The following is a 60,948-nucleotide window of genomic DNA, read 5'->3' on the forward strand; positions in this document are numbered from 1 at the left end:
AGACCCAGGGGCGCGTGGCCACACCCGGGCCCGGGACCCAGCCTCACCCGGATCCAGGGGCACACGGCCTCACCTGGACCCGGGATCCAGCTTCACCCGGACCCAGGGGCGCATGGCCTCACCCGGACCCAGGGGCACGCGCCCTCACCCGGATCCAGGGGCACATGCCTTTATTTCTGTATATTCATTTCCAAGCAGCAGAAACCCAACACAAACTGGCTTACGTGAAGAGAAAATTGCTGGCTCATATACTAGTAACTAAGAAGTTCAGGTTCTTCAGCTTCAGTCACGGCTTGATCCCGGAAGTCAAATGATATTAGGACTCACATTTGGTTTTCTTATCTCTCAGATCTGCCTTCTGCTGTTAGTTCCATTCTCAGCCACGTTTTCCATTGGCTGGCAATGGACAAAATGGCTGAGAATGTTGGTCCTGCTTGAGTCATTTGCTTGTTATGAAATGATAATGACCAGGAGAATTCCTGAATTGGTTATACCTGAGTCACATGCTTGCCCTTGAAGTGGGGGAATTCAGTTCTACTTGAATCACAGGAACTGAACATGGTGAAAAGGCACTTCCCCAAATAACGTCATTGTGCCGGTCCCAAAAAGGTATAATGGATGCTGAACATGAAGGGAGGGGGAGGGAGGGAGAGAGGCAATAGACAAATTCACCCCTTGAAGTGTTTCTCCTTTCCTGTCTTTATTGCAGTATAGGCACTCTCTGTCTCATGGTAGTTTCCTATTGAATGTCTTTGCCTCTAGTCATTCCCCACTCAAGTACATTCTAGCTACTGTCACCACATTATTCTTTCTAAAGCACTATTTTCATCATTTCACTCTCCAGCTCAAAATCTTACAGGAACTCTCTTCTGACTATCTGTCGGGCGTTTGTGATCTTCTGCAATCTGAGTCCCACATATTTTCCTACCTTATCTATCTACCTACACTTGTTCCATGTGCTAACCAATCTGCATTGCTCACCATCACTGAACATACTGTATGTTTTCCTTACAATACCTTTACTCTATTTGTATAGTCAGCATTTCTCTCATCCTAAGTCAGAACTCAGATGATAAGCTGAGACTGCTAATTGTCTCCAGTATTTGTTCTCCCCTTCTCCTTTAATATCAGAACCACTGATTTTCTGCTGGGGACATGGCCACTTAATAGAGACTACATGTTTCAACATCACTTACAGTTAACTTCTGACCAACAAGGTGTAAGTGTAGTGATGCATACAACTTCCGCAAGTGTTCTTAAATAGAGGCATGTGCTCTTTTCTGCCCCCAACTCCTTTCTACTATCTGGAAAGAAGGATGTGATGGCTGGAGCTTGAGCAGCCAGCATGGACTATAAGGTAGAAACTACATTTTCAGTATGGTGAAGACACATGATAGAAGGAGTCTGTGTCTGTGTTGATCAGAAAGCTATCATACCAACCCTGGACCTCTTACTCTTACATGAAAGGAATACATTTTATTTTCAGCTACTGTTATTTTTAGTTTTTAATTGCTACAAAAACCAATCTCTCCATGAAAATATATTACTTTCCATTCAAAATCTATGCAAAGTGGAAGGAATTATTTTAAGGGTATAAGGATTTCTCATGGAATCTATGGGCAGTGATAAAGGAAGCTTCAGAAATAAACTAGAACTGAAACACTGTGGGGAAGCCAGTAAGTCCTCTCATTTTCTCCTTTCTCCTTCTGCAGATTATTTACGTACCTGGCATAGAGAAGCAATAAATAAATGTGTTTAATGGATGGCAACTTGTGTGTCTGCGAAATAAACTGGATCTGAAGCCAATTTTCAAAACATTTCCTTATATGTATGTGGCTTGTTAACGTGATTCTTTTGAAAGAAACCATACTTTTTTAGAGTCTGAGCTCCTCTCAGCCCTCAGATCTCTTCAGTTGTTTATTTCAACTTCAGAAAAAGGGCCTGAACTGCAGTGTCCACAACTGATCCAATGAAAGACACTTTAGAGACGGCTCTGCTTTTGTACAGGAGTTGCAAAGGCAACATTTTAAGGGAATGTGAGCAGTGAGCACCGGCCCACAAGTTACTATATTGCTAGACAAGGAAATGATAGATTGCTCTTGGTACCTTTTTTTTTTCTGCAACCAGCTTTAAAAAAACACCTTTGCATTGCTATTATTTACTGATGGGGTTCCTGGTTACCTGGTTTGGGCTCTTGAGGGTTTCTTATGTTTTTGATATGTTTGATAAGATGTTTTACATATTTTATCTAGCATTTTGAGTTGCTTTTGGTGAGAAAACCAAACAATCTCTAGACTGCCATACTGCTGGACATGAAGTCCTGTATGCTTTCTAAAGGGTTTTAACTTCATTTGTTTGTGAGACATTGCCTTGCACTCTGAAGACAGGAGCCCAAACTCTGGTGGTCTAAGCTCCCCATCTGTAAAAATGAAGAATAACTACCTTTCTACCCACGTCAAATGCCATGTTAAATTATTTTTTGTAAAGAACTCATGAGACAATTTATGTGAAGTTAGTTAGAAACTGAAAAGTACCATATAAATATACAACATTTTCTGAACTTTGAAAACAAAATTGAGGCAAACAAGCAATAAAAAGTTATAACCTTTTGCACTCGGATGTCGAGTGTGACTCGACACGGTTAGCATTAGAATAAAGGAATCGAGAAAAAAGCAAGTGAGTGCAAAGGGATAACTCAGGGTAACAACCTTAGAATGATTTGTTCAATTTCTAGATATTTCCACTCATCTCCTTTGTTTTCTGGCCCCAGGTATGGATGGGAAAATCTTAAGATTAAAAAAAAAAGATTTTAAATGTTGTATTTGACATTAGTTGTATATTATAACGTATTTTTTTAATGAAAGAGAAAGAAGGCAAACTTGAACACATTACAAAATCTACCATCTATACTAATAAAAGGGTAATATGCTCATTAGACTGGGTCAACTGGACATTTTTCCTTCCAGACAAAGCCACAGTGGCGGGGACAAAGGCAGAGGTGGTTAGGGGCAATCAGGTCGACAGGGGAGCAAGCAGTTAGGGGTGAGATCAGGCTGGTGCAGGGGAACAAGCAGTTAGGGGCAAGATCAGGCCGGCAGGGGTGAGCAGTTAGGGGGGTGATCAGGGGAGGGCAGTTGGGGGTGATCAGGCCAGCAGGGGACGGCAGTTGGGGGGGTCATCAGGCTGGCAGGGGAGCGGTTAGGGGGTGATCAGGCTGGCAGGCAGAGGCAGTCAGGGGAGATTAGACAGGCAGGCAGAGGTGGTTAGGGGCGATCGGGCAGGCAGGCAGGTGAGTGGTTAGGAGCCAGTGGTCCCGAATTGTGAGAGGGATGTCCCAGATTGGAGAGGGTGCAGGCGGGCTGAGGGACACCCCCCATGCACGAATTTTGTGCAGCGTGCCTCTAGTTATCTTTATAAAGTTGTGAAGTGTTCATCTCTTTAACATATGGCTGGGCAATCTAACTTAGGATGTTCACAATGCTCTATATATTTTTCAGGCTGAGATTCTGAGTATCTAACATTCTTATAATGTGCCCTGGTCTCTGCTGCAAGGACACTTAAGTGTTATTATAGGTAACTACTCATATCGCCCTTCACATTCTCAAACTATGCTAGCAGGTTAAATATGTGAAAGGAGACACCACTAAATATATTCCAAGGAACCTTATGGATGGCTTGAAAATAAACCAATGTAGGACTTAGGTATATGGCTATTGCTTACTATTTCCCATAGATACACAATGTCTTACTAGGTGTACTGGTTAATAATGCAGAGTTTTTTTAAAAGATGGAGTTACACATATGTTGATACATATGCGATTTGATACGTATGCTATTTTGTTGTATTGCTCCTTCCCATTACCACTTGTTCCGATCGATGGCACACACACTTTCTGAGCAGCACTTCAAAACGTACGAAGAAGTGGAAAATTGGGTCTCTGAATGGTCTGCCTCGAAACAAGAAAAGTTCTATTGGGACGGTATCCACAAATTACCTGAAAGATGGGAAAATGTGTAGCTAGCAATGGATATTACTTTGAATAAAGCACTTTTTATGTTTCTCTTGAAATTATCGTGTTTTCTTTGATTACAAAATCCGCATTATTATGGTTGATAATTAACTATTAACCGTTTAAAATGCGGATTAACTATTAACTGGTTAATAGTGCAGATTAGCTATTAACCGGTTAATAACACGGATTAACTATTAACCAGTTAATAACATGGATTAACTATTAATCGGTTAATAATGCGGATTTTGTAATCCAAAGAAAACACGATAATTTCAAGAGAAACATCAAAAGTGCTTTATTCAAAATAATGTCCATCGCTAGCTACACATTTCCCCCATCTTTCAGGTAATTTGTGGATACAGTCCCAATAGAACTTTTCTTGTTTTGAGGCAGACCATTCAGAGACCCAATTTTCCACTTCTTCGTACGTTTTGAAGTGCTGCTCAGAAAGTGTGTGTGCCATCGATCGGAACAAGTGGTAATCTGAAGGAGCAAGGTCTGATGAATATGGCAGGTGGGTCAATACACCACACCTTCCTGATCCCACCAAACGCAGAACATTGTCTTCTTTCTGAAGCGATTTGGCCTTGCAGTTGATGTTGATGGATCAACCCATGATTTTGTGCATTTGGGATTCTCAAAAGCCCACTTTTCATCACCAGTCACAATTCGATATAAAAAAGACTTTCTTTTGTGTAGTTGAAACAACATTTTACTGATGACTTTTCGGTTTTCCATTTGTCTTTCATTCAGTTGATGTGGCACCCATTTTCCTTCCTTTAAAATCTTTCCCATTGCTTGTAAATGATCGGAAATTGTTTGCTGAGCAACATTTAATCTTTCTGCAAGTTGTCTTTGAGTTTAACACGCATCTTCATCCAATAATGCTTGTAATTGTTGGTCTTCAAACTTTTTCGGTTGACCTGGACGTTCTTTGTCTTTCACATCGAAATAATCACTTTTAAAGTGTTTAAACCAGTGTTCACAAGTATCTTGAGATGGAGCATGTTCACCATAAGCTTCCCGAAGTATATGATAACTTTCAGCAGCACTTTTCTTCAAAATAATGAATTAAAACTTCCCGCAAATGCTCCTTTTTTTGGCACGAAATTCGACATTTTTAAGCGTAAAAATATCTATGATGTTAACACCTTCAGAAAATTTGACATATGAAGTTTTGAAGCTTGTTGTCAATACAACAAAATAGCATACATATCAAATCGCATATATATCAACATATGTGTAACTCCATCTATTGAAAAAATCCGCATTATTAACCAGTACACCTCGTAGATCCTATGCAGAGTATATCATAGGGCCTGTCCTCTAAACATTTATACACCAAGACAGTACATCTCCATGTATTTCCTCCATTCATTCTGCATTTATTGAGCCAGTCCTTGTGCCAGTTCTCAAGAAGCTCATAGTAACTGGGAAAATAAACAAAACTACAATTAGCATTCTATGGGATAAGTGCTAAAAAGAGATAAGGTGGCATGGGAACACAGTCAGGGGCACCTACCTCTTAGGGGTGTGTGGATGGGACAGGGCTGGGTGACAAGCCATGGGGAAGCGTTGACAACGGAATTGATACCTGGGTTGAATGATAAAGGATAAGCAGGAATTAGGTAGGTAAGGAAGAGGTGGAGGTTCAGGATGTAACAAGAAAAAGGAGCAGCATACGCAAAAGCAAGATGCTTGAGAGAGTATGGCAAGATTGGGGAACCCAAGCAGTTTGCTGTATGTTGAGTTTATTGATTCCACTTAGTTGTTATTGACATATTTGTCTCCCGCACTGTGTTTGATTCTTTGTGCTAGAGATTGTAATGGTGTCTCTGTTCCCATGTCCAGCAGTAGGCACATAGATGGAACACAATAAATGTTTGAATGACATGACATGAATGACACAATATAAGAAACAATAGGAGTCCATTAATAAGGAAGGTCATATTTGGTGGCAGTGAATATGAGATTAGATAAATTTAAAAATTATTTGGAGATTAAAATGGCTAGGACTTGATATATTGGAGATGTGGTATAAAAAAGTAAATAATGACTTTCTAAGTTTCTATTTGGATTATAGGTGGATGATAATAGTAATAATGTTGAAACTAATATTCATTAGGCACTCTGTGTCATGCAGCACTCTGTGTTTTACTTGTATAAAACCATTTAACCTCTCAACAACTCAGTGAGGTAGGCATTCTCAACTACCCCCGCCCTCCCCCTTACTGATGAGAACATTGGGGCTATTAGAGATCACCTTGCCCAAGGTCACACAGCCAGAGGTGGCAAATGCCAATCCAGGAATTCTGGTTCCTACGGACACGCACATGCCCCATTCTCCACTGACTCTAAAAGATGTGACCAATATGCAGAATGACGGTCCTGTTCCAGACGCGTATCGCAAAAATCGCATGGATCCCCGTATCCCTTTTACTAAACATAAAAACACACAGGGTGACTGCCTCCTTTTTATCAGATTTTGGGAGCTTGGTTCTGTAGCTTCACTTTTCCTACTTGGAGGCCCTAAAGTGGGGTGGAAGTTGGGTAAAACAGATGACACAAAAGATGAGAGACGGCAGGTACCGAAACGACATTCTCGAATGCTCTAGCAGCTGCTGGAATGATGGGATCTGGGTTCTATCGGACTCTCCTTCCTCCCCCCTCCCCTCCTCCCTCCCCCAACACACACACACACACACACACACACACACACACACACACACACACACACACGGTAAGGTGTGACGCCAGGTCTCAGGTTGGTTAGCCGTCTTCAACTCACATCCACGGTTCATCTCCCGACTCCCGTGAGCCCATCACACTCGCAGTGAACCCGAGACCGCCCGCCCAGCCCGAGGAAACACTGCCCAGGGCCGGCTCGCTCGGTTCCCAGGGAAACCGCCCGCTGAGGCACCTGGAGGGCCCCCCCTAACCCCCGCCCCGGCACCTGCGCAGAGCCCCGCCTGGAGCCAGGGGCCCGGGAGCGCGTGGGTCCCCCAGGCCCCGCCCCTCCCCGCCCCCAGCCCCGCCTCCCTCCGCCGCCCGGCCGCTCCCGGCTCGGGCCCCGCTCCGGCGCAGGCGCAGTCCGCACTCCCTCGGCGGCCCCCAGCGCAGTGCGCCCGCCGCGGCCGAGGGTAGCGGCGTCGCCGGCGGCCTCCTCCCCGTCTCGTGGCTTCGGGGCGCGCTCCGTGGGGGCTCCGCGAGCGCTTCTGAGCGAGGGCAGCGGCCGCCGCGGGTTCCTCAGGTGAGTGCAGCCGCGCGCGAGAGAGGCCGGGGCGCGGAGCACCGCCCCATCGGCGCCCGCACCCCGCCTCCCCAGCCGGCCCTGCGGGTGGCCGCGGCAGGTGCAGGTGCGGGCGCCGCAGAGGGCGCAGTGCGCGGGGGTCGGGCCGGCTGCCGGGACCCGGCGGGTGCGCTCTCTCGCCCGGGCCAGCGGGCTTCGGTTCTCCTGTTTCTCCGGCATCTGGGCACCCCAGGGGCCGCCGGTGGGCGCCGGGCGTCGGCGGCCCCTCCCCCGCCCCTCCTCCCAGGTACGGGCTCGTTACTCTTTAACTGCGCGGCCCCGAGCGCCCGAGGCCGGGGACTCGGACTCGGAGCCGGGCTACCTGCCGGCGGGGCGCGCGCGACCGGGGCCGGGGGCCTGGAGGGGGTTCTGGAGAGAGTTCCCCGATAAGTCCGGAGCTGCGCGGGAGCCGGAGCGGGGCGAAGCAGTGGGCATGGACCAGGGGGTCTTCGTGAGCCACCTGCCCGACCCCATGACCCTCGGGAGGTTTGGCGAAACCTGGTGGGCAGGAGCGGTCGCCGGCGTCGCGCCGTAGGAGGCAGCCCGGTTCGGCCGGACTTTGTTGCGGGGAGTTGGGACGCGCTGCACAGACGTAATTGTAATTACACTGCTCTTTCCAGCGATGACAACTCACTCGACCGCGGGGGGCGGGGTGGGGGGGTGGGGAACGAGATTAATGGATTCTAGAAGTGATGTTAGGTGGGATCCTGCAGCACGTGAAGAGTTGCCAGTTGCTATGGGATTAAAAAAAAATCTGTAATGGCTAAAGGGTAAGGGTCTTGTCAATGAAGACCGCTGACTTCCTATTGCTTCCTGAGAGGCAACTGAGTTTGGAGGAAATGTAGCCTGTTCCGGCGCTACCCGATTCAGGAAAGAGCCATGTAATCTTCTGCCATAGAATACTTACATAATTGGATAGGCTGATAAGAGGATTAACAATACTGTTCTATTGTAAATCTGTTGAAAGACCCAGTTTTTAGTCATTCTCCTCATTCTTATTTTGTTGTTCATGCAGTTGTTTTTTTTTAAGGTGACTGACACATCAAGGAGAAAAGAGACCGAATAGATTTGAAGATCAATACTAGTGAATGTTTTATGTCGTTAAATAATCCACCAGTTTTTTGGGGGCCTTGTTCTGCTAACATTTGTTGTTTACTAGTACTGTGCATCGTGGTTCGACAGACATTATATCCTAGTATTGGCTTAGTGGATCTAATCCTAAAGCCCCTGTGGAATTTATAGAAATAAATTTAGCAATTATATACAATTTTACTACAATAGTGTATTTCTTATTGCTAGAAGAAAAGCCTTTTATTTTTTCACTACAGCAAAATTACATATTAGTGCATACTTTTTTTTGAATCAAAATGGATACATTTACTAAAACTCTTCCTTATGTGTTTGGCAAACAACTCATTTGTGGTATTGAAACTTTTAACCTTTCACCAGGATGGATATTTGATGTTCAGCTGCTTATGGGGTTTGTAGTTAGTGGGGTTTCTAATTAGATCCAATTGTACTTTTTGAATTAATGTAGCTATGCATACTCTTCCTTCAATATTTTTCCCTCTAACTTTCCCTAAACTTGTCTCCCCTCAACATAGATACTGCACAAATAATTTGAAAATTAAACGTTCTTAGAAATCTAGGTCTCCTTCATTTTTTAATAGGGCAGACAAAAACTTGTAGGTTATAGTAGTTTTCCATGTATTATTGTGGTTATTATACCTTCCTTTTTCCCATCCTGAGTAGGACTTGTTGAACCAATTAGTAAGCTGATCAAATGAAAAATTAGTAAATTGGTTTTTTTTTTAAGTTTTAGCTCCATTACTGTGCATATGACCTTGAGTAAATCATGTAAGCACGCTGAGCTTATTTTCTCTATTTGTGAATGGTACAGCATTAGGTTGAACCATATGAATTTGCCAGTAGTCAATTGTTTTTCATATACTTCAACCTAATATGAGCTTCATGGTAGTGGGATGTGAATTAAATGAGATACTCTGTATAAGATGTGGGCTTAGGGGGTAGGGGGAGAACAAAAATATAAGCTTGACAGTGTGTCAGGCCCTGTTCTTGTTGCTTTAGATGCCTTGACTCCTTATTCTTGGGACATTCCTGGGATATTGGTGGTACTGAGTTTTACAGATTAGGGAATTGAGGCTCAGAGAGGTGAACTAACTTGCCTGTGTTTACTTGCCAAAGGTCATATACTAGTCTATAGCTGACTAATGGCAGAGCCAGTATTAAAAACTGAGTGATTGCCCCAAATGGAACTTTAAAAAAATGTTTTATTGATGATAGTATTACAGATGTCTCCCATTTTCTCCCCCTTTACCCCCCCCCCCCTCCTCCCAGACCCTCCTCATACCCCCAGGTCTTCACCACCTTATTGCCCGTGTCCATGGGCTATGCATATAACTATGTAAGTTCTTTAGTTTATCTCTTCTTGTCTCCCCATCCCCACAGCAGTGTATGTCAGTCTGTTCCATGCCTCCATGCTTTGGGTCTTATTTTGTTGGTCAATTCATTTTGTTTATTAGATTCCACAAATAAGTCAAAATAGAACTCTTAACATGCTTGTTTCTTCCATTCCTGGTCTACACCTTCTGTAAAAGAAGTTTGTAACTATAAAAGGTGAAAGGTGTTATCATTTGTATTTCTAGTTGAAAAAAATATTCAGGCCCTGGCCATATAGCTCAGTTGGTTAGAGTGTCCTCCAGGTATGTCAAGGTTTTGGGTTTGATCTCCCTCAGGGCACATATAAGAAGCAACCAGTGAATGTATAAATAAGTGGAACAACAAATGGATGATCTCTCTCTCTCTCTCTCTCTCTCTCTCTCCCCTCTCCCCTCCTTTCCACTCCCCCCCCCCCCAAATCAATAAATTAAGACTATATATCTAGGTTTTCCTATGAGGGTGATACCAGTGCTACTACTTCTATTGAGTCTAGGGCTTACCATGTATCAGGTTCTGGTCTAAGCACTATGCCAGTTTATAATCACAGTGACCTAGGAGTCAGGTAATCCCTACTTTTATCCCATTTTATAGTTGAGAAGATTGAGGAACTCAGACATGTAGCTTGCTCAAGGTCACAAAGCTAGTTAAGTGACAAGACTAGATTAGAAGTCAGGCAATTTGTCTTTAATGGCCATGCTCTCAACCTCTCCACTCCACTACTTCCTCATGTGCAGGTTGTAATTATTTTTAATTTAGCTTTTATGAGATGCTTAGTATTAGTGTAATAAGTAATTCTTCATGTGTCACCAGAGATTTATAAATCAAACTCTCGGCATCTGCTCTGCAAGTCACAGTGGGGTTAAAGGAAAGTATTCTTAATAAGTCTGGAACATAGACCATATACCCATTCCCATATCTTTTTTAAAAAAATATATATTTTATTGATTTTTTACAGAGAGGAAGGGAGAGGGATAGAGAGTTAGAAACATTGATGAGAGAAGAGAAACATCGATCAGCTGCCTCCTGCACACTCCCTACTGGGTATGTGCCCATAACCAAGGTACATGCCCCTGACCGGAATCAAACCCGGGACCCTTGAACCCCCCAGGTCGACGCTCTATCCACTGAGCAAAACAGGCCAGGGCCCATATCTTTTATAAGCCTCAAATTTAGAAGGTGTTCTTCACATTATACACTGTTGTGATAATTTTAATGAGTGCAAAATAAGACAAAGTGTTAGAATAGTTGGACAATGGGGAGAAAAGAAGGATGAGTAGTGGGGTAGAGATATTTGTGTGTTGAGGTAATAAGGGAAAGCTTGGAGGATATTCTGAGGGAGTACAGTTTATCAAACTAAGCTTTGTCCTCTATAGTCCTGGTTAAGATGCAGTTAAAACAAAGGGTAGTAAACTGGTTACTAAATTAATTACTTACATGTACTTGATATCCTAAAAACAATGCCTCTATTTTAGTATTTATTAATCTTGATATTTACTTTGTATTTATAATGTTAATGACAAGGAGGCCTCTTCCTTTAGTGTATGCCTGCTTTGTGGGCAGGGTTTAAGTCATCTTACTCCATTTTATAGCTTGAGCATTGGACCTGGAACCCAAACGCAGGTACTGTGCTGTGTTTGGTGATGGATGGTCAGTGGAAGAATGTTAGGGTGGATTGAAATTGATCTAGAAGTAGGAATGGAAATGAGGGCTCAGAGTGAGCATTGAGGGGACTGAGGAAAGGAAGACAAGGATACTTACAACAGGTAGCATTAGCTTGTCATCTTTATTTCCCCCCTCTGCTTTCCTTTTCAGCTTGTAACCAAATGAGGTAGTTTCAGAAGCTTACGAAATTGTATATAGTCATTGTTAGAAAAAAGTGAAAAAGTAATTTATCTTAGGATATCAGCCACACAAAATTAGTGATAGCCATAAACTAAGATTATTTAGGTCAGAGGGAAAAGAATGAAAATTATTGAAATAAATTAGTTCAAATTTATGGGGGATTTGTTGCTTGTAGTTAACAACAGGGTTGTCAATGTAAATGTAATGAAAGTTGATGAACTTCTAGACATAAGTATATGAATTGACAGTCTAGTATAAAGAAACTGAATTTAAGGATGTGAGTACCCTAGAAGCATAGAAGAGCAGACAGATGAGAGCTTAGAACCAGTTAAATAAGTGGGTTGTAATTTGAAGTATCTAGAGAAGAGGATACTATTAGGTATTTATTTTAGGCACTTGGTTAACAAATGGGGATAAAATATGGATGAACAACCAAAGTAGGTTTGAGAAAACAAGTAAATGTACATTAATTAATTTCTTGGTGGGAAGAGAATTATGTTTGAACTCAGAGAAATTAAGTGACATGTTCAAGTTCATACAACTCATCAATGACAGAACCTGAACTGGAAGAAACGTTTTCTGAAGCTAGTTTGATAACATGCTCTTATTCCCCCAAACTTTGAAAATTCAGTTTCTCCAATCGTGATACTCTAAAGCAAGAATGTCAAACTCAGCCCACAGGCCACTGCCTCAATTATTTGGCCTGCCTTTGAGTTTGACATGCTTGCTCTGAAGGTATTCTTTTAGCTGTCTTTTTTTTTTTTTTTTCTTCTTCAGGAAAGGTAGCTTGTAATCACTGTCTCTGCTTCTCACTGCTTTGTTCTTCATCCCCTGTCTAAGGACTCTTATTGTTTATTTTAACAGATACTTCAGTGCCTGTTGAATGTTTAGTTGACATATATTCTTGCATATCTATAATAATAAAAGCATAATATGCTAATTAGACCGGACAGCAGAACGACATTCTGAACGTCCTTCTGGACGAAGGTGAGGCAGCGGGGGGTGAGGCAGAGGCAGTTAGGGGCGATCAGGCAGGCAGGCAGAGGGGCTAGGGGTGATCAGGCAGGCAGGCGAGTGGTTAGGCGTGATGAGGCAGGCAGGTAGAGTGGTTAGGGGTGATCAGGCAGGTAGGCAGGTGAGTGGTTAGGAGCCAGCCACCCCAGATTGCGAGAGGGATGTCCAACTGCCAGCAGTCGGACACCCCTCAAGGCGTCCTGAATTGCGAGAGGGTGCAGGCTGGGCTGAGGGACACCCTCTTCCCCCCACCCCCTGTGCATAAATTTCGTGTACTGGGCCTCTAGTACAAAATAAGGAGGCTTCCACTATTAAGAAAGAGAAACTTAACAAAACTATTTTAAAAATATTTCTGTTATAAGGATTTATAATTAAGTACAACATTAGTAACCCAGTAAGTACTGAGCATTTCCTGAAAACCCTTAATTTAGGAATTTACAATAACATATCTAAATATGTCAGATTGTATATATTTGTGGAATTAGTAAGTAGAAATTAATTTGTGGTCTATATTAATGAGTGCGAAGATGGTGTAACTTCATTGACCATTTGACTAATTTTTCCCGTGGGTTATTAATTAAATCCACAATTATAAACATAGAATGCTTCTTAAAATGTAAATGTGATTTTTTTTTGTTACAACCTAAATGTTAATTTGGAAAATCAACTTTAAAATTACAATAAAAGTTAATGAGAAAATGATTTATGTACTTATTATATATACATATACTTTTTTGTTTTGTTTTTTCCTCCTTTATTTATTTATGTAGTATTTGAATACATCTCAAAACTTTCTAATTATGGAGAATTTTAAATCAAATAAATAGACTCAGTAGTGTAATGAACCTTAAAGTTCCCATCATCTAGCCTCAATAACCATCAACAATGGTCAGTTCTGCCTCATCTACTTCTCCCCCTCCTGTATTATTTTAGTAAATTCCAGGAAGTATATAATTTAATCTGTAAGTATTTCAGTATGTATTTCTAAAAAAGAAGGGCTGGCTACAGTATTAGTATATACTTTTAAAAATTCATATTAAGCCCTAGCTGGTTTGGCTCAATGGATAGAGCGTCAGCGTGCCGACTGTAAGGTCCCAGATTCAATTCTGGCCAAGGGCACATGCCTGGGTTGCGGGCTCAATCCCCAGTAGGGGGCATGCAAGAGGCAGCCAATCAATGATTCTCTCTCATCATTGATGTTTCTATCTCTCTCTCCCTCTCCCTTCCTCTCTAAAATCAATAAAATATATTTTTAAAAAATTCACATTAATTCCTAGTGTCAAATTATCCATGGCAATAACAAATGGTCATTTCATGAGCAGTGTTTTAGAGAAACTTAGTTTTCTCTTTCTGAAGGTAAGGCAATGGTTCAGAGATTAAGTAGTATTCTTCTGTTTGGCTTGTTCACTTCTTATGGTTGATTGGGTGAGACCTGTCTTAAGAGATGATCTGCCTTGATCTAACCTTTATCTGAGCCCCCCCTCCCTCCCTGATCAGTTTCACCTTTTAAGTGATTCTTAGATGTAATGGAGTCAGGTGTTGGAGTCAGACACACCAGGGTTTGAATCCTAGGTCTTATTTATTGACTGAGAGGGTTGAAGTTAATACATCTTTCTGAGCCTTGGTTTCTGTATCTGTAAAATAGAGATAAGAATCATTTCAAAGAAATGCTGTGAGGAGTAACTAGAATAATGTAGATGTATGTATGTCACACGTACAGAATGTAGTAATGTAATGTATATGTGTGTAATGCCATGTTTATGTGTGAGTAAATGAGTCTATTGTTTGACTGCTTTTCATCTTTATGTGTCTCCATTCTCTCTATTTGCAACGCATGACCTTGGTATTAGATCAGATCTTCATAATCTCTTGCCTAGCCTGTTGCACTGACTAACCTCTTAACCAATTGCCTCTAGTCTCTTCTCTCTAAAGTCCTCATTGCCTTTGGTGTCGTTTTTCTAGTGACATTCTAGTACATAAGCACTTTCTGAAATGTGGATCTGGTCATCTCTTCAGGATAAATTACAAGAACATTTTCCATGTTAAAGCTTCTAATGGTCAGTCTGTCACAGTGTGCTTCTCCAGCCTGATTTTCTGTCTTTTCTTCCTTTGTTAGTTTTATTAGTGCCAAACCCTCACTCCCTGACTGCCCTATCCTATTTCATTGCCTTGCTCATCTATTGGACTCTTCTTCAGCATTTAAAATCTAACTTATATTTTACTTCTTGAAGCATGCTCTTCTCCCTCCACTCTTCCCACAACCCTCAGAGTTATCACAGAGGCTATGCACCACCTCTTTAGTCTATATATTCATACCTATATTCTTAGAATTTATTACCAAGGATTTGCCTTGATGAATTGAAGTTGGCAATCTTCCTTCCATTCCAACTAGAATAAATATAATTGATAAAATGTATCAAATACACTTATTTTATACTAATCTATACTAATAAAAGGGTAATATGCTAATTAGACCAGACATTTTCTGGACATCCTTCCAGAAAAAGCCACAGTGGCGGGGACCGAGGTAGAGGCAGTTAGGGGCGACCAGGCTGGCCGAGGAGGGCAGTTAGGGGCGACCAGGCCGGTAGGGGAGGGCAGTTGGAGGCGACCAGGCCAGCAGGGGTGGGCAGTTAGGGGCAATCATGCTGGCAGGGGAGGGCAGTTAGGGGCAACCAGGCAGGCAGATAGGTGAGCGGTTAGGATCCAGCAGTCCCAGATTATGAGAGGGATGTCTGACTGCCGGTTTAGGGATGGGGCCTAAACTGGCAGTTGGACATCCCCTGAGGGGTCCCGGAATGAAGAGGGTGCAGGCTGGGCTGAGTGACATCCCCCCCCCCCGCCATGCACAAATTTCGTGCACCGGGCCTCTAGTCTATATATATAAAAGCCTAAGTGACCGTTACGACCTAACGACTGGAACGACTGGTCGACCAGTTGCTATGACACGTACTGACCATGAGGGGGCAGAAGCTCAATGCAGGAGCTGCCCCTTGGTGGTCAGTGTGCTCCCACGACCAGCCAACCTCCCCTGGTCCCTCCCCTTGGCCAGCAAACCTCCTGCAGTTCCTCCCCCAGTCCAGCAGGCCCCGTCTGGCAGCCAGCAGGCCCCGTCCGGCAGCTGAAAGGCCCCAAAGCCCCGGCCAGCCTGGCCCCGATCAGGACTGGGCGTGATGGCTCCGATAGGCTCTGATCACCAGCCAGGCCTAGTGACCCCAGCTGTGCACGAATTTTGTGTACCGGGCCTCTAGTCTCTCTCTATATAAAACCCTAATATGCAAATAGACCAAACGGCAGAATAACCGAAAAACCAGTCGCTATGACGTGTGCTGACCACCAGGGGGCGCACGCAGAACATGGCGAGCATCAGCAGCAGATGGCAGAGAGCGGAACATAGCGGGCATCGGCCGCAGCGGGATGGTGGAGCAGGTGAGCGGGGGCACCAGACCAAGGCGGGGCGCTGGTCACTGTCATCGGGGCGAACTCTGGTGGTTACTGAAAATTCTTTGCTCCCTGGTGCCATGGTCCCACTGGGCTCTCTCACTTGCTGCCAGCACCCGCACCTGCTGCTGGCGCCGGCCCTGCCCGCACCCACTGCTGGTGCCAGAGCCACCTCTTGCACCCGCTGCTGGTGCCCGGCACCGGCCCCGATCTCTCAGCGCTGTCAGCAAGTGTGAGCGGCAGCTGCCCGCCCCAATCGCCCCTCAGGGCTTCTCCATCTCCCTCAGCTCCTGAGGGGTAATCAGGGCCAGCAGCTGCCTCTCACACCTGCTGCCAGTGACAGTCCTGCTCGCACCCACTCCTGGTGCCGGCCCTGCTTGCACCTGCAGCTGTGGCGCTGGTCCCGATCACTTGGCACCGTCAGCAGGTGTGAGCGGCGGCCTCTGGCCCAGTCACCCCTCAGGGCTTCTCCACCTCCCCCTGATCCTGAGGGGCGATCGGGGCAGCAGCTGCCACTCGCACCCGCTGACAGCGCCGGCCCCAATAGCTCCACGCTGTCATACGAGGGAACTAGGTTGTGGGAGTGGGGCTGCCGGCAGACAGGACCTGGGGCCGTGGCGGGAGAGGCTGGGCGTGGGTGCGGAGGATGGGCCAAGACCTGCCCCTGTGCCCACCACAGCCTCGTGGTCCACAGTTCCTTTCAAGGTGCATGAATTCATGCACTAGGGCCCCTAGTATTATAATATATATATATATATATATATATATATATATATATGCTTAATATATAAATAAATATTTTAAATGTTGCTGAGGGTTTTTAACGAGACAAATTAATTGATGAAATTTACTATACATACTTGAATTCATTATACATACTATTGAAGTAGCAGTCAAATTTTTAATGACAGAAGCTGTTTCTTTCATAATTTATGCTAAATTAAGAAGACCCTTAATTAATTTAGGATAAAAAGCATCTGGATGTTCCTCCCTTCCCTCTATTCCCCAGTCTGTCAATAAATTGGGAGAGGAAAATAATACATAATAATACATGTTATAATTCTTAAACATTTTTCTTTTGATTTGCCTTGAAATATTTCATTTCTATTATTATATTACTAGAGGCCCTGTGTATGAGATTTGTGCACGGGGGGCGGCGGGGGGGCGCGGGTGGGACCTCAGCCCGGCCTCTGCCCTCTTGCAGTCCGGGGCTCTCGCAGTCCAGTCCAGGACCCCTTGCTCCTTACCACCTACCTACAGCGGAGGTGGGAGAGGCTCCTGCCACCGCCGCTGTGCTTGCCAGTCATGAGCCCGGCTTCTGGCTGAGTGACGCTCCCCATTTGGGAGTGCACTGACCACCAGGGGGAAGCTCCTGCATTGAGTGTCTGCCCCCTGGTGGTCAGTGCACGTCATAGCGACTAGTCATTCCGCCGTTCAGTTGATTTGCATATTAAACTTTTATTATATAGGACTAGAGGCCTGGTACACGAAATTAGTGCACAGGGAGGGTCCCCTCAGCCCAGCCTGCAACCTCTCCAATCTGGGACCCCTTGGGGGATGTCTGACTGCCGGTTTAGGCCCGATCTTCTAGGATCGGGCCTAAATCGGCAGTCAAACATCCCTCTCACAATCCGGGACCACTGGCTTCTAACTGCTCACCTGCCTGCCTTCCTGATCACCCCTAACTGTCCCCACTGCTGGCCTGGTCACCCCCAACTGCCCCCCCCCTGCCAGCCTGGTCGCCCCTTACTGCCCCCCCGCTGGCCTGGTTGCCCCAACTGCCCCCCCCCCCCCCCCCCCCCCCCGCGCCGGCCTGGTCACCCCCAACTGCCCCCCCCACTGGCTTGGTCACCCCTCACTGAACCCCTGCTGGCCTGGTCACTCCTCACTTCCCCCCTCCCCCCCTCCCCCCCTCCCCGCTGGCCTGGTCACCCCACACAGCCTGCTGCTTGGTCGTTTGGTCGTCCCTCACTAACCTCCCTGCTGGCCTAGTCGCCCCATGCAGCCTGTTCTGTCATCTATTCAGTTTCGATGGTTGCTTAGGCTTTTATATATATAGATAGGATAATAAAACCAAAGCAAATTTATTATATACAGTATGACATACTAGTATAGATACTTGCTTTGTTGAGGAAGAATATTCAGAACAATAAACTTTTAATTTTTAATAATATTTAAACCAACAAAACCATTGTTTTTTGTTCTTCTTGATGATATCATTTGTGCTGATACAGAGGGACAAAAATATTTGGCAAATATTATTCAGAAAATACCTTGGAGACATTATAATTAGTAATAACTAAATTGGTAAGTGCAGATATGGTGCTAAGCCCTTTATGTGTATTGTATAACTTAATTCTCATGGCAACCTTATGAGATAGGTGCAGTTTTTAATTCCTATTTTTCAGATGAGAAATGTAGACTTAAGGCTTTAAGTTCACATTGTTAGTTACTGGTCCAGAGAGGTTTTGAGCCTGATTCTGGAGTACAAACTTTCTGGTGAGGTAGCAAATATTGATTAATTTTTCCCTATTGGGAAGTCAAACCCTTAGCTTCCCTCTAACAGACGGGTGTACTCACTACTTCACAATTAGGATCGTTGGGTTCAATTCCTTGACTAAATAGGTGAAAATATTTGGGCTCAGAGAAGTTTAATGGCCTGCCTAAATTTGCATATGTAACTTAGAGCTTGGTCAAAACTAGAACCTTCTTCTTCAGGTACTGTTGTTTCTGCTCTGCTGTGATGGAAATTATTTACTTTCCAAAATGTAGTGCTTTGATGGATTTTAGTAAATACAGAATTAAAATTATTTACATTAAAAAAACACCAAAAAAATTATTTACATTTTAAATGCTAAATTGATGAGGAAAAAGATAAAAATTACGGCTTTAAAATGTTTTCTTTTTTCCTCCAAGGAAGTCCTATGTTTCCCACTTGTCTAGGTAAGTAAAATAAAGGGAAAAATGTGTTTTACATTGTGGTGGAATAGATTTTATTTGTTTTTTTGTGACTACTGATCTATTAAATTGAGTTTTTAAATTTCATTTATTATGTGTATCTAACCATGTCCTTTAGATGTTTAACTGAAAATACTGAACCTGTAGTTCATTTTAATTTCTTGTGTTGCCCTCTCGATGCCTTTTGTTTGCAATTAGAAAATTCCTTTTAATTAGGATAAATTTTATAAAAAGTTATCAGGGTTTTTCTAGACATTAAGTGAGTTGATACATGTGAAATTCTTAGCAAAAGTATCTGACACATAGTTAACTTTCAGTAAATATTGGTTGCTGCTTTTTCTGTGATAATACTGACTTCTAGAAAGAAGAAATAATATGAAATGCATATTGGGGATCAGAAATAAAAGTTGTTTTAAGCAGCTTTTCCTTATGATTGGAAATCAGCTTTATTACTTGGAACTGAATAATAATAATAAAGCCACCCAGGCTGTGTTGGTAAATCACACATAAGAATTTAACATGGTTAACTTTTTCACCTATCCATAGTGATCCTTGACAAGTTTAGTTTATGAATTGGGGTAATCTCCAATTGAAATTAGATTATTTTGAATTACTCATTACTTAATGCAAAGAGTTCTACTTAAAAATAGCAATTTATATTACTCATATAAGAACTTTGACTATAAAATCTTAAAGCTTCCATATATTTTGAAGAGCAAAAGATTTTCAGACCAGTGTGATTATTAGCTCCTTACCAGCTAAATTACATTTTACAAAAATTTCACATGCTTGGAAAAAAGGACTAAATTTAATCTTAAAATAATCTCCTTTGCACAAGTGACTTGAATTTAAACTCTGATTACATGTATCACCCCAGAATGAGAACATTGTAGGTAGAGGCACTGCTCAGAGATGCCCTAAGTGTTATATGCATTATCTCTTGTAATTCTCATCTGTGTGGTAGAAAAGCAAGGCACAGATTTCCAGATGAGTGAACCTAGGCCCAAACTGGCTCAGTAATTTGTCAGAAGCAGAATTCCAACCTGCCTCTTTCAGGCTTGCCTCTTATGTTCAAAGCCTGTGCTTCAATTTATGGCATATTTGTATTTTCTATAAATGTTTTGCTCTCACACCTTGGACATGCCTGGCAAGCCTTTCCAAGGGCTTTGTTCATCGTTACTACCTACTTGTACTTTGGGTCTAGTCTTCAGCTTTAGTTTCGCTGGAAGTCCTTTCCATATGATTTATTTGCCCCTCCGGTCCTCCGGTGTGGTCTCTTAGTACTTGTGCATCTTCTGAGGCACTTATCACAATGTATCATTTTCTCCACTTGTCAGTTTCTCCTGCTATATTGATACTATTTGGAAACAGAGGTGATTTATCATCTTCTTTCCCCAGAGCCTGGCACATTGTAGGCCCTCAATAAACACTTGTTGAAAGAATAGCTGAAATATTATGTTATATATAGGCAAAATAGAGTGGATGTTGCAGGGATGAAGGATTTTAATTTAGCATAAGGAGAAATACTTTTCATCAAATGGTCTAACAATGGAACGGCAAAGCAGTTCTCATGGTGGTAGTGTGTTGTGGTGGGTAAGAGTTTGCACTCTGGAGTCGGACAGACTTAGATTTTAATTCTGGCTACCTTACGCTGCAGTTTCCTTAACTGTAATGCACTAGAACTATACCTGACATTTAGTAAGTGCTCAATATATATATATTAGCTGCTTTTTGGGAGAAACGACCCTATAATCCTGTGTGATTGGGACTGGTAGTTGGATCACTCAGCTCCTCATTCCCTCCCTCTCCCCATGGATTGTTTTGAAACAAATACAAGTAATCTTATCCTATATAATAAAAGCCTAATATGCAAATCAACCGAACAGCAGAATGACTGGTGGAACTACCGGTTGCTGTGACGCACACTGACCACCAGGGGGCAGATGTTCAATGCAGGAGCTGCCCCCAGCCCCCAGGCCAGCCAAGACGGGTGCCAGCAGGGGCCCCCAATCACCCTGCAGATTGCCCTGCCAGTCACCCTGCAGAGGGAGGCAATTGGCGGGGGGCGGCGGGGGCAGCTGGCGAGCGGGTGGCGCCAGGCTGACCAAGGCAGGTGCCAGCAGGGGCCTCCCCCCCCCCCCCCAATAGCCCCGCCAGTTACCCCACAGATCGGCCCTGATTGCCAGCCAGGCCTAGGGACCCTACCCAAGCACGAATTTCATGCACTGGGCCTCTGGTTTCATCTATAAATACCTAAGTGTGTCTCTCTAAAAGATAAGGAGTTTTTACATAACCATATTACCATTATTATCCCTAAATTGATGATAATTTATAATATCGGTAATATCTAGTGTTTAGGTTTGTGTGATTGTCTCATAATATTTGTTTTTACATTTGGTTTATTCAAATAACAATTCAGAGAAGTTCCACACATTGTATGTAGTTATTGCTGTCTCTTCAGACTCTTTTTAAATTTATAATTCCCTTTACTTTTTTACCCTAGTATATTTATTGAAAAAACCAAATGGTTTGTCAAGTAGAGTTTCCCAAAGTCTAGATATTTCTGTTTTCATCCTTATGATGCTATTTAATATGTTCCTCTCTCCTCTATATTTCCTATGAACTGATGAAGACTTAGACACGTGATTGGATTGGGGTCCCTTTTCCCCCCCTCAAGGGGCAAAAATGCTTCATGAATGGTGGGGGTATTCATTTCCTTTTTTATCACATAATCCTCATAGTTTGACTTTCTCCCTTTTTGAGATAAAGGTGTTATTCAGGTACTGTCATTCTGATCCATCAGTTATACTAGTAAAGTTCTCTTAGAGTTTTAATAGCTCTTGATAGTTATTGCCTAGACACATTATTTCATGAGCTCATGCCTTTAAAAATGTTTTGTTTCAGTTCTTGACAAATATCCTTTCTGATGTTCAGATGGCCCCATTTTTGGTTAGTGGGAGTCCTTTAGGCACCACTCCAGTAGTCTTGGATAGATTTCTTGCTTCCTTGTTTCCTTGTAGGACAAGATGTTCCAGGGACCTTCTGTCCATTACTGCCCTGGGCCTGGAATCAGCCATTTCTCCAAGGAGCCCTTGGTTTTGTTTTTTTCCGTGTTTTTTTTTTTAATGGTTGGAAATGGTATTACTCTGGGCACAAGGGGTACTCATTGCTCCTAAGTTGATTACTATTGCTATACCTTTTCAGTGGATAAAGTTTGGAATTATTTTTTTAATATAATTTCTTTTCTGATATTTCTGATTAAAATTTAGGACTTCAGAGTTTTAACGTCTTTGGTTTTATGTTTGTGTCTCTTATATGCTAAAAATCTTAATTCTGAATGACATTAACATAATAAGTTATTTGCTTAATCTTAGATATAATAGTTTCAGAATAGCAATATCAGCATTACTGCTAATAGGATTACTGAAAATAGTTCATGAGCTTTTTCATTTCCTTTGTTTATAAAATTTGTTCCACTAGGGATATACAATTTTATTACTGTTTTAAGTCATTTGCTATAGCTTTTTTCTATGTGGACACAGCTACGTTCATTTGTTTTATTTTTAGGAATTCTTTTTTACAATTTAATTTTGTTTTATTATTTACATGGTTCCAAGCTAAAATTTAAATCTGCAAGGCAAGGTTAGTTTGAAAAAATGTAGCTTTCTTGTTTCTCTCTCTCTCTCTCTCTCTCTCTCTCTCTCTCTCTCTCTCTCTCTCGTTAATCCTCACCGAGGATATTTTTTCCATTGATTTTTTAGAGATAGTGGAAGGGAGAGAGGGAGAGAGAGACAAGAAAGCTAGATTTGGTTGCCTCCTGCACCCTGGGAGCTGGCATAGATCAAACCTGCAACCCGGGTATGTGCTCTTGACCAGGAAATCGAACCCTTAACCCTTCGGTGTATGGGCCGATGCCCTGTTCACTGAGACACACCAGCCAGGGCTGAACACCTTTTATTAAGAGTATGAGAAAGTCAAAATTTTCATCTTAATGAATTGAGTTTTTGTAATAGTTAATGAAGAAATTTAGAGCTATATCTTGAATTTAAACTATGATTAAATGTATTACCCCAGAATGAAAACATTGTGGGTAGAGGCACCGCTCAGAAGTGCTGTCCTGTGTTATATGCATTAACTATTGTAGGAAGGAAAAAATTGGAAAGAAGTTTGGTTCAGATAGTAGAAGACCTTGATTTTTTAAGCTAATAAGTTTGGACTTTATTCTGTAGACAGTAGGAAATCAATTAAAGATTTATAAGAGTTATTTTAGATCCTTCAGGTAGGAAATTTTAAGTGGTATACTTTTTAGTTTTCATGTGAATTCTGTGATGTAATTGAGTACTTATGGGAAATATTTTTTGCTAATGGAGAAACTGAAGCATACATGTTATTGTTAGTGGCTGACTATGATGACAAATGTTTACTGAGGCCATACTGTGTGCCAGCACAGTATGGTAAGTATTTTATGTGGATTGTCTCCCTTAATCCTCACAGCAACCTGGAGAAGGGAGGAAATATTGTTATCCCCATTCTCATTCCATCTGAGGAGAAATTTAAGGCTTAGAGAAATGTCATACATTATCCTGGATGAGATCCTAGGACAACAAAGGACATTATTGGGACAGTCAGTAAAATTTGATTGGGGTCTATTGATTAGGTGGTAATATTGATCAGCATTAACTTTCTGATTTTGATGATGGTTTTGTGGTTAAAGAGGAGATTGTCCTTGTACTTAGGATATATACAGTGTGATATTAAGGGATAATGGACATCATGTCTGAAACCTATTCTTAAATGGTTCCAAAATGTTAACAGTTTCATAATCTTTGTGAAAAGCATATAATAATAGCTCTGCAGCTCTTATTAAATTGGAAATGATTAAAAAAAAAACAACAAGAGAAAATACTGACTCATTCAAAGTCACATAGCCAGTATGAAGCAGAACAGAACAGATAGTTGAATTTAGGTCTGTCTCATTCTATATATACGTATTTTACTGCCTCTTCTATTTATTCTAACCAGTGTCACATGATAGCAAAGTTAAAAATATCAGGCAAAATTTTACTTATTTCTCGTTGTTACTTATGACTCGCTTTAACAGTATTAGCTATCCATTTCAAGTTTATTCCAAATCACATTGTTTGCCTTTTGTAGTATTTGTACTCTGAGGTCATTTAATAAATGTTAAATGATTGTAATTATTTTTCTTTGCTACCTCTCTTTTGTAAGTTTATACTTTACAATGGACCGTTAAATACTTATAGTTATACATTGTAATTTAATTTTAAATGACACTATCTCAGAATAATTACCTCCTTCTTGTTTTAACAATAGGTTATCTTATGATGAGGCTTTTACTATGGCTAATGACCCCTTGGAAGGCTTCCATGAAGTAAACCTTGCTTCACCTACTTCTCCGGACCTTCTTGGCGTGTATGAATCGGGAGCTCAAGAGCCGACTACCTCACCAGGTGTCATCTACCGGCCTCTCCCTTCATCTTTATGCTCTGCCCCTATCCAGGCTAACGCCTTAGATGTCTCCGACCTTCCTACACAGCCTGTATATTCATCCCCCAGACGTTTAAATTGTACGGAAATATCTGGTATCAGGTAGGAGATCATCAAGATGATTATTTTGGAGTATTGTATTAAACAAATGGACAGTTTGCTTGGTTACCTTATTTTAAGCTTCAATGTTTTCAAAAATCTGAATCATATAAGCTTGTCATGAAGAGCGATACATGTTAATACTCGACAGCAGGGGTCAGCAAACTTTATGGAAAGGGCCAGGTAGTCAATATTTTAGGCTTTGTGGGCTATCCATTTTCTATTGTAACTATTCAACTCTGCTGTTAAAGTGCAAAAGCGGCCATAGGCAGTATGTAAATGAATAAGCTCCAGTAAGACTTTATACTTGGGCAACAAGTTTTTAATTTCATACAATTTTCTTGTGCCACAAAATATTTTGATTTTTTTCAATCATTTGAAAATATAAAAATAATTTTTGGCTTGTGTGCCTTATGAAAACAGGCAGCAGGCTGGATTTAACCTGTTTTGTTTGCCGACCCCTGTTCAGAGTAGCACTATCCAGTAGAACTTTCTGTGAGGAAGAAAATGTTCTATTTCTGTGCTAATATGATAGCCATTAGCCACATGTGGGTATTAGGATTTAGAATATGTTAGCTTTGACCAAGGACATGCTATTAATTAATATAGTGGCTACCAAATTGGATAGACCAGTGTGTTTATGACCTGAGCGTTTCTAGACCTGTGTTTATGCCAGTTATATTTAAGCACATGCTGATGTGTCCTGAACTCTCCTTTACAGCATCCATGTTACAGACCCAGCACCTTGTTCTACCTCTGGAGTAACAGCTGGGTTAACTACCTTACCTACGAGAAAGGACAACTGTAGTGCAGAGAGGGAGTTTTTGCAGGGTGCTACTATAACAGAAGCTTGTGATGGCAGTGATGACATATTCGGGTTGAGTACCGATAGTCTGTCCCGTTTACGAAGCCCATCTGTTTTGGAAGTCAGAGAAAAGGGCTATGAAAGATTGAAAGAAGAACTTGCAAAAGCTCAGAGGGTAAGCAAAAAAGATATTCTTCCATACATTATATTCAAAATTACCATTTTTCCATGGAGGGGTAACTCAAATGAAATTATGATGGTTCTACAGTTATCCTTCACATGTGCACAGCCTCCGCTCCTGTGGGGCAGCATTTAGGAATCTGTGAAATTGATGGAGTAGTAAAGCAATTCATCTGAGAGTACTCACTGGAAAAATGAGATTCTGAAACTCTTCCTGTCCTCTGCCTCCCTGCTCCCTGTCTTGCATTATCTGTAATGCAAATTTGGTGGGTTATGTTCCATGGATCAGGTTGTCACTTCTTAAATGTGCCTGACTTTATGGTCATTTACTTGAAGTCATTCAGTCCAAGTCATTTTGTTTTGAGGAATTGTTTTAGGAATATTACCTTCATCTTATAGCTGGGTTTGAATATTTTTCTGTCTTAAGCAGAGTAAACAGAAGGAAGGAAATAATAAAAAGCAAAAATCAATGAAATTGACAACAGAAAAACTAGAAAAAAATGAATGAAACAAAGTGCTGGGCTTTCTTTAAAGATCAATAAAATAGATAAACCTCTAGCAGGATTGATTAAAAAGAAAATAGAAGAAAGATTATATTCAATAACAGGAATAAAATAGGATATTACTACAGATCCTGCAGACATCAAAAGTACAATAAAGGAATAATATGCACAATTCTATATAAATTTGATAACTTAGGTGAAATGGACCATTTTACATTTAGATACTTGAGAAGATAGAACAAACATTCTATAGGCATAATTTCCAGCATATTACCACATTTCAAAAACAAATATTTCCACCCTGTCCCTACTAGAGTTGTCTATTAAGAGCATGATACTGATTTTGTTGTTGTTGTAAATCCTCACTTAGGACATTTTTCCATTGATTTTTAGAGAGAGTGGAAAGAAGGGAGGGGGAGAGACAGAAACTTCCATGTGAGAGAGACACATCAATTGGTTGCCTCCTGCATGTGCCCCGACCCACACATGCCCCAATTGGGGTGGGGATCGAACCTGTAACCCAGGCCCTTGACTGGGAATTGAACTCAGTGCCCTGCAGTGCATGGGCTTACGCTCTAATCACTGAGCAACACCAGCCAGGGAGATTTGTGTATCCCCAGCTCCTGGCATAATATGATGCAATGCCTGGAATATATGTTTCTTTATAAATTCTTTAATGAATGGCTATGGTTAAATAGCAGTACAGATATGTTACAACATTTTGGTTACATATATTTTATCAGAAAGAAAAATCAATAGCCTTTTAAGTCTTTTTCCAAAGAAAAGGGGTATGTTGAGGTGTGATTGTACTTGGCTTCTGCCATCTGAGTCTGTTGTCTTAATACACAGTATTAAGTGAAATTACAGTTTATGCAAAGGTAAACAGTTGAGCATATATATTCATGTTTGAGAATACATTGTGGTTACTAATTCATCAGAACAGATTGCTAATTTCTTAGCTCAAGTTGTAATTACTTTTGAGATCTTTAATTTGCTGTATTTAGAGGTACTGTTGAGGTAATTGAAATAATAATGACATGTGAACACATACAAATGGTGAATTTTATTATGAAGGGTACAAGATAGTACTAATAATTACTTTATTGAATTATGGCAATCTGTGAATCAAAATGAAGTCTCTTTATTCTGATTATTCTTTTAAGAGAGGCCCAATAGTTACCATTTTTCCATTCTTTTTACTTCTGATCTATTTTTGTCTTCCTATTTAAAATGGGATTTTTTGCCTTCTTATCCTTTCTAATAATCTCAGCCTTTTAGTTGGTGTGTTTAGACCACTTACATTTAATGTGATATTGATATGGTATGATTTAAATCTATCATCTTACTATTTGTTTACTTTTTGTCCTATCTGTTCATTTACCCCCCTTTTTTTCTCCTTTTATGTTTCTTTTCGATTAATTCCATGTTCATTATGACTTCATCTTGTCTCCTTTGGCTTATTAACTTTAGATGTTGTGCTAATTTAGTGGTTGTTTAAGGTTTATAGTATACATTTTTAACTAACTGCAGTCTACCTTCTAATAATATTATACTACATCTATATATATATATAAAAGTCAAGCGACTGGGATGACTGGTCGCTATGACGTGCACTGCAGCTGGCCAACTGGCCCAATGGCGGGGCCGGCTGGCCAACCTCCCACGGCCCCTTCCCCTGGCTGGCCCTGCCCCGATCGGGGGCGCACCGGCTGGCCAACCTCCCGCAGCCCCTCCCCCTGGCCATCCCCATCCAGCCCCCTCCCCCCACCTTATCAGGGCAGGCCGGCTGGACCCCACCGTCCACTGGGCCTCTTAGTATAGTATAAAGTCCCTACATAAGTGTACTTCTGTTTTTCCCCTCCCAGCCTTTGTGCTATGATTGTCATACATTTTACTGTTTAAACTGCACAGATGCATTGTTGTTACTTTTGCATTAAACAGTTGATTATTTTTAAGGGGATTTAATAAGAACCTTTTATATTTACTCATGTAGGTACGATTTTCAGTATTCTTCATTTCTTCATGTAGATCCAGATTTTCATCTTATATCACTTTCTTCCTACTTGAAGGATATCCTTAACAATTTTGTTATGTGTGTTTGCTGGTGATAATTATTTTTAGCTATTGTATATCTGAATAGGTCTTTTTTCACCTTTGTTTTTGAAAGACATTTTTACTCAGTAAAGAATTTTAGATTGATCATCTTTTATTTTAGTACTTTAAAGATACTGCTCTAATATATTCTACTTGTATTTTTTCTCACAGAAGTCAGTTGTTATCCTTATCTTTGTTCCACTGCATAAAATGTGAGATTCTTCTTTATATTGCTACTAGAGGCCTGGTGCACGAAATTCATGCACGGGTAGGGTCCATAGGCCTGACCGGCGATCAGGGCCGATCGGGGCCTTCTGGCTGCTGGCCAGTGCCTTTCTTCGTTCCGCGCTGCCCCCTGGTGGTCAACACATGTCATAGCAAGCAATTGAACTCCCGAGGGGACACTTTGCATGTTAGCCTTTTATATATAGAGACTAGAAGCCCAGCGCGCGAAATTGTGCAGCCTCGCCCACCCACAGGCGTCTCGCCGCCCTGCCCGCCCATGCTGGTCTTTGGTCGTTATGGCGTTAGGGCCACAGGCCTTTTATAATATAGACTAGAGGCCCGGTGCACAAAATTCGTGCACTCCCCCGGTGGGAGCGCGCACTGAACACCAGGGGGCAGCTCCTGTGGTGAGTGTCTGCCTCCTAGTGGTTAGTGGGCATCATAGCGACCGGTTGTTCTGTCATTCGGTCGATTTGCATATTAGCCTTTTATTATATAGGATAAGCAATTTGAGTATGTTATATTTTGGTATAATTTTCTTTAGGTTTCTTGTGCTTGGGACTTGTTGAACTTCTTGAACCCATAGGTTAAATTTTATAGAATTTGGGAAATTTTGGCCATTATTTCCTCAAAACCTCTCCTCTCCTTCGGGACTCCTTTTCCATGAACATTGGATTGCTTAAAGTTGTCCCATACCTAACTGGTACTCTATTCATTAAAAAAAAATATTTTCCCCTCTGTTTCATTGTGAATAGTTCCTATTGCTATGTTTTCAATGTGACTATTCTGCAATATCTACTCTACTAATCCTATAGGATGTATTTTTTAAAAAATTTCAGACATTGTAATTTTATTTCTGAAAGTTTGATTTGGATCATTTAAGTATTTTATTTGCTCTATTTAACACGTTCAGTCTTTCCTCTAGCTCCTTGAACATATGAAATTCAGTTTAACAACTATTTTAATCCTTGAATAATCTGCAGGATTGCTGTTTTGTTGCCTGATGTCCATTGCCTTAAAAATGATTGTTTCATATATGTTTTGTAGTATTTTTGTTGTGTCAGGCAGGGTGATAAATGTGATCCCTGTTACTCTACCTTGATTGAGAGTGAAAGTTCTGTTTCTTTTACTCCAATATAGAAATGTATACTTACCCACGTTCTCCATTAATTTTGAGTTTCATGAGGATAAGGATTACATTTGATTTTGCTCATAATTATATCTTGAGCACATACTGGGTTTTCAATACATTTTGTTGATTAAATGAATATATATATATGTGTGTGTGTGTGTGTGTGTGTGTGTGTGTGTGTGTGTATTCAGTTACACTGTTGTATGAATAGGCACATATGCATAATACATTAGTTAGGAACATGCTAGCTGCTTGTAAGTGACTTAATCTAATAGAAGTTTCTTTTTATTCTTTTAACACTCCAAAGCAGATGATCCTTGTTGATAGGCAGTTCTTTGTGAATGAAATAATTTACAGATGTGTGTTTCTTCTGTCTTGGATCTTTGTAGTCTTTTAGAGTTTTATATTTATCTGTACCTAATGGGATGAAGGGAAAAGAAAGCTTGAAGAAGGCACACCTGCTTCTAAAAAGCCTTGACTTATAAGTGACAAATGTTGCTGTTACTCACATTCCTTTGGGGTGAACAGTTTTATGCTGATGTTTACATGTGTGGTGGGCGGGCCGGGAAATGTAGTCCCTGGCTAGGAACCCCTTCCCAGCAAGGAGTCCATACTGTATATAGAGGGAACACCCATGTGATCACTGACTTGAAGTATGGGATGCCAGAGACGATGATGTAGTCCCTCACCTGTTTGGCCTTCCATAGATCATTGCTGAAGAATAGTTTTTGTTGGAATTCTGAGGCCAGAAGTTGGGCTTTAGTGTATCTTTATTAAAATGTAGCTTCTCGGATTCTGCTGAAAGAAAATTATTTTATTGAGGCCTTCACTAAACTCCCCTGTTTGATTCTTACATTTCCTAAAGTGTGAGACCTAGTGGTATAAGCAGTTACTTTCATCTTTTAATTGTTCTTCCCTGAAAGAAAATAACTTAAAAAATAAAATCCAGTGGAATATCTTACAGCCACAGAAAGTCACTAAAAAACACATACCTTTTCTAGTTGGTTTGGCTCAGTGGTTAGAGGGTGGGCCTGCAGAATGAAGGAGGTTGCGGGTTTGATTCTGGTCAAGGGCATGTACCTCTGTTGCAGGCATGATCCCCAGCCCTGGCCGGGTGCACGCAGGAGGCAACCAGCCATCATGTCTCTCTCACTTTGAGGCTTCTCTCTCTGTCTCTCTCCCTCCCTTCCATTTTTTTTTAAATCCATGGAAAAAATATCCTGATGTGAAGATTAAAAAACAAACAAACCACATACCTGTACCAATATGTTCAGAATGGCCCTTCTAACTGTGGCTGAGGATGTTTATAAACATTTACTATGTTCTTTATAAAGAAATATTACTTGTGTAACCAGAGTACTCATGGCATTATACGAGTCCTATAGAGGGTAAAAATATATATATATTTTTTTACTTTGTCCTTAAGGTGTTTCTCGTTGGGGAGAAAACATATGTATATATGGTAATGTTTCCCTGTTTTTGAGTTACACATTTTTCTCCATTTTAAGATCTCTGAAATCAGTATAAGTTTTAAAATTGCTCTCAGCTGGGCAATAATCATGACAGTCATCATTGACTACATGTACATACACTGGTCATGTTGACTAATTGAATTGAGTGATGTGTGTTGGGAGCTGCATTTGTTGGACTTAATTACTAGGTTAAATATCTTCAAAATGATCTCGCTATGATATTACATTGATACAGAAAGAAATGCACAAAAGAAAAGAATGACATACAATAACAATCTGTGTCTTCGTCAGTTTAAAAGAGTTCTTCCTGTAGTGTAAAATGAAAATTCAAACAAAAAAGCATTGTATCATAGTTTCATTGACAGTATTTTTATTTCATTTCATTATTATTATTATTTTAATCCTCACCATTGTTTTTCAGAGAAAGAGGGAGGGATGGAGGGACGGGGAGAAAGAGAGACAAGAGATAGAGAGACAGAGACGGGGGGAGGGAGAGGGAGAGGGAGTGATTGATGTGAGAGAGACACATCGACTGGCTGTCTCCTGCATGCCCCTGACTGGGGGCAGGGAGCAACCCTGCAACCCAGGCACATCCCCTTGCGTAGGAATCAAAGTTGGACCCTCTGGTGCTTGGGCTGACGCTCTAACCACTTAGCAACACTGTCCAGGGCCATTGACAGTATTTTTATTTCTTGATATATAAAATGTTTATCTTAAAAATTATGTCTTAAATTTGATGAAATATACTTGATCAAGAGTCCTGACACTCTGTGTTTTAAATATCTCTCAAATTTCTTTTCTCTGTTATCACTACTCTAAATCTGTATTTCTTGCCTAAAATATTGCAGTGATCAATTGGTTTCCTTTATTCCAGTTTTTATTTTTTTAACCTAGCCACACTGTTCAAGTTATCATTTTGAATTGTGAATCTGATTGTTACCATTCTGCTTAAAATCTGTCGGTGACTTATCACTGCCTTTGAGATAATTTCTCCTTGTCTTTAAAGTAAGTCTCAATTTCTTTTTTAAAAAATATTTCACCTTTTTTTTAATGACTAATGTTCCACTGTATTTGGAACACCACTTTTTAAAAAATGTATATGTTTTTATTGATTTCAGAGAAGAAGGGAGAGGGAGGGGGAAGGGAGAAGAGAGGGGGAAGGCGGGGAGAGAAACATCAATGATAAGAGAATCATTGAGTGGCAGACTCCTGCATGTCCCACACTGGAGATCGAGCCTGCAACCTGGGGGAATTGAACTTGAACTCCTGTTTCATAGGTAGATGCTCAACTGTTAAGCCACGCTGGTCAGAAGTCTCAATTTCTTAGCCATGGCTTTTCAGGACTGGCCATAAGCCTAACTTTCTGGCATTACCCTTTTGTGGCATCCATTCCTCCCCATCTTTAGCTACTATAAACCATACTGTTTTATTCCTTCCTTTACATTTGGCAAACTCCTTTTTCTAATATGTACCTATTACTACTATAGCTCTTACCAAATTGCTTTGTGAATCTGTTTAAAGATTGGCTACCCTCAGTAGGCTATGACTTTGTGAAAACCATGAACTGGGTCTCACTTCTTTTCTGTGTCTCCAGCACCTAAATAAATGCCTGATGCTGACAGAAAAATTAGCATCCAATTAACAAAAAATTCATGTTTGTTGTTAAAGAAATGAATTTTGAAAACGGTATTACAATAATGAAAAGTACAAATTAAATTCTAAAAAAGATATTGACATGCTATACAAATTTGACTTCATTAGGTAGATTAAGTTGGACCCAAAGCATAGAAAGAAGGTAGGCAGACATTTATAGGGAAAGGGTTAGCCCAGCTGGACGGGATCAGTTTGGGGAATGAAACAAGAATGAATCAACAAACAACAAGTGCTGGTGAGGATGTGGAGAAACTGGAACTCTAGTACACTGCTGGTGGGAATGCAGATTGGTGCAGCCACTATGGAGAATAGTATGAAATTTACTCAAAAAAATTAAAAATGGAACTGCCATTTGACTCAGAGATCCACTTCTGAGAATTTATCCAAAGATGTTCATAGCAGTGCTATTTACTATAGCTAAGAACTGGAAACAGCTCAAGTGCTCATCAGTAGATGAGTAGATAAAAAAGATGTGGTGCATTTACACAATGGAATACTATGCAGCTATAAAAAAGAAGGATTGCTTACCCTTTGAGACAGCATGGATGGACCTGGAGAATACTATGCTAAGTGAAATAAGTCAGTCAGAGAAAGACAAATATCATATGATCTCACTTATATGTGGAGTCTAATGAACATAATAAACTGATGAACAAAATAGCTCCAGAGGCATGGATCATGGAACAGACTGAGAGAGCTCAGAGGGAAGGGGTGTGGTGAGATATGAAGAGATTAACCAAAGAACTTATATGCAGACTAGATGCCCGGTGCACAAAATTTGTGCACAGGGGTGGGTGGGGGAGGGTCCTCTCAGCCCAGCCTGCACCCTCTCTAATCTGGGACATCTCTCTCACAATCCTGGACCACTGTCTCCTAACTGCTCACCTCCCTGCCTGCCTGATCGCCCCTAACTGCCCCCCCTGCCAGCCTGATCACCCCTAACTGCCTCTGCCTGCCGGCCTGATCACCCCCAACTGCCCCACCCCTGCTGGCCTGGTCGCCCCACGCAGCCTGCTGTTCGGTCATTGGATCACCCTTCACTGCCCCCCCTGCTGGCCTGGTTGCCCCACGCAGCCTGCTGCTCGGTCGTTTGGTCGCCCCTCACTAACCCCCCTGCCGGTTGGGTCACCCCATTCAGCCTGCTGCTCGGTTGTTCAGTCGCCCCTCACTCACCCCCCTGCTGATTGGGTCGCCCCACGCAGCCTGCTGCTCAGTCGTTTGGTCGTCCCTCACTAACCCCCCTGCCAGCTTGGTCGCCCCACGCAGCCTGTTCAGTCGTCTGTTCGGTTGCGATGGTCACTTAGGCTTTTACATAGATATGCATAGCCTATGGACACACACATTACTGTGGTGAAGGCCTGGGATAGGGCAGGGGCTGGGGGTGGATGAGGGTGCAGGGGGAGCAAATGGGGGACATTTGTGATGCTGTCAACAACAATAATAAAGTATGAATCAGACCAATTTAGTTCTAGCTTTACTGTGTGGACCAAGGGAAATAACTCTGTAAAGGGAAATTGAGCACATGTAAAGGGTCTTTAGTATTAGGGTGAGGTTTATCCACTTTAGAAGAGTAGGAAGTGATTCAACAATTTTGCTTTCATGAATGACATATGTATTGCTCTAATAGATTGAAAGCTTCTCAAACGGTAGTATCTTACTTGGCTTTGTGTTCTGAAGGAGTACCATAGTGCCTACCTAGTAGGAAATGTTGAATGAATTGACTTAGTTTTCATATATACTTACAAAATAATAAAATTTTAGAGTTTAAAAGAACCTGATATTAAATTTATGCTTTTACAGATTTATAAATTAACTCAGGGAAAATTGGCACTGTTATGATATTTTTCTGTTCAAGAATGTAGTATATCCTTCTTTCTGTTTGTTTAAGTCTATATTTAGTAGTATTTATTTATTTGGGAGTATTTTAAAGTTTTCATTTTGCATTGTAGTCTTTAGTATTATGAAATTTCCTTTATCTCTAATGATTTTGACCTGTATTCTGCTTAGTCTGTTATCAAGATTGACAGCCCTCTTTTTTTTATTTTTATTTGTATTATATTTTTAGTATACTGTATTTTCTGGCATATAAGACGACTTTTTAACCCAGGAAAATCTTCTATACGCCCAGTTGTCTTATACGCCAGAAAATACGGTACTTTTTATATCCTTATATTTTTGTATGAATCATTGTTTTACGATGTCTCTTGTATAGAGAATAGAGAGATTTTTGCTTTTTTAGCTAATCCTATATAATAAAAGGGTAATATGCAAATTGACCAAAAGACAGAATAACCGGTCGCTATGATGCACACTGACCACCAGGGGCAGATGCTCAACGCAGGAGATGCCCCCTGGTGGTCAGTGCACTCCCATAGCGGGAGCGCCACTCAGCCACAAGCCAGGCTGGCGAGCACAGTGGTGGTGGCGGGAGCCTCTCCTGCCTCCGTGGCAGCACTATAGATGTCCCACTGTGGGAAGCGGGCCTAAGCCGTCAGTCGGACATCCCCCGAGGGCTCCTGGACTGCTAAAGGGTGCAGGCCGGGCTGAGTGACACCCCCCACCCCCCAGTGCACGAATGTTGTGCACCGAGCCTCTAGTCTGAAAATAATTTTACTTGAGTTATGTCCATTTGCATTTATTGGTAAATGTGCTACATTTGGGCATGTTTCTGTTACATGGCTTTCAAATGTCTTTTCACTATGTGCTCCATTTTTTTTGTGTGTGTGTGTGTGACCTCCTCCTTCTCTTTTCCTTTTTGATATTTTAGAAGTTTTGATTTCCATTCTAGTTGTTACCTTTAATTGAAGATATAAATATCTCCTGGCCCTTCTTCAGCTATTGCCTTTGTTCCCTACCTTGAAAAATACTAAAATTATCTAGTTACTGTTTCTTTTTCCTGTTTAATTAAATTGTACTTAAAATAATGTTAATCTCTATGGTGTTAAATATGTTTAGGTTTATACTAATTGATTTGTGAGCCTCATAGTGATTTGTATTTCTTTACTCCAGTTAATATTTAAGATGTTTCGAATTTAGTTTAATCTTTCTCCTATTTTTTGTTTGTGTGTATTACTTTTACATTCCTGAAGCTTATAACATTTGTATAACTGTTTTGTCAGCTTTAGTCCCAGTTTATTTATTGATTTATTGTTAATCCTCACCTGAGGATATTTTTTCCATTGATTTTTAGAGAGTGTGGAAGGGAGCGAGGGAGTGGGAGGGAGAGGGAGAGGAACATCGATGTGTGTGTGTGTGTGTGTGAGAGAGAGAGAGAAAGAGAGAGAGAGAGAGATGGATTTGTTGCCTCCTGCACACCCCCCCACCATGTACATACCCTTAACCAGGAATCAAACCTGCAACCCTTTGGTGCATGGGCCAGTGCTCTCACCACTGGCTAGAGCTATCCCATTAAAAAAAAAAACAACCAACACTTTATTTTTTAGAGCAGTTTTAGGTTTATAGAAAAATTGAGAGGGAATTACAGAGTTCCCATAAAACCCCATCCCAACACACACACAATCTCCTCCATTATCCACATTTTGCACCAGAGTGGTCCATTTGTTAGAACTGATGAACCTAAATTGACACATCATCATTCCCCAAAGTCCTGCATTTACGTTAGGGTTTACTCTTGGTGTTGTACATCTATGAGTTTTAGCCAATGTATAGTGACATGGATCTACCATTACAGTATCATCCAGAATAGTTTCACTGCCCTAACAATCCTCTATGCTTTACTTATTTATTCCTTCCTACCATCTAAACCCTGTTAACCATTTATCTTTTGACTGTCTCCATAGTTTTACCTTTTCCAGAATGTCATATAGTTGGAATCATACAGTAAGTAGCCTTTTCAGATTGGATTTTTAAATATGGTAACATCGTTTATTTTCTTCCATGCCTTTTCATGGTTTGGTAGCTCATTTCCTTATATTGCTGAGTAATATTCCTTTATCTGGATGTACTACCACAGTTTATTCATTCGCCTACTGAATTTTTTATCTATTCACCTATATTTTGGTTGCTTCCCAGTTTTTGCAGTTATGAATATATAAACATTCAAGTGCAGATTTTTGTGTAGACATACTTTTTCAACTCCTTTGGTTTAATATCAAGGAGTGTGGTTGCTCGATTGTATAGTAAGACGTGTTTAGTTTTTGTCAGATTGCTTTCGGTCTGTCAATCAGCCAGTTAGCCTCCCAGAGACAACCTGGTTAGGAAGTTCTTAGGTATTTCCTTAAAGTCTTTCTATATGCACAAAACTATTGAAATATGTAAAGGTATGTAAGCACTGTTCACATCTTGAATTTTTTACTTAAGCTATCTTGACTATTTTCTCTCAGCATTCACATTAACCATAACCCCAATCCTGAAATTGAACCCATTTCATTGTATGAATTACTGTAATTTATTTAACCACTTCCTTATTAATAGGTATTTAGGTTATTTCTAATCTTTTCCCATACCAATCACTGTTGCAATAAATAGTCTTATGTATATTTTAAAAAAAGATTATGTCTTGAACTGTCTTCCACAGTGGCTGTACCATTTTGCATTCCCACCAGCAATGAATGAGAGTCCCTGTTGCTTCCCATCCTTGCCAGCATTTAGCATTGTCTGTGTTCTGGTTTTTGGTGGTACTCATTTTAATTTTCATTTCCCTGATTTCATATGATTTGGAACATTTTTTTTTCATATGTTTATTTGCTCTCTGTATGTCTTTTTTTTGTGAGGTGTCTGTTCAGATCTTTTGCCATTTTGTAACCAGGTTGTTCATTTCCTTACTATTGAGTTTTAATAATTTTTTGTATATTTTGGACAAACATCTTTATCAGATATGTCTTTTGCAGATATTTTCTCATGTTTTCATTCTCTTGATATCCCCATCTTTTAGTTGCAGTTCTAAAATTAAATATATTTGCTTCTTATCCTCAGTCTTGAACATTAAATCTTCATTTTTTTCTTGATTATCTGAAACTCATTCTCCACTTGACCACTCAGGCATGCTCTGGGAGAGATATTCTCTAAAGTTTTACAGGTTTACAACTCTTTGTCTCTGACATTACACTTGAAGGACACTTTGGCTGGATTTAAAATCTTCATCTTGCCTGGTGGTGTGGCTCAGTGGATTGAGCATCATTCCATGCACCAGGAGGCCTCTGGTTTGATTCCTGGTTGCAGGGGGCATACAGGAGGCAGCCAATCAATGCTTCACTCTCATCGATGCTTCTGTCTTTCTCTCCCTTTCCTTTCCTCTCTCTCTAAAATCAATAAAAAACACACACATTAAAAATAAAATCTTCATCTCACTTTTTTTTTAGTACTTATATTGTTTTCTAATATACTAGTAAAATGCTGTTGATGTTTAATACCAGCCTGATTTTCTTTCCCTTTTAGGTGACTTGGCTTTATGTTTAACTTTTTTATTATGAGAACTTCACAGATTTTTGTTGGTTTTCCATGTTTCAATGAATTGGATTTTCCTGGAATATGGGAAGGAGATTCCTGTGAAGGAGTAGGATAAACCACGATAACTTTCTTAGTTTTACATTCAGGGCTTTCCCTTCTATTGTTATTGGTGTATCTGTGTAGCCACTTCTCTCAGAGGTAAGCCTTATTCAAGAAGGTTTCTCCTCTAGCCCAGTGTCTCTGTGAGCTTTGCAGGCTTAACATTACATCATAAGATATATTTTCATAGTGTTTTCTGTGATCTGTTTCCTTTGGAACTTTGCCCTCACCTTCCTCCTTTAATATCTGAAACTCCTCTCTGTCTCCATTGTTCCTGCCCTGCAGTTTGGTTTCAGATAAAGAGTTTTTCCCTTAGCGTGGCACTCTGTCCTGGAAGGGTTTCTCTGCTGGATGCTTTGAGAGAGCTGAGAGTAGAGCTTCACAGTAGGACTGTTTGCTGCCTCAGGACAGATTTTTGCACTCACCTGCAATATGGAGCCTGAGAAAACCTTTTCCTTTTCCCCATTTGTTCTCAGTCTTCTTCCAGTTTCCACCAATGGTAGAATCCTCTGCTTTTGGGGTATTTACAATGATTTTCTGGGTTCTGGGATTTTGCAGGGTACCTCTGTAGTCCCATTCATTCACTTCCTGTTGCTCCCTTTCTCAGAGTTGCTGATCCTGCAGTGTTGGCAGTGCAACCACATTTACCTGCTTTTATTGAAGATGTAGTCATTGGGTTTTTCTGATATCCCAGTGGTATGTTTAGCTTTCAGAAGTTGTCCTTGGGATATTCAAAAACTATGCTGCCACCACAATAATTATACAATTAAACCATTATGTTTTAGTTCAATTGTGACCAATATATAAGGAGCTTGGATTTTTTTTAATATCTAAATTTGAATGATTAATTTAGGGTAACATAAAATGGCATATTAGTAACATCTTAAAGTTTTTTACATTTACATCATTTTTTATTTTTTAATTATAGTTGATATCCAGTATTATATTAGTTGCATGTGTAGACCCCAGTGATTAGAGCAGCGGTTGCCACTGGTGGTCCATGAGATCCGAAAGGTTGGTGACCACTGGATTAGACATTTTATAACTTACTAAGTGATCATCCAGATAAATCTTGTACTTATCTGACAAGCATATTGTAACATCTTAATACAGAAATTTTCTAACATATTTTGTGACCTAATGGGAGGTATGTATAAATGTAAGATGTGGTTTTTGTTGTTAACATTCTTCTTGATTTTAAATATGCATCGTTTGCCTCTTAGTGTAGTATTAAATGGTATAGTCGCCTGGTGGAAACTTTAGACTAATTGCGGTATATTACATAAAATTATAAGTAAACAATTTTTAAAGCAAAAATGGGCAAAAAACCTGTTGAACTTTTATCTAATAAGCATAGTTGAAGAAATTGCTTGCTTGATGGAAATAAATTATGTTCAGAGAAAAATTAAAGGAAAAAATGAAATCACTTGTTTATTTTTATACATAATATATACTATTTAATCTTTGTATGGTTTATGAAACATGAAAATTTAATATGTGAATTAGAATTATTGGTAATTTTAGATTTGCCTCATTGTCTTCCACATAGCAAGTGCTAGATAAACATTTTCAGTGTGAATATAGTAGGAGGGGACAGTATTAATATTTTGTAATCTTATTAGTAAAGATTATATAGTCTGCTGAATCTGACTTAAAACTATGAAAATCCAAAATAAAATGATCAATTTCTCACAGGAACTGAAGTTAAAAGATGAAGAGTGTGAGAGGCTTTCTAAAGTACGTGATCAACTTGGACAGGAATTGGAGGAACTCACAGCTAGTCTGTTTGAGGTTGGTCTATTTACGTCTTGGCCAAAAGCAAAGTCATGATTTTTATATATTGATAGAGTTGTTTTTTGAGGGAATCTTGAGGAAAAATATGCTTAACTTTATACATATTTATAAGTCTTCTAAAAAAAATAAAATTTTTAAGAAATGTAGAGACTGCAACTTAAAATGCTGTGAAACAAAAAAACACTATGGGCTACCAGTATCAGGTTCTTTAAATATGGATATGTGGAAAGAAAGGAGGTAAATTTAATTTTGACTTTCACCAAATACTTAGGGACTGCTTTAGAGTAACTTTGTATGACTCCACAACAAAGATGGCAAACCTTTGATGTATATCTGATACTGGATGATTTGTGGAATGTTAGGAGGTAATACATACTTCTTAGAAGGTAACCTTTTTATCTCTAGCCTACCACTTGGGACCAAAATTTTTACCCAACTCAGTATTTCTCAATAGGGCTGCCATTGATATTGTAGGACATTTAGCATCCTTGGTATATTATTCAGGATTCTCCAAGAAACAGAACTAATAGCATGTGTGTATATACATAGATACATATACATATATACAGAAAGAGGCTTATATAAGGAATTGGCTCATGTGATTATGGAGGCTGGTAAGTCCCAAGTTATGCAGGGAGATTTGGTTGGCTGGAGGCCTAGCACAGCTGATGGTGTAGTTCCAATCCAAGTCCAAAGGCTTAAGACGCAGGAAGAGCTGATGTTTCAATTCAGCTCTGAAGGCAAGAAGAATTCTCTCTTATTCTGTGGGATCAGCTTTTTGCTCTATTCAGGTCTTCTACTGATTGGATGAGGCCCACCCACATTATGGAGGGCAGTCTGCTTTGCTCAGTCTACTGATATAAATGTCCATCTCATCCAGAAACACCCAAAATAATGCTTGACCAAATATCTGGGCACACCCTGTGGCCCAGTCAACTTGACATACAAGATTAACCATCATACTTGGCTTTGCCCCAAAAAATGCTAGAAATACTCCCTGATCATTTTGACAACTTATAAATATCCATGAGGGTTGAGTAGAGAATAGTACTTCCTTGCTGTTAAGAATCACTTCCATGGAGTGCCTCCTTCAGATTAGCTTCCAGAAACATCCCTTATCAAAAACATTGATGTGTTACGAGAATACCTAATGATGTTATCACTTATCAATATTTTTTCCTCAAAAATTTGTTCTTAAAACTTTTACAAGATTTTAGGGGGAAAATTTCTTCACCCTTTATTTGTATTTATGCAGCATCTGTTTTCAGTGTTGGATATGCATGTTTGCTCACATAGTTGCAATACTAATACATTTTGTAGGGGTGTGTGTGTGTGTTTTTCCAAATAAGCCTCTTTTCATGCTACTGCATAGTCAGTGTAAAGAAAGAATAATCTATCAAATACGTATTCCACAGTTTCTATCATTATAAGTAGCATTGCAGTGGATATCTTCAGACATGTGAGCTTTCCATGCGCCTTCTGATTCCACACTTGTCTGCCCTCTTCTTTGTCTTTGTCTTTTTTGGAGTCATTTTCATTCATGAACATTTAAAAACGAATTTCTTTTGTTTAGTTAACTAGTCATTGGAGATGAGAGGAAGAGAAATTTAAGGTGGAGGAGAGTGGAAAGTTAAAGATCTGAAATAGGAGCTGTGTGACCTGTTTCATTTTATATATACAAGGGGTATACAGAAACATAAGACTTTTTCTTCCAATATTGTCTGGCAAAAGAAAATTTTGTAATGATATGGATACTAGAGAAGAAAGCAAGTGTGTTATACTACTTATATTAATTTTGATTTCTTACCTGCCTGCCCTACTTTTAGCCATGCTTAGCTCCACCCTTCTGTACTTACATATATATTCTGTTTGATGAAATAGAAGTAAGCTAACAGAAACTTTTTCCTCTCTGTAATGGGATGTGAAGTACCAGAAATGCAGTTTGTGCTGTTAATGACAAAGTATATCTAAAAAACATAGTTTTGGGGTCCCTAACCTGCATTGATACTGTAAACTTTCTGGGAAAGAAGTTACTGTGATTAAACATGATTTTGGTAATGAAGAAAGTTGTATTTAAACCAATTATTTATGAATTTTGAAAAACAGTGCTAAAAGTTTTTCTCTGGTCTTAATTGTGGCTTTGTGATCTCAATGTACCACTGTCTTATGAAAAGAGCATTTGCTTGCATCTTATGATATACATGTATAGTTTTAAGAATTAAAGATTATTCTGAATAAAATCAATTTGTACAGTTTTGGTAAATTTACCATGTAAGTTCAAATTAGGAGTTTATTAATGTATTATGAACAAATAATCTTGAATATAATTATACTTTGTATGTAGCAAAGTTGAGTCTTAAAAGTATCAAATCGAAGACTTTAAAGTTACATATATATATTTTTTCTGGTATCTCAGATTTAGAGATAAAATGAATTCCATTGAAAGAATGCTTTACAAAGTAGTCTACATTTAACATAGGTAATGTTAAGATTTTAAAAATATTTTGTCAGCCAATTTTAGTAAATTTTTGTGCTATATCTGGTTTTCTCTCCATAATGCTATGAGGCATAGAGTACACATTATTATTTTAATCTGTGAAGAAAATGAGGCATAGATAAGGAGCAGTGCTGGGACTCAAATTCATGACCTGGACTCTTGCCTTGAGTTCCATGAAAATCAGCAATTCCTTTATCTCAGGCCACAGAAAAGGAGTCATCACTGAGGCCCCTCTTCATCCTACACTGAAACTGTCCAGAAGGTCCCGTGACAGTACCTGGATTACATGAAATAATCTGCCTGCCTTTCTATTTTGAATCTGCTGTCACCGTCTTCCCAGCCACCATCGTTTCTTACCTAGATCAGTATATGCTAAACTTTTTGTTCATGTACCTGATCTGTAAAAAAAAAAGTGAACATGTACCTTAATTATGATGAAGATACCTGATATTTACTGAGTGTTCCCTGTGTACTAGGCACTGTTCTAAGAGCATATGTACTTACTCATAAATTATATGCGTACACTAACCATCATAATAATGTGTTACATAAATTATAAAGCAATAATTTTGAAAAGTAAGAATAAAAATGCGTAAAGTTTTTTATAATAGTACAATATATTTTCTTCTCACCAAAACATAATGCGTATATGTGTGCTTTTGCTTACAGGGTTGAGCAAAAGCAGATTTACAGTTTGTATGGAAAAGAATGCATTAATTAATAAATGATAATACAAGAAAAAACTGTGACTTGCATGCTACAACTGCAAACCTACTTTTGCTCACCCCTGTATTTAGTGAGAAGAGTGTGATTGAATATATTACCTTGTTTTTGAAAATTTGTTATCCAGATTAAGTTCTGTTCTAAATGTGTTTTTGTGTTTGTTTTATTTTGTTTTTTAAAAAATTATATTTAATGTTGCTGATAACTAACAAACATATTGATCCAAATGGAAGAAGTATATCTTTCCCTGTTTTAAATAATTATACTAAAGTTTCATTTCCATTGTCAGTTACATGAAGGTTTTTTCAGAAAAGTCTCTACTGAATTTACTGAATTTCTGTCTTCTCTAATAACAACAAATTGTTTTTGCAAACTAATCAGAAGATTAGGAGTAACTCATACTTTGGGGAGAATTAGGTTAAAAATTCTCTTTTCAAAGTTTGTAAGTATAAAGATTTGAATGTTTACGTAAAATAGAGGTCTGCACACTACTTCCTGCAGGGTAAAACTAGTCTGTGTCTACTTCCGTATGGCCTTGAGCGAAGATTGGTTTTTACATTTTTTATTTTATTTTTTAAAATATATTTTAATGATTTTTTTTCACAGAGAGGAAGGGAGAGGGATAGAGAGTTAGAAACACCGATGAGAGAGAAACATTGATCAGCTGCCTCCTGCACACCTCCTACTGGGGATGTGCACGCAACCAAGGTACATGCCCTTGACCGGAATTGAACCTGGGACCTTCAGTCTGCAGGCTGACACTCTATCCACTGAGCCAAACCAGTTAGGGTGGTTTTTACATTTTTAAATGGTTGCAGGGGATCAAAAGAAGAATATTTTGTGACCTATGAAAACTATATGAAATTCAAATTTTAGTGCCCATATATTTTTATTGAAATGGCCACACTCATTTGTTCTGTATTTATTGTCTGTGGCTGCTTTCACATTGCAACAGCAGAATTGAGTAGTTGCAACAGCCTGTATGGCTCACAAAGCCAGATTTACTAACTGGCTCTTATAGAACAAGTTTGCTGACTCCTGGTACTTCTGTCATTTTCAGCTACAGAGTGATAAAGTGATAGGAAAAACTTCAAACTTTTAAAATTTATTATTATTATTTTAAATTTTCACCCGAGGCTATTTTCCCATTGATTTTTAGAGAGAGGGGAAGGGAGGAGAGGAGAGAGAGAGAAAAAGACATTGATTGGTTGCCTCCCGCATTCACCCCTACTGGGATCGGGGATGGAGTCTGCAATCGAAGTACGTGCCCTTGACTGGAATCAAACCAGGGACCCCTCAGTCTGTGGGCGGATACCCTACCCAATGAGCCAAACCAGATGTCTTTTGTCAGCGTGTAAAATCCTATATGGTACTTTTTTAGAGACTGCTTCTCCCTCATTCTAGCTCTCTTTTCTTTCCTTCCGTGACTTCATTTACATGTGTGCTGTATCTTTTCACTGTGTCCTTTATATCTCAAGGGGAAAAGTCACCCCTAATTCCAGCTCACTTTTCTGGGTTTACATCTTCTGTTGGATCTTGGTCCCCGAGTCCTTCACTGTTTTATTTGTTCTCTAATGCCTTCAAACACATTTAAAAAATTGTCCAGCTCTTTTAATTGTTCTCCCATGGGAGGTTTTGTCCAAGTTGCATAGTTTACTATTAGTGAAAGCAGAGTTTCTCCATTTTTAAACATTTAAACAAACATTCTCTCCATAGCATGAGTTACTCTACATTTATAGTTAAAATGTCACTTCTCTTGAAGAGTCAGATTAGATACGTGTGTTATTTTGAAAATATTTGCCAACAGTTCTATTGACAGCTGCTTATCATTTCAGAAAAATTCAGCAAATCTGAAACATTGGTTATTTTCACAGGGAAAATGCTTACTTCATTATTAAATTTGACAGCTCTTGAGGACTTTGACACAAAATAACTAGCACAGTTGTTAGTGGGAGATTTTCACAGTTAATTTCATCTCATTATAAAGCTTTGATAGTAATGCTTCTTTTATTTAATGTGTAAATTCATGTTCATGGCACTGCAATTCACCACAATACTGTAAAACCACAATTCACTATAATACTGTAAAAGCAGCCCTAGCCAGTTTTGGTTCAGTGGATAGAGCATCGGCCTGCAACTGAAGAGTCTCAGGTTCATTCTGGTCAAGAGCATGTACCTAGGTTGCAGGCTTGATCCCCGGTCCTGGTCAGGGCACATGCGAGAGGCAACCATCGATGTTTCTCTCTCTCTCTCTCCCTCTCCCTTCCACTCTCTCTAAACATCAATGGAAAAATATCCCTGGGTGAGGATTGACAAAACAACAAAAATATTGTAAAAGCAAATGAACCAATAGGAGAGCCACTGTCAGACTCTGAAGTGGAGAACTTCCCTTCGTCCACTCCACCCCTGGGTAGTAGGCAGACCTGGTGAGGGTGTCATTGTCACACCGTTTGTTAAATATCTTGAAAGTAGTTTCCTTCTTCCCTCCCCCTTCCTTCCTCTCTTCTTTTCCCTAAACTGCACATCGGAGTTCTAAACTACATCCCAGGGGACTATCTCGAGCACCCTATATACTGTTCCAGTCCATCATTAATTCTTCATAGGGATTATTCCATACAGCAGAGTAATCTTTTAGAAATACAAGTTCAGTCATATCCCTCTCTTTCTTAGAAAACTATAAAAGTTCATACCTCACTTAGAATATACCCAGAATTCTTGGTCAGATATTTTAATTATTAGAACATAATCATGATGTAAGGTCCTTAAGAGCAGGGAGGTTAACTTTTCCTAGTATATTATGAGCACCTGGAATGGAACCTCATGCAGAGGTGTTGTGAATAAATGTTTGATGAAGAAATATATGAATAAAAGATAAATACCTGGAGTTTCCTATTTGTGGCACTATAAAATTAAGACCCCATTAAATATTAAACTGATTTATCTCTTTAGATTGCTCTGTACAAAGTCATTACTTCATATCATTTGTGGATTTTTTTAATCGAAATCTATGGCTTCTCAGCTTAATTTCTGTAAACTGCAACACTATTGATAATTTAATATTTTTACTTGTCCCTTCTGTATGTTTTTGCTGTAACTAATACACACACACACACACACACACACACACACACACACACACACACACATAGTGAACAAGTTTTAAAAACCTAACTTCAGAGAAGTTGGGTTTAACATATGGGTCATATATTTTCTTCATCACATTCACAGTCCTTTATTCAACCATCATCAGACGGAGTCAGCTCAGCTTGGCTGCCTCAGTGGTAATAGGTACTAAAAAAGGTACCTCTTCCTAATTTCTAATAGTTTGTCTATCTGCTGACAACTGTTATTTCAGTAGTTGACATTGCGTACTTATTTTCAAGCTAAATTTTGGTAGTATATCTTTGCTTCAATCACTTATTAAGAGATTTTTGAAAATAAATGCTAAATACTTAGTTTCCAAAATTTGAGATGTTAACTTTTTCAGGAAGCTCATAAGATGGTGAGAGAAGCAAATGTCAAGCAGGCAACAGCAGAAAAACAGCTAAAAGAAGCACAAGGAAAAGTAAGTTTTTACTGCTTGGAGTAGTATAAAATGTAAAGAAATTAGTGATTACTATTTTTTATTTTAACCACAGAACTGTTTTATTAGGGATTTCATTGAGGTTAAATCTCTGGTAATGAAGGGGTCAATTAGGGGGTACAAAGCCCATGAATTTCCCCAGATTTCATAGTGAACCACCTGCTCAGGCTCCATGTGGGATCGCCACCTCATTCTCGGTTCAGATTATTATAAGAATACTGCTTAGGCCCACTAGCTGGTAGGAGGGGTAAGTCTCTCCCACCCAAGACATGAATAGCATGAAGGCCATGAAGCTGAAGATGTGCTTACACATGAGATTCCAAGAAACAGGCCTGGGGGCCGTGTCCACATAGTTCTTGATCCACACATTTCAGTCCCAGTGAATCAGCTCACCCCAGTTCAGTCTCAGGTCTGGGTGGTCCAGTCACACCATGGATCCCTCGTGCTGTGAATGGTCACGGAGCTTTGGGTAGACACCATATCCTAAGCCATCATCCGGGTACTGCTCATAGTCTTCCACCCGCATTATACTTCTTGGCAGCGGCAGGCCGTTCTTCTGGGGTCTTGGGATAGACCCCAGGTCTGGTCCTGGGCAAAGTGGGAGGCTATCTGTGCACTCAGCAGCACCAGGTTCTGGTTGCCCTTTGTAGCCTTCGGACTCTTAGGACCCCTGCCCTGGCTGCCACCATCTGGGCCTTCTTCCCATTCCTAGTGATTACTGTCTTAAAGATACTTTACCAGTTACTGGGTTTTGTTCTGATTGTAAAGTAGTGCTTATTTTAGAAGATGCGAGAAACTATAGGAAACTGTAAAGGAGAAAATAGCTACTATGTAGATTAATAATGAACATTCGGTGCCCATTCATAGGAGAACCAAATGATTCAAAGGCTTGTGAATCACAAGTATTATCAAAAGGATTATATGATCACATTTTAAAGTTAATATTTGTTTTCTTAATTCACTGAAATGTTATTAGAGTTTACTGTTTCAGGAATATAAATGTTAGACATTTTGATAATTTTTAAAGATCACTTGACATTGTGAATAGCAGCTGAATACAAACCATGTGGAAACATAAAAAACTTAGCTTTCCTTTCCTTTTATTAATCCCCAGGAGATACAGGTGAAACTTATATTTCATCTTTGAAAGGAAAGTGTTTTAACAAAATTGCTAACCTTTAGCTGCCTCTGTCATTAACTGCATTTAGTTATGAAATTATGTTGATTTCTTTTCAAGATTGATGTACTTCAAGCTGAAGTAGCTGCATTGAAGACACTTGTATTGTCCAGTTCTCCAACATCACCAACACAGGAGCCTCTGCCAGGTGGAAAGACCCCTTTTAAAAAGGGGCATACAAGAAATAAAAGTACAAGCAGTGCTATGAGTGGCAGTCACCAGGACCTCAATGTGATACAGCCATTTGTAAAAGACTGCAAAGAGGTAACTCGTCAAGGACTGTTCCCTCTGACTCTGTTGATACTTACTTATTCTCATCACTGAGGTGTCAGTTATGATTTTTGCCAGCAAAATTTTCTAGCAGTATTAAGATGGGGGAGGCTTAATCTAGAGTTGGCTGCTTTCAGGGATTCTTCAATTCCATTCTCTACCTGGCTGACCTTGGAGTACCTCCTGAAAACTTGGTAAGTGTCTTAATCTCGATATTTCATTTAAGGAGCAAACTGTCATGTTTTGCATAAAGGAGAGTGGGTAGCTTTTGTGATCTGGCTAGTTAAAATTCATTGCTAGGGCACTTAAACAAAATAAGGAATGTAAGACGTGTGAAAATAAGGTGATTTCTTGAAGAATAGTATGTTGCTTTTAAATTCTGGGAGAAGTTAAAGTCCTAGAGTTAATTTAGATAATTAAGCAACAAAAAATAGAACTAATGGAAACCTTATCATTTAAAAAAATGTAAAGATAACTGAGATAATGTGGAATTATTTTTGAGCTGTTTTGAGTAAAAATTATATAATTGTAAAATATTTTTTATTTAATCCTTCCATGTGATGAGAATGCATTTCCAAGGGGATTGATCAATAATTTATGTAGCAGCCCTTCCGTTTCGTTTTTTTTTTTAAGAGAAAATATTTCTCATTGTTGATAGTATTACAGATATCTCCCATTTCTCCCCATTTACCTCCCTCTTCCCAGCCCCCAGCCCCCTCTCCACCCCAGGTCTTCACTACTCCATTGCCTGTGTCTATGGGCTACACATATCTATATATATAAAAGCCTAAGCGACCTTTATGACCGGTTGACCAGTTCTATGACGCGCACTGATCACCAGGTGCAGAAGCTTAACACAGGAGCTGCCCCCTGGTGGTCAGTGTGCTCCCACAGCCAACCTCCCACAGCTGACCAACCTCCCGTAGTCCCTCTCCCCGGCTGGCTGGCCCCGATAGACCCCAACCCGGGCTGGCTGGCCAACCTCCCGCGGTTCCTCCCCCTGGCTGGCCTGTCAGCCCCAATTGGTCTCCTATTGGTCCCGATCGCTGGCCAGGCTGAGGGACCCTACCTGTGCATGAATTCGTGCACCGGGGCTCTAGTAAATATATAAGTTCTTTGGCTTACCTCTTCTTGTCCCCCCACCATTTTTTTTTAAAAGCTGTATTTAACATTGATGAATTCACGTCCATTAATCTTTAAGAAGCTATGTGTGCTCATTCAGTTAAATGTTTACATGGAGGTCAGGACTTTATTAAACTGAATAACCAAGGTGGTTACATATTTTAATTGGATTATATTTTGTTTAGTTATCAAAAGATGCTATGAGAGAGAAATTCAGTACTTGTCAAATCTGACTGTAAACACAATATAAAATTCATGTTGGTTTCTGTTAAACATTTAAGGAACTTTTTTTAGTAATAACTTCAATTTCTTTTAATTTAAATAGTATTTTTAATTGCTTGGTACAACTTGTATTTTGGCTACAGTTTCTCAATGTTTGTAATTTTAACCTTTTTCCTGTCATTTACACTGACAAAATTGAAATGTTTTGTCATGGAATATTTTAAAATTTTGTTTTTAGTTTATGAAATTCCTTAAAATATGAATAGGCAGTATATAACTTCAAAATAATAACTTTTTGCTTTCCAGATGTATCCTGTATCCTAATGTTTTGTGGAAAACATACCAAAACATTAGAATACAAAAAGTTTTATTAGACAAAGGAAACGTGTACATTTGACCAGTGTACATCTTAATAAAAGATATAGCAATCCAAAAGAAAGTAAAACATATGTTTGTGTAGAAAATGTGGTGAGAGCGTTCAGTCATGACAATCACAACATTTAAGTCATGGTGAGTGAGGCGCACCCACGTGCACTATGCGGTCACTTAGATGTGAACTTGAACTTTTACTAGTGCTTTGCTGTGCAATTTTATGCAACTTACTTTATCTCTCTAAGCCCCAGTTTCCTTTTCTATAAAACAGAGATCATAATATCTATCTCATGTAGGTGTGAGTATTAAATGTTTATGAAGTGCTTACCATAGTTCCTGGCAGTGAGTCCATTTTTAATAAATAGTTTAAGTTATTGCCTTTAAACTAGAATCTTTCCTTAGAGCACCACTTATCTACTCTGGCATTTATGTCCCTTAAAGCAGTGGTCGCCAACCAGTGGTCCGTGACCACTGGTGGTCCGTGAGGTCCGAAAGGTTGGCGACAGCTGCCTTAAAGGGTAAATTTGACAAAGAAAATTAATTTGAAAATGTAAGTATTACTCATGTGCTAATATTTTTATCCTTTTGCCTTTAGCTTTGATTCAAGGAATTTATGGATTGGGATGAAAAAATTTCACAGATTGCCATTATACACCTTAAAAGAAAGTCTGTAGGATAGGTTGGATACACTCAGCCTTTTGTTACTTTCCTGTAGATGGTAGCACCTCTGACTCAGCTATCCTAGAGGTCAGAGGTGTGTCAGTGCCTCACTTACAGTGTGCAGTGCTTCTGGAAAAGGGCACCTCAGAGCTGCAGGAGGCTGAGGGACACTACTTTGTTTGGGTGGCTGGGGGTAGGTATAGCTTTGTGTGTTCACAGGTGGTATTAAGCTAGACTAGGAAATCTGTAGTGAAAAAAATACTTGGGGAAAATTAGTTAAAAGGGAGGAGGGAAAGAGAGGGACAACTGGAAGAGTGAATAGGAAGGCTAGTGCCAATCTGGATTATTTTTGATGATTCAGTTGGTGGTTACTGGATATTCATATACCGAAAAAAGAAATCTAAATAAATGTTATATTTTAAGCTAGTCAATTTAGGAGACTTATATGTGTACTTCTTTTAGTCTTGCTGCTTACACAATAAACACTATGGAAATTCCTTTGGAAATGCCCTCAGATAATATTAGAACAATTAGCATAATTTTTAACCCCAAACTTTTGGTTTCACAATTTAGTCAGTCTTACTTTATTCAAACATTTTATTTAACTAACTAGAGTCCAAATTAATTTTTGATTATTTTCAGAAAAGACTTGTCATCATTTTTTATATTTAAGATAGTGTGCACATGTATCTTAAGAGGAGCTCTACATTAATTTTTGGGAGGGGTAATGATAGCATCACTAAATACCATAGTGGGTACATTGAAAAGGGCCAATTAGTCATTTGGGAGTTTGGATTTTTTTAAAAGAAAAATTGCTACCAGGTATTATAACTAATCAAGAATGGTTCAATTTATTATTTTAAATGAAGAGCATTTCTTTTCAGTAATGTTTAAATAGGTTTTGGTTTATAAAGTAAATTTATATTTGTACTTTTTAACAAGTTATTTTGTGTTTTCTTTTGGTTTGCCAGGCTGACTTGTCTCTGTATAATGAATTCAGATCTTGGAAGGATGAGCCCACAATGGACAGAACGTGTCCTTTTTTAGACAAAATCTATCAGGAAGATATCTTTCCATGTTTAACATTCTCCAAAAGTGAGGTAATTAAAAAAAATTTAATAGGAATGCATTAGAGTTGTTTCTGTACCTTACATTAAGTCACATTATATATTTTAATAACTCTTATATACATAAGTTATAAAATGTCATGTTTTACCATTTTTCCTATTCCATATCAGGATCATAATTTCTTGGCATTCAAGTGCTGAACATCTTTTCTTATTTGAGCGGAGGATCATTCACACTGCAGTGTGTTGCATTGGAGTGAAGTATTAAATATGTGTTGGGGTCAGGGCTTATTCTTGATTCTCAGTCCAGGCTTCAGTGTAAGGGAACTTCTGTACTCTAAGATATTCGTTGAATTTATTTGTACAAGATGAAAACTATATTTAGTTTCTTCATCTTTAAAGTGGGAAAAAATGCCTTCCTTGTCTATAGCACAGAGTTGTTAAGAGGATAAAATGAAGTGAATGAGGTAGATAGACAAACACTTTTTAAAAATATAAGGCCCTATACACATATAAGATCATAATTTTAATTTGTTTGGGGAAGGTGTATATGTAAATATCATGCCAATCAGTGTTTAAGATAGTTAATCCTAAGGTCTTATTTATGTTAAGTCTTTAGAGGATTTAATGATAACATTACTTGTAAGGAGATGTTAAGATGAGCAGTAAAACACTTGATATGTAGACATGTTATTAATTGTGGCTCTGTGCCTGGTTTTAGGTAGGCCATTGAGTATTAATAGTTTTGCCACATGGGAGTTTCATTGCCTGTTTCTTCTGTTGTTTATTGGTTGCTAACATCTCCATCTGGGCATTTAATATTTGATAATTCTGTTAATTCTTTTGTAGACTCTTGTACACATAAATGCATGTTCAGAAAATACATAGCTGTTATTAGTATATGTTGCTGTGTTATGAATGACCAATATTAAAAATTGCATATGTTTAGCAAAATAAAGCATTATGATATTCATTTTGAAGTTGCATTAATAGTAGATGTTAATTGTGAGGAAGGTTGAACAGAGATTGGAATTAATGCCTTTAATCCTCTTCCAGATAATGAGAAAACTTATTTAGCTGTAACTGAATTGCCTTTCATAACAACGTTTGAATTGTATAAAAGAATTTAAACCAAGGTTATGTAGTTTTGTCTCTCTCCTCCCACCCCCCACCCCGCCTTGGCTAAGGCCAAGCTAGTGGAACTTGGAGAAAGAATTTTAAAAATAAGTTGACTGTAGAATACAAATTTGATATTTTTCTGCCAGCATAATGTCTAATACTTTTTTTTTTTTTCAAGTTGGCTTCAGCTGTTTTGGAGGCTGTGGAAAACAATACTCTAAGCATTGAACCGGTGGGATTACAACCTATTCGATTTGTGAAAGCTTCTGCAGTAGAATGTGGAGGACCAAAGTATGTTTTCAAAACCTTGTCCTGTGGAAGATACTGAGTTTTAAAATTTGTACTTGTTGAGTTCTTTAGTTTTTCTAGTTTTAAATGTGGTTAAATGTCTTGTCAGTTTTCTATTTAGAGCCTGTGCAGCTCAAGCACAAGTCTCCAGACAGTGTGGGATATAGCATTTCAAATTAGAATCACAGAGGAGCCCTTTTAATTACAAAAATATACTAGAGGCCCGGTGCACAGATTCATGCACTGGTGGGGTCCCTTGGCCTGGCCTGCGGGGATTGGGCCAAAACCAGCAGTCTGACATCCCCCAAGGGGTCCTGGAGTGCGAGAGGGCGCTCTGCAAAGTTGCTGTCACTCAGCAACTCCTATGTTGAGCGTCTGCCCCCTGGTGGTCCGTGTGTGTCATAGCTACTGGCTGGCCGCTTAGGTTTTTATATATATAGATGTTGCTATGAAAAAGCTCCTAGATTTACTGAATTTTGAGTTCTGCCTGTGGTTGTCTTGACAGGGCCACACCAAATGATTTCCTGGGCTTTATATGGCCTGTGGGTCGGACATTCCCCACCCCTGCTTTAGTGGGTTATAGGTAGAATTTTTGTTTGTTATATATACAGGGTGTCCCCAAAAAATGTATACACACTTTGAATGATTATAAAGTCAGTGTTTATTAACATACAGTTCATTTTCAAAATTTAAAAGAATCTATAGAAGTGAAGACTTTTTTTTAATCAATGCCTGTTTTCAAACTGATGACCATTCTGGTCCAAGCACTGCTAATAATGTGAAGCAATGGAATCACAAACATCAAGAAATCACAAACATTAAGAATCATTTCGTTCTGATTTGTGCACCCTCAAGTCATTGACTGTTGCCAGTTTTGTATTGTAAACTTTGTCTTTTATGTGTCCCCATAAAAAAAAGTAGTGGCACTTTAGGATAAATTTCTTTGTTCAAAGCGTAGTCAGGCTTCACCCATTATTTCAAATCAGTTAAACCTGAAAAGGAGTGAAAATTGAGTTATCAACTGTTTAAATGTGTATACATTTTTTAGGACACCCTATATATGTATAGTTCTATGTCCTCGGTTTCTGTGTAAAGTATTTATTCCCCAGGGTTACCATCAAAATTAGTTTGGGAAGACAGTGATTTAGACCAAGTCTTATCAAGCATGAAAACGACTTAATTAGCCCTCTCCTTTCATGCTGTCATAAAGGATTCCCACTTTGGTAAATAATCAGTTCTGTCTTCCACCTGTGAGAGATTCGGCACTTATAAATCTTTAGAGGTTAGACTCCCGCATTTCATAGCAGGGCAGGCTTTTTTCATCCAGTCCGAGAAGGAAAAAAAGACTGAAATGAACAGGACCTAGAACTTTTGGCACTGCTGTTTAAAAAGTGACTTGGAAAGATTTTGAGGAAGCTGCTTAGTTGGTGGTTTAGAACTAGATTAATATAGGGGACTGGAAAGAAGACTCTTGTCTGGGTCATTTTGAAGGTACAAGAGGAAAAAGCTGGTTGAGATTCACCATAGGTCTGGTTAAAGCCTATTGTGGGAGGTGTATGATTTATCCTGTTCCTGTTAATGCAAATTACAGTCTCACTAGGATCACATAGTGCTGGTAGTTGGGTAATCATTTGTGGGGGACTTAGTCATGCCTTCGCTTTGTGAGCTGCATATCCACCCAGAGTTGTGTCCTGTTCTACACTTCCCTCTGTGCCACACCTGTAGCACTGTGGCCTCCGAAATTGGGGAAGGTATTTACGTTCTTAAATTCTATGCCTCCACAAACACCCAAGTGTTTGTGATCATTAAAGCGAGCAGTTTTGTGCTTTTAAGGGCTGTGTTATAACATATTTTAAACATAGTATGTAATATTTTTTATTGTAAAATTTTAAATTCGTGCTTGCATAATATATCACACATGTGCAAATGACAAATGAGGATATCAGTTAAAGTGGATTTATATAGTATTTTAGTAAAATAGTTATGTAGATCAGGGAACAGTTTACCTACTTAAGGATATTGTACTTGTGGGAATAGGGCCAGAAACCCATTTTTGTTTTTAGTGCATATTGTGTGGGAAAACACTTGAAGGCAGATACTGTTCCTCTTTTATGAAATGTGACATGTGGCCTTGGCCAGGGCTGTCGTGGACAAGGTTATGATTATCCCTAAGTGAATGGCAGGGCGCTGTGGGAGTTTTGAGGGAGGCAGTCAGTCCAGTGGTGGTGATCAGGGACTGCTCTTGGAGGGAGGGAGATTTGACCTGGGGTTTTGAAGCATAGATGGAATTTGGATAGAAAAAGAACAATACATGTGACTGTGAAAGTCTTGAACCAAGGAAACGGTGTATTCAGAGGGTGGCAAGTGTATGGAGAGGAAAGATGTGACAAATCTAAAGAAAGAAAATTTAGGAGACAGTAGTATAGGGGATGGTCAAAGACAAAGGACTTAGAGATGACTGACTAGAAGAATGATGTGGCCTTTGGGGAATGAGTAGGCAGGGCTCTGCTTTGGGAAGGCGATAGGTCTGGGTTTAAACTGTGGACATCGCAAGTGAAATGGCAAGCAGGATTTGAAATCTTGGGACTACAGCTGTTAACAGATACTGAGATAGTGTAGCAGCATGTTAACAAAACATTGGAGTTGGAGGTTGGAAGACTTAGCATTGAATCCCAGCTCAAATGAAAATATATTGGCTGTGACAGTTTACAAATGGCTTTAAAAATGAGATAAGTTGAACACTTTATTATTTTAAAATTTGATACATACATGTAGCAGAGCCTTTCAAAATTAGACAAAATAGTAGTCAAACAGGTATATTCTCCTTCCAGAATGATAGTGCATACATTGATTTTTATCAGTTTGATGGTCCTTTTTTTCTCTCGTATAAATTATACTTTTGGAAGTTCCAAAGACTTTCAGCACTTGTGCCTTAAATTTCTTAATCTTCTATCCTCCCCCAGCTAATAGTTCAGTGTTTTTAAAAAACATTTTTATAGATCATTAAAGGAATTTGCTAATAAAGGAGCAATGAGGCAAGATTTCTTTGAAACGATAAAAATTATTTTGTGATTGGAATGGCCACCTCCCAAATTATCCTGTGTTAAATATACGTTTTTCCATGTGTTTTCTTATATGGAGACACATTTTTGTCATATTTCTTATAAGTATAGCTGCAATTTAATGTTTATTTAATATATTTTTCTTTACTATTTAATTTGTAATGTCATATAAAATGCTGTTGGCCACTTTATTTTACGTAGAGCTACAGTAATTTGACACTGATAGGGAGCGGTAGTTGTATTCAGCCGAGCTCCTAACTTACTAGAGGGATAGCTGAGCTGCTGCAAGTCCAGCCAGATAGACAAGCCAGCTTCATCCTGAGCAGGAGAGTGAGTGACAGGTGGGCTGTCACTTAACCAACAGGCAGAAACATGCTTGGTGCCAGGCACTTAAAGATGAATACGATACAGTTCCTGCCCTCAAGAGGTTTACAGCCTGATTCCAACCAAATGTAGATTTTATATTATGTAAATAGAAAGGATGTGTGTCTAAATGTAAGCATCACCCTTTATGTAATTGTTAAGATTCAGTATTTTGTATTCCTTTGTATTTCTCAGGTCTAGCTACCACATGAAATGCATGTAAACAACCAAACACACCAAAAAGTACCTTACCTGGAAGCTATTATCCTGAAAGCATTAGTAACATGTTCTGAGACTTGAGTAATCATCATTAGGTGTTTTTCCAACTCAGACAGAAGCTGAAGTTCTGATGGAAAGCTCAGAGCTTCCTGAATCAGATTACTCATATGTAAATTTGCTCCAGGATAGGACATATATTTAAAACATTTAGTTTCTATTTCTAGACCACTGTTAATTTTAGGCTGTTAAGCTTATACTAGAATGTTAACCCTAAAAGGGGAGGGACTTGGTCTCTCTCATCTTGATAGCCCGGCATCTAGAACAGTGACTGGTCCATAGTAGATTCTCAAATATTTGTTGTCTTCAGCTTGTACAGAGGTAGGGGCAAAATGCCTTTAATTTTTAAAAACTAAAATGTATCATTCTTTTACAGAAAATGTGCTCTCACTGGCCAGAGTAAATCTTGTAAACACAGAATTAAATTAGGAGATTCAAGCAACTATTATTATATTTCTCCTTTTTGTAGATACAGGGTAAGTAATGTAATAATGAATTTTAATAAAGCTCACTGATATGAGACATTTGATATTTATGACATTTTCTCCTTTTGGCCTAGATCACGTCTGTGTGTAACTTTTTTACATACATTCGATATATTCAGCAGGGACTTGTGAAACAGCAGGATGGTAAGTTCTTTATTCCTCTATAATAATCTATAATAATAAAAGCATAATATGCTAATTAGACCAGACAGCCGAACGACCTTCTGTACATTATTCTGGACGTCCTTCTGGATGAAGCCGTGATGGCGGGGGCCGAGGCAGAGGCGGTTAGGGGCGATCAGGAAGGCAGGTGAGCAGTTAGGGGCAATCAGGCAGGCAGGCAGAGTGGTTAGGGGCAATCATGCAGGCAGGTGAGTGGTTAGGGGTGATTAGCCAGGCAGGCGAGCAGTTAGGGGAGCATCAGGCAGGCAGGCAGAGTGATTGGGACAATCAGGCAGGCAGGCAGAGTGGTTACTGGTGATCAGGCAGGCAGGTGAGCAGTTAGGGGTGATCAGGCAGTCAGGCAGAATGGTTAGGAGCCAGCGGTCCTGGATTGCGAGGGTGTGCAGGCCGGGCTGAGGGACACTGCCTCCCTTCCCCCATGCACCAGGTCTCTAGTTATGAAATATTTATATAACAGTTCAGTAAAAAGTATAGGGCACAGTAGTAATGCTCAAATAAACTTTATTATTGGTATATTTATATTGAGTCTCTTTTATAGTTCTAATAAAATGTGTGGAGAATTTGGGAACAAATGTCTCTTTTAAAACATATTGTGTTTAATCCTTAGATTTGCTTCATTTTACTCTAATTTTGAGTTTTAAAGCAGGCTCAGTTTTAACTCTTAAGACATATATAAGCCAGCTAGTACCTGTGAGAGGAGTACAAAGCTCATTGAATTTACTCCTTAAGAGAGAAAAATGAGCAAGCTCTAGACATGGTCAGATTTATTTTAATTGGTGAAAACCATGAGGAGCTAGCAATTTTGTCCTGTATTTTCACATTAATAAAGCAGTCATGAGGATAATTCTGAATGGAATGAAGATTGCTGTGTTCTAAATGAGCAGAAACAGGCAGATGATCTATCCAGGAGAGCCACCTTCATGCAAGTGTTTTCGTGTCTTTCATGGTTAATGATGGTTTTATAGCCCAATGTCTTACGTACCAGCATAAAAACAGATGCGCCTGACAGCTTTAAAGCAGCGCTTCATAGGTACACATGATTGATTGTTTTAGACCAGAAGTCACACACATGGCGAGGACAAGGCCATGCCAGTTTGTATGTGAAGTTGTGGGAAAATGTCTGTTTATATATTTTTTAGACACTGAAAATATTTTTACACTTGAAAACTAATAAGAAGCCTTCTATTTTTATCAGGTAAACCAGTGAATCTTAATTCTCTGGAAAAATTAGTCATGCCCATAATAACATAGATTAGCATTTCTCAAGCTCTGGTATACTAAAACAGTCATATTTAGTTAGAATCCCATATAATTAGATTTTAATAGCTAAAAGAATAAAGGTGGAAACCTGTCTCTGTTAAATTTCAAAAGGCTGTGTAGCATAAAAATAGTCTTTAAGCAGTGCAATACTTTTTATGACTTAAATAAAATTGAAGTCTTTTTGAATCCCTTTGGTGGATAATATGACTTAAGCTGGAGAACAGAGGATTTATGTTATGTTCAGGTGTCAAGCATATTTTTTCTCCTTGTTAAAATGAGAAATGTTTTTGTAGGGAAGGCTGAAAGATAATTTATGTAAATAGAAAGAATCATGAGTGATGGTGATAAAAGTAGTTTCTTCTCTGGTTTCCATCACTTTTCTACTTGACAGTATTTGATGCACATCATATACTGTGTGGGTTTGTAGTAAATAAATATTAATGTGAAAATCTGTTTATTATCTGTGCCTGTGCCAGAAAGAATTTAGAGCAGTTAAAGCGAAAGGAGCATTTCTCAGCCGTTGTACTGTTAACATTTTGAACTGGGTAAGTCCTTGTTGTGGGGGATGATCTTGTACATTGTAGGATGTTTAACAGTGTCCCTCGGCTTGACTCACTAGATGCCATCAATGAAAAATGTCTCCGGTCATTGCCAAATGAACCCCTGGGGACTAAATCTCCCCTGGTTGAGAACCACTGCTCTAAATCAGTCTAATCTGATCATGTGTCAGATTTTATAGTCTGAAATATAGAGCCATCTTTTTTTCTACTTACAGAGGGGCTCACACAAGTAGAGCTAATGGAAATTTACAGATCACCCTCTACATTTGTTTTTATTTCTAATTTGAGCCATATATAAAACTTTCCCTATTAGGCACAAAGAATGTTACTGAGTTCTCTGGACTGTCTCTTGTTTTCCTTTTCACTCTCTGTTAGTATTAATGAAAAGTGAAATGGCCAAGATGTAGCAAACTAGAGCAAGAAGATCTAGAAGTTAGATAACTCTTGCATAACTGAGCATTGAGTGTAATTACTTACGAAGGCAACAGCATTGCCATTTACTCAGGACAGTGAAATGTATACCTTCTGTTGGGCTAAAGTGTGACAGTCACTGATATATTTAATAAATAGTGATAGTAAACTGGTGAGTACTGCTTATTTATTAATAAAATTGGGATGCTCACAAGTATATGAAGAAGTTAGTGTGAAACAGTGATGGAATGTCTAGGCAATTAGGTATGTCATTAGGAAATGCCAACTGGCATTTGAGTTAATCTTAAATTTTCATTGAAACAAATTAAAAATAATTAAGATAGTATTTTATAATTTATGTGTCTCTCTCTCTCTTGTTTGTATAGTTGACCACATGTTTTGGGAGGTTATGCAGTTGAGAAAAGAGATGTCACTGGCCAAGCTGGGATATTTCAAAGAGGAACTCTGATCCTCTGCCTGGGACCATGTACGAACCTCCCTGATACCTGGAAAATGGCTGAATATTTTCATGGTTATGTGATATTTATTTCCACGGTGTGGGCCCAGGACTTCCCCCCCCCCCCCTTTTGCAAATTACACCAAGAAGTACTGTGATTTCTTTTAAACTGGCCTGTGCTGTGTTTGCTCGTTCTTTAGTTGAACACACTATAATGAATTACAAGTGTCCTAGTGATTGTAATTTATAGTCACCAAAAAAAGCTAAATAAATAAATACTAGATCGAATGTGTTTTTGCTTTCTCTTCTAGCTCTGACACAGCATGTGGGGCCAGTTGAATGTATTGAATTATAATTTTCAAACTTCCCAGCAATCTGTGGGGAGCAAAGAAGAGGGCTGAGTGGACAGGATCAGCTTCTGTCTCCACTAAGTTGACTCTGTTTTTACATATTGGGATTCAAAAAAATATTTTATTTAAAGAGACTTCTGTTTGAAAGTCACTGTTTTATTCATTCTGTTCTTTGTAATTTAAATAATTCCTTTATTATGGTGATTAACATGTTAAGCGCCCAGCCTGTTTGGTCTTCTGGATGGAAAGTATAGTATCAGTCACCGGTGATTGACATGGCACTTAACGTGTTAATCCTATATAATAAAAGCCTAATATGCTAAGTGTCCGGTTGGCCGTTCAACCAATCAAAGCATAATATGCTAATGATATGTTAAGGCTGCTCAACCACTCGCTGTGATGTGCACTGACCACCAGGGGGCAGACAGTAGACTGGTCGACCAGTCCTATG

General features: G+C 39.4%; 1 protein-coding gene and 1 pseudogene across 4 annotated transcripts; one reads left to right on the forward strand and one right to left on the reverse strand.

The window, feature by feature from the left end:
- The first annotated feature begins 7,087 nt into the window (after positions 1-7,087).
- RAB3IP (RAB3A interacting protein) lies at positions 7,088-60,451 on the forward strand. Of its 3 annotated transcripts, none has more exons than XM_079775022.1 (11): positions 7,088-7,263; positions 24,352-24,627; positions 25,346-25,604; positions 39,892-39,987; positions 46,698-46,775; positions 48,031-48,234; positions 51,588-51,716; positions 52,981-53,093; positions 57,168-57,267; positions 57,351-57,420; positions 60,077-60,450. In XM_079775022.1, the coding sequence occupies exons 2-11, from the start codon at positions 24,377-24,379 to the stop codon at positions 60,157-60,159; spliced, it is 1,383 nt and encodes a 460-aa protein (XP_079631148.1). In that variant the 5' UTR covers positions 7,088-7,263; positions 24,352-24,376; the 3' UTR covers positions 60,160-60,450. The 3 variants fall into 3 exon arrangements, with proteins under 3 accessions (XP_079631148.1, XP_079631147.1, XP_079631146.1); XM_079775020.1 differs by lacking the exon at positions 7,088-7,263 and adding an exon at positions 7,424-7,549 and having other exon boundaries at positions 60,077-60,451; XM_079775021.1 differs by lacking the exon at positions 39,892-39,987 and having other exon boundaries at positions 7,132-7,263; positions 60,077-60,451.
- On the reverse strand, positions 46,789-47,482 carry LOC307101704 (NADH dehydrogenase [ubiquinone] 1 beta subcomplex subunit 8, mitochondrial-like; annotated as a pseudogene). The gene has a single exon. The product of its transcript is annotated as an NADH dehydrogenase [ubiquinone] 1 beta subcomplex subunit 8, mitochondrial-like (transcript).
- Positions 60,452-60,948: the final 497 nt, after the last annotated feature.

The sequence above is a fragment of the Cnephaeus nilssonii genome (genome assembly GCF_951640355.1).
Source record: "Cnephaeus nilssonii genome assembly, chromosome: 6".
NCBI classification, from domain to species: domain Eukaryota; kingdom Metazoa; phylum Chordata; class Mammalia; order Chiroptera; family Vespertilionidae; genus Cnephaeus; species Cnephaeus nilssonii.

What these genes read in the sequence shown, in the direction of transcription:
- RAB3IP (XM_079775022.1), top strand. Translation starts at nt 24,377, where the DNA reads ATGGCTAATGACCCCTTGGAAGGCTTCCATGAAGTAAACCTTGCTTCA. An exon ending in AACTTGCAAAAGCTCAGAGG is followed by an intron (nt 25,605 to 39,891) that starts GTAAGCAAAAAA and finishes AATTTCTCACAG; the next exon opens with GAACTGAAGTTAAAAGATGA. An exon ending in TAAAAGAAGCACAAGGAAAA is followed by an intron (nt 46,776 to 48,030) that starts GTAAGTTTTTAC and finishes TTTCTTTTCAAG; the next exon opens with ATTGATGTACTTCAAGCTGA.